At 37.5% G+C, this 72,089-nt stretch overlaps 1 long non-coding RNA gene across 1 annotated transcript; it reads left to right on the forward strand.

The window, feature by feature from the left end:
• The first annotated feature begins 32,544 nt into the window (after positions 1–32,544).
• On the forward strand, positions 32,545–58,553 carry LOC139082813 (uncharacterized). Its single transcript, XR_011539071.1, has 3 exons — positions 32,545–32,672; positions 46,730–46,865; positions 58,470–58,553. It is a non-coding gene; the product is annotated as an uncharacterized lncRNA (long non-coding RNA).
• Positions 58,554–72,089: the final 13,536 nt, after the last annotated feature.

The following is a 72,089-nucleotide window of genomic DNA, read 5'->3' on the forward strand; positions in this document are numbered from 1 at the left end:
AAGCACACAGCTAACATCATACTCAATGATGAAAAGTTGAAACTTTTCCTCTGAGACTAGGAAAAAGACAAGAATGCCAGTTTTCACTCCGTTTATTAAGCATAGGGCTAGAAGTTCTTAGCCAAAGAAATCAGGTAAGAAAAATAAATAAAAACCATCCAAAACAGAAAGGAAGAAGTAAAATTGTCTCCATTTGCAGATGACATGATATTATGTACAGAAAACCCTAAAGACTCCGCCAAAAATTGTTAGAACTAATAAACAAATTCAGTAAAGTTGCAGGATACAAAATCAATATACAAAAATCCACTACATTTCTATATACTAACAATGAATTCTCAGAAAGAAAAATTAAGAAAAGAATCCCATTTATAATAGTATCAAAAAGAATAAAATACTTAGGAATAAATTTAACCAAGGAGGTTAAAAATCTATAGACTGAAAACTATAAGACATTGATGAAAGTCATTGAAGACAATGCTAACAAATGAAAAGGTATACATTCCCACCAACAGTGTACAAGGATTCCTTTTTCTACACATCCTTGCCAGCATCTATTATCTCCTGTCTCTTTTATAATAACCATCCAAACAGGTGTGAGGTGCTATCTCATTGTGCTTTTTGTATGTGTATCTGGAATCCAAAAAAAAAAAAAAAAATTTTCAAACTCATAAGAACAAGAGAGTAGAAAAGTAGTTGCCAATGGCTGGAGGGTAGGAGAAATAGGGAGAGGTTGGTAAAAGGTACAAACTTTCTTCTATAAGGTAAATGAGATCTGAGGATCTAATGTATAAAATGTCAACTATAATTGATAATACTGTATTGTGTAATTGAAATTTGCTAGGAGAGTAGAACTTAAATATTCTCACAAAAAAGGGGGGGGGTAAATATGTGAAGTGATGGATGTATTAATTAATTCGATGAAGGGAATCCTTTCACAATGTATACATATATCAAATCCTAACATTATATGCTTTAAATATCTTACAATTTTATTTGTAAATTATACCTCAATAAATCTGAAAAAGAAAGATTGTTATGAATGGTAGAAGCTGACTTTAAGAGGCAAGCATAGAGTTTCCCCACCAGCTTAAAAGGAATGACCTTTTGGTCTTGATGTGGAGCAGGGTTTCTCATTCATGGCAGTATTGACATTTGGGGACAGATAATTCTTCCTTGTGGAGAGAGCTGTCCTGTATATTGTAGGATGCTTAGCAACATCCTGGCATCTACCCAACAGATGCCAGTGACAGCCCCACCTCCAGATGTGATAACCAAAAATTTCTCTAAATATTGCCAAATGCCCCTTGGGTTGGGAGGGTGGGTGTTGCCCGTGTTTAAAAACCAGTAATAGAAGGAGCATTTCCAAAAAGACATAATTTTGTGTGTTGGAGATAGTTCAGGAAATGCAATTAAATGCTGGTTTTCTGATAGGTTCTATCGAAGTCCTGTATCTTTCTCTTTTCCAACTGCTCCCATGAAATTAGTAAACAGTTCTTTGCTCTGTGGAGCCTAGGTAGAATAGATCACTGGCGGGGAAGATCAATTAGAAGGGAGTCAATTATTCATACAGAGACCAAGAAGAGAGGCCTTTGACACAAGATAAACTAAGCACAATGAGTGAGGATTGATAATATGTTGATTAGAAAACATTAGTAGGATTGGTGATATTATATAATTAAAAATTGTTCAGGGCTGTCCCGGTGGCGTAGTGGTTAAGTTTGCATGCTCTGCTTCAGTGGTCCAGGGTTCACAGTTTCAGATCCCGGGTGCAGACCTAGCGCCACTCAACAAGCCATGCCGTGGTGGCATCCCACACAAAGCAGAGGAAGATTGGCACAGATGTTAGCCCAGTGACAATTTTCCTCAAGCAATAAGAGGAGGATTGACAACAGATGTTACCTCAGGGCAAATCCTTCCTCATGCACACAAAAAAATTGTTCATCTTTATCATTTGTTTCAGCTTACAGAAGTAATATGTGTCCAATGTAAGAAGCCAAACATTAATCGTGTTTGCAAAGTAGGACCTGCTATTGCAAAAAATTCAGAGTACAAGAATGCATAAAACAAAAAGTGAAATTACTATCCCCCCAAACCACTCTCCAGAGGTAGCCATTTTTAATGGCCTGCTGTATTGATGTATACCCTTCATATTCTATTCATATGCAATCATTTCCAAGTAGTGTGTGTGTGTGTGCATGCAGCTTTTTCACTTAACATGTTGTTGGCTGCATGATTGTACATATAATTCAATTTTTCCTTTCTAGGAATTTGGGTAGTGATTACTGTTTGTTTATGCCACAAATTATCTAATCTATCTCCTATTAATGGGAATTTAAGTTACTCACAATTTTTTTACTATTTTACAAACAATGCAGAAATAGCCATCTTTGTGTACTTTTGGAGATATTTCTAACTGATAAATTCTTAGCATTGGAACATCAGCATCAAAAGATACATGCACCTAAAATATTGAAAGATAACTGCCCAGTTGCTCTCTGAAAAGATTGTAGCAATGCAAATTCTACTACAGTGTTTAAAAATGCACCAAATATTAATAATTATTTTATATTTTTTACCATCATGATAGAAGATAGACTGGGGTGTGTTCGTTTGTTTTAACACATGGTGCACTTTTAAAGAAAGAAAGAGTCTCAGAGAGGTTGAGTTATTTGCCTGAGTTCATAGGGATATAAGTGGCAGAGCTGAATAGCAATCCTGGGCTATTTCATGCCCAAATTCATGCTTTCTTCCTTCTCCAGTGATTCCCAAGCCAGGTATCTGAGACACCCATAGAGATTTTAAAAAATACAAATTTGCTCCCTTATAGATGGATCTGTATTTTTTAAGTTCCCCAGTTGACTCAGATGATCAGCTGTATCTCTGATTACATATGGTAGAATATTCTCAATTTAAGATTCTAAGCAGGGCAGACTGGCCCACTGGGAACCGAAACTCCATTTGTCTTTTCTGTGTGTGCCCTTCACTGTTTCTTATTCATGGAGTGGCATGAGGAGGTGGCCACTGTGCTTCATTAGCAAAGAATGAAAGAAAAATAAGTTTTCTCCTTCTAGAAGAGTAGAAGGGCTAGTCTTTTCTACTTCTAAGGTCCAACCTCTTCCTAATAGGACAGTGCGAGTGGACTAACCTAACTGCAGAGATCCCCACTGGCCCGGGAAGGAAGCTGAATGTATATGGGGCTTTGAGGCCAGCCAAACATGTGTGTGTAGAGCTGGACATGAGGAACAGTGCCAGGTCTGCAGGAGCCACCAGCCTGGATGCCATCCCAGGCCTCCCACCTCACCGTCTATCAGAGAAGCACAGCACAAGCCATCTGAGTTCTTGAGCGACCTGGGGAGAGGAAGTAGTGCTGGGCTTCTTGCTTATCTAGTGGTTGGCAGCTTGACCCAGTTCTAATCTGATTTGGGAAATGAAGAATTGTGACATTATTTCCGTCTCTTGATCACAGAGCAGTTTAAACTGGCTACCTATACAATAATAAACTATTTTTATTTTTTCTATGCCTAGTTTGTAGTAAAAGTAAATTTCACTCTTCTACTTTAATTATTCCATCTTTTCCAGGGGAGAAATAACTTTGAGGGTCCCTCCAGTACTTCACAGGAACAGAGGTGTGGTGGTGTCTGTGACTGGGCTTGCAATTGTGATCTTGCAGTCTGTTGAATTGTGCAACAAAAAAGCAAAAGTAGCATCTCCCCAAATCACTCTCCAGAGGCAGCTCTTGAAAGAAGCTGAACTGCAGATTACTTTCCACCTTTGTGAGTTGTGTTAAAGGTCCCCCCACATCCAGTCTTTCTATTTTCAAATGGTATTGAACAGAAGAATGCAGCTGGACAACCTCTGCTTGGGGACTCAAGGAAGGTGACCAGCAGCAAGGAGGCATAGCAGGGGCCCACCTTGGCACTCTGGTTAGAACCTGCTTGTACAGACAGGGATGGTGCTTGGTAACAGGTTAATTTACACACAATGAGATGGTCAGGCAACCAGGGAGGAAAAGAATGCCAGGACAAAGAGAGGCCCAAGTGCCAACCAGGAGAAACACCCCTTCAGTAGGCTCAGTTTCAAGGTTGGTGGAATATTTTGCATAAGAATTCAGTGACTATTAATTAACATGAGTCTGTGCATCTATGGTATTTGCTGGCCAGAGACTCTCTTTTTCTTAAGTTTACACTCACCAAGACAACTCAGACAGTTATAAATTATGTTTACACTGGAGGAAAAAATATTTCCTGCAATGTTAGAAGTAGAAAAGAACCTAGAAATCCTCTTATCCTCACTCTCTTTTTACAAATGAGAATACTGAAGCCCAAAAGGTAAACCAACTAGTCATAAACAAATGCCCACAAATTTGCTAAGAGTAAAATCCATTTTAATCACAGTCTCAAAAATTAGCACTTTATTATCATGGAATGAAGTTCATCTAGCAATGTTTCCTGATCTTTAACAAGCATTGAAATACACCTCCCACCCCCCAAATGCAGATTCTGATTCAGTAGGTCCTGGCTAGGCCTTAGTTTCTGCATTTCTGACAAGCTCCCAGGTGGTTCCCAAGCTGCTGGCCTATGCTTTTGAATATCAAGTGTTTACTGGCAATGCCCTGGCCTGGTGTGTGTGGACCTAAGCCTCCAGCAGAAAGGTATGTAAGACTTTCCACAGAGAATTAATTCTTCCCTAGGGTGATAAGGAGTTCCCATCAGACAATTCTTTTGCTGTGCCTTAGGAGCTTGGAATTTCTCGTGAATGCTTCTTTCAGAAAAGAAGTAAAACTAAGAGGATGGATAATTTAAGAGTCTTCTATTCGTGTAAATGCACAAATTGTATTCTTGAGTGTCCTTGGCAGAGGAACCTTCTCATAATTAAGAAAGTTCACATCTGTGTCTCCCACTCAGTCTGAGCATGCTTTGCTTCCTCTTAAGTAATAATCAACATTGCAAAATTGCAACTAGGCAACTAGCAAAACGTTCCCAGGAAATACAACTGCTAGTGCTCATAACAAGTTCCCTTACCAAACCCACATCTTTCCCTCCTGCATGCACTCTTTCATGGCTTTCTCAACCTCAACACTATTGACATTTGGGGACCAGTCATTCTTTGTTGTAGGGAGCTGTCCAATGCATTGTAGGAAGGTTAGCAGCATCTCTGGGCTCTAGCCATGTCTTAGTTCAGGCTGCTGTAACAGAATACCATAGATTGGGTGGCTTAAACACCACACATTTATTTATCACAGTTCTGGAGGCTGAAAGACCATGACCAGGGTGCCAGCATGATTTGGTTCTTGGTAAAGGCCCTCTTCCTGGCTGGAGATGGCTGCCTTCTCGTTGTGTCCTCACATAGTGGAGAGAAAGAGCTAGCTGTCTTCCTCTTCTTGTAAGGACACTAGTCTCATCATAGTGGTTCATGAACTAATTACCTACCAAAGGCCCCACCTCCAACTACCATCACATTAGGTGTGTGAATGAATTACATATATGAACGTATGAATTTTGGGAAGACTCAAACATTCAGTCCATAACAACCCACTAGATGCCAGTAGCACCCCATTACCAGTTATGACAACCATAAATGTCTGCAAATATTGCTAAATGTCCCCTAAGAGGCAAAATCACCCCCAGTTGGAAACCATTGCTTTAAAAAATAATAATACTATGTTGGAAAGGACAATGAGCTTAAAACATAGAATTATATAATTTTAGATCTGAAAGAGATCTTAGAGCTCTTCCACATTTTGGGTGTCACACACTGAGTTTTGGCTAGAAAAACCCTATTATTATAGGGCACAATTCTGTGTTCAAATGGCAAATTCAACACCTTTTCAATGTTCCATATTTCAATAGCACAAACTTCAGTCAGCAAAATCTCAGATTCCATGTCTACATTGAGTCTTTGCTGATGTGGTGGGGAGCGGGAAGAAGTGAATACTTTTCTTCATTGTCATCAGTGCAAGCTTAGAAAAGGTGAGCCCAGAGCTGTACAAAGGCTCCAACAGGTCCACATGTCAGGGAACATCCAGTTGGGCTCTGAAACGTCTTCAGGCTGATGTAAAATGCAAATGTACTAACATCACTTCAAGATAACTTTCCTACCCCCTCCTCACGGCTTCTTTGCCTTAGCCGTCTAGTTGGCTAGCTAAATTCTGGAGCAGCTTGTGTCTACATTCAATGACAGTGGGTCAGCTTAGAGTATACTCCACATGATTTTGAAAGGGGCTTTCTCACTGCAGTGTTAGTGAAAAATGATTTACTAATACTCTATTGACAAAAGAGAGAGAGTGAGCAATTAATCAGGTATTTGCCTTTTGGCAAATGCTGAACAAAAATGATCTACTGAAGTGACCACTTGTTATTAGATTTGTTATCTCACTGTTAAGAGAACTCTGAAGGAAAACACAGATATTAAGTACTTAAAAAACTCATTTCATGTTCATAGATTCTCTAAAGTTATTAAAACGTTATGGCCCAGAAGTATGTCAGCATCAACACGAGTTATTTATAGTAGCTAATGTGAACAGCTTGAGGCCCTGGCACAGGGTTAAAGTGAAGGAGACCTTTTTTCCCCCTCTCCTCTACTGAAAGAAAGGAAAAGCGTTCTCTCTCAGCTCTAAGCTGGGGAATGGCATCCATTGCCTTCCAATAAACGGGGTCTGCTGCCCTGCGGCTGCCACCACCACTTCCATTCACACTAGACTAATGGTTCTTGGACACCTACCATGTCCCAGCTACAAATCCAGGCACCCCCACATAATTTATCTTACTTGACTTTTACAACATCTCAGTATATTTGGGCACTAATGGGGAATAGAAGGAGAAACATTAAGGCTAATAATGCCAAGCTTATTTTAGAGTTCTCTGTGCTCAAAAAATAAAAAGTACTTTCATTTTTTTAATTTTCTAATTTTTATTTTATTCATCTTTTATTTATCACTTACTTCCTTGCTTGATTTCTTTATGCCATAGATGTGCTCCCAAAATTTGGAAGCAAATTACAATTTTCTAAGTTGACTCACTTTTGAAGTGTTTTAGTGTGGCTCAATATTTAAGACGCATGAAGTAAATCTGCCTTTCATAAACAAAACATCCTTTGGTAAAATGACTAGCCAACCTTTATCTGATTTTTAATTCTAAATTTTTACTTAGGAGTTTCCTCAAAGATGGGCATACATAATGTTTTCTCTAGTCATCAATGAAATCTAGGCCAACAACAGATTAGATTTTTACAGTGATGTACTAAACTTAGATACTTGGTTTAGGAATCAAATGTTAACGCCAATCTTCATGCCAATCTAATGGAAGGTACAGCTGTATGTCTTGAATGTTTGTATTAAGTTCCTATTGCTACTATAACAAATTGCCATAAATTTAATGGCTTAAAACAACCAGATTTATTATCTTACAGCTCTGGAGGTCAGAGACCCAAAATCAACCTCACTGGGCTAAAGTCAAGGCGTTGGTAGGGTTGATTCCTTCTGGAGGAGGATAGGAGGAGAATCTATTTCTTTGCCCTTGTCAGCTTCTGCATTCCTTGGCTCATGACTCCGTCTTTACATCACTCCAGCCTCTTCTGTTCACTACTACTCTTCTGACCTCCTGTCTGCCTCTCATAAGTACTCTTGTGATTGCATTGGGCCCACCCTGATAATCCAGGCTAATCTCCCCATCTCAAGATCCTTCACTTAATCACATCTGTAAAGTCTCTTCTATTATGTAAATTAACATACTCATAGGTTCTGGAGATTTTGGCATCTTTGGGGGGCCATTATTCATCCCACTTGTAATGCTGAAACAAACCTCAAACAAGTAAAGAATTGGTAGAGAGTCAACTAATTACATAAACCAGTTTAAGTAAATAAGAAATAGATGTGGAAAAAATTCACTGAGTGATGAATTTTAACCCAATGTCCTAATACAAATCTGGGACTTTCCATTGTTACATGAAACCCAGGAGCAAGACTTCCTGAAAACATTATCGAGATGCCCTATAGTTGTAACTCGTTCCACGGAAATGAAACGAAAGCTAAAAAATTATCCAGAAAACCTAGACCTTTGCTCTATTTATCAAAGACACAAATGAGTAATAATACCATAGAACATTGGCTTTGGGTTATTTTCTGGACAGACTGATTAGCTTAATTTGACCCATTATTTTTACCCAGACCCCATTTATAACAAGTGCTACACATTCATGAAAAACTGGTTTGGAATTCAAGTATGATGTGGATATATTCTCTATAAGTACTCTGCTCTGACCACTCTGAGTTCACTTGGACATTTTTCTGGCTAAGCAAAATGCACTTTAAAGAATACAGTTCTGTTACCTTCCAACAGATGTAAAAATAATTATAAACTATGTAGAGCATTGGCTGTATTAGTTCTTTTAACAAATATTTAAATAGTTCCTATAAAGATAGGCATTATATACTTTGTGGAAGACATAAAGATGGATTTTTGTCCTTGAGTCTAAACAACACTTGTGGGGTTTTATCTCCTCCTCTCGACTCTGAGCAGGTTTGGGTCTGCTTCCATCAACAGTGTTCAGCAGAAGTGATGCAAAGTGACTGTCTAAGGCTAGATCAGAAGAGACCAGAAAGCTGGAAAGGCCATGAACGTCAGGTAGAACATTCACTCTCAGAGCCTGGAGCTGCCACATAAGGTGAGGCTGTGAAGATGTGAGGGAGCCCAGGGCACGTGGAGAGCCAGTGCGTAAGGTACACCAGTGACAATCCCAGCTGCATCTAGCCTTCACGTCATTCCAGTCCAGGCACCAGTTGTATGAATGAAGAAGTCTCCAGATGATTCCCACCCACTGCCGTTCAAGTCACCTGCAGCTGTCTAAGCCTTCTCAGGACCCCTACACTACATTATGGAGCAAAGACAAGCCATCTCTGTCCAAACCCCTGACCCCTAGAATCTGAGAGTATAATGAAATGATGATGTTTTATGCCGGGAAGTTTTGGGCTGCTTTGTTACACAGCAATAGATAACCCAAAAAATCTTCAAGATTGACTAAAAATTAATTTAACAGGGTGGTAAATGAAACTTTTTATGTTAACCTGGAATTGTGACTGAAGCCACAGAACTGGAAAAGTGAGGTGTTAAATGTATAACAATTATAATGAGAGTTGCTAAAAATAGAGTCAGACCAAGCAGTAGTGGCCATTCTACAGTCGCCCCAATCCCCAGTGTATTTAAGCACAGGAGATGTAGGGTGGGAAGGAGATGGAGAAGAATTGTGATGGATGCTTTTGGTTTCTAACAAACAGCTTTCCCCTCCCCTTACTATTTGTCCTCCCCAATGAATCCAAGCCAGCTGAAAGCTGCTTCTGAGAAAATTGCTCCTAGATCTTGGTAATGCCTACCAAAGAGGAGGACATAAGATGGAACAACTTCAGTTGTCTTAACCCCATCATCTGTGTTCCGGGGGGGGGAAGGAGGAGGTGGAGAGAAGAGAGGGGGAAGGATTATGCCACATCCTGAGATGACAGCAAGCCCAGAAGATAAGAATCAGGACACTGACTTTGTAAAGCACCATTTATCACTAAGAAGTGTTTGCCTCACCTCCACAGTTCCTCAACCCAGGGTGACCTTTTAAAAAATACTGATGCCAAGTCCCTCCCCACACTGACTGAATCAGAGTCTCTGGGGATGAGACCAAAAAGTATTTTTTAAAAGCTTCCCAGGTGATTCTAATGTGCCAGCAGGTTTGATAATAATTGCAAGGAAAAGCAGCTCAGGGAAGCTGTCCAAGGACTAGACTCAGTGGTATGGACTGAAAATACTTGAGAAGGTCAAGTTCAGCCTTATGATAGCATCCTGGGGCTTGCTTGCTAGTCCTACAAACTTGACCTCTGGGCCTCAGATTCCTGTCTTTAAAATGGTGCAAGCAATACCACCCACCCTCTGTGACTGCAGTGAGGTATATTGAGATAGTCCATATAAACCGTGAACTCTTCCTGGTAATGTTTAAATGCTCAAAAATGAGTGGCTATTGATATAGAGTTATCTTGGAAATTTACATTGAAATACTGCCATGTAGTAAAGTCCTTTCGGGTTTTTCAAGCACTTTATAAATATTTTATTTCAGGTATATTTTATCCAAACAACTATTCCAGATTGACCTGCTGTTTATCAGATTTTTCTCTATGTCAGAAAAAGTTGTACTTTGCCTAAGCAACAAGTCTGTCTTCATTTTTCTTTTATTTTAATTTGGATGCTATGAATGTTGCAGTCAATTTCTTTTCTTGGTTTGGCCATTAGAAAACTAATGTGACCCAAATCACAGAACTAAATAAAACTGGATTTATTATTCTCTATGCCTCTTTTCCCTTTCATCTTTAAAATCTCAGCTTTGATTTCTATATTTTTATATAACATCTATGTACATTTTACATACTTTTACAAAAACATCCATGTTTTTGAAAGGTGACTCGAGTACTGTGTGGAATGGGACCAACATAAGTTAATTACATTAGAAGCACTTTTCTATGATGAGATCCAGACTAACAGGTAATTGGTTAATTGAAAAATGCAGTTAAATGCAGAAAGTCATGAAAATATGATGTATATACACCTTAAAACTTTTAACTTAAAAAATATAAATGTGAATCTTTTAATTGATCTTTTGATATAGAGCTAAGCCCTTGTCTTTAGAAATAGATCTACTGACAGAGCTTGTCACTGTCTTTCTTGTATCTATCATAATTGTAATTAACCACTAGAACTATTTTTTTTAATGGAACGAGAACTCAGAGACATTCATAAACAGGGTGCAGAATTTCTCTAGAACATTAATATTTCTCTCCCTAATCTCTAACAACTTTCTTGCCCACACCTAATTTAAGAGCTTTTTTACAACTTCCTTTCTCAAAATATTTTAAAACTTTTAACTGAATTTTCATAGGCACAGTAAATTTCTTCTTTGTTGCTCTTATCTCGTTTGTAATATTCATAAATTATGGGTATGGAACAAATAAAAATGAATCTCAGTCAAGACACCACTCAACTAGTGGAAACAAAAGTGCGTGAGACTACTGTTAAGTGGCCTATTAGCTGTGAATGGTCCGTGTTCTAGAGCTTTGGTCTGTATGTTTTAGACACAGTGGAGAGCTTTGCATAAATTGCTGACATAGAAAAATAGCTAAATGAATAGGCCAATAGAAAATATATAGCTAAACTTAGCAACGAGAACATTCAGAGTTATGCAAATACACACACACGTGGAGGAACATGAGTGTGTTATCATGGGTTAGTGTGCATGTAGCTGTGCATGTGTGTATGGATGTGCATGTGTTTTCCCACTGAAGATTATTTTCCTTCTCTCATTCTTACGGCGTTGCTCTCATTCTTGCAAGGACGTGGCAGTATCTTTCATTTGGTTGCCATTTCCAGAATTGATACAACTTTAGTTTTTAAATTGGTGCCATATAGTTCAAAGGGTGTTTCCTAAGCAGATATTTGCTGTTCTTTAATATTTCTGGGAATATTTTAGACTTTTTCCCCAAAGTGAAAAGAAAATATATATATATATATATATATATATATATATATATATATATATAAAACAGGGCATGTTTGGTAGAGCACATTCTTCCTCTTCATGACTCTTTTTAAATTTCTTAATCATTGTGCCTCAAATTTCACTTAGGGAGTTAATTTCATAGAATAATGGATTTCCTTAAACTGGCTGGTAGACTTAACATTGAGCAATGAAAACTACTAAATATTAAGGGAACAAAGTTTTACCCCTTTTGCAGCCAAATATTACGTGCAGCAACATGCCACCTGAGACTTTTATGACTCTCACGGAAAAGGACATTCACAGGAGTCCGGGAGGTACAGTCCTGGTGAGGGGTGTGAAATTCTTTGAGGTGTACCCACAATGAAAATTGTACTCAAAATGAAAAGCATTTAAGGCAAAAGATTTTTTCTGATAGCCATTAAATCACCCAGGTACCTCCGTAGAAATGTACAATGTTTTAGGTTTATTCAAAATATCGTGGAATTTGGACCAAGAATAAGCACCTGTAAGACCTTGAAACACAAAGTTTAAAAAGCTAATTTAAAAGAAAGTTACCCAAAGTTAGCAAACAATGAAGCACTCTTACTCTCTCTCTACTGAATGTTAAGGCACATATACTCTCGAGATCTCTATATGCATCCACCACTATCTTAATGATTTTCTTGACAAACTGAAAAGGAAATTTGTAGAAATATAATTTACACAACCATAGTAAGTTGCATCACAAAGTTCAACTGGATGAGCGCCAGTCTCTCAGCTCCACCAATGTGGTCACATAGATTACTACGGGGTCCTGAGACCTGTGGGCAGCCTGTCTAACAGACTGTGCCGTGCTATTATTAATCACACAACTCTTAGGTCAGAAGTTTTATGATACATTCTAAGATTTATTCCAAAGCATTTTCATCCAGTGCAGCTTCAGTATGTTAATATTCTGTGAGTGGTATATTCCCATTAATAATGTCTCTCTATTAATCATTTAGCATATATATACCCAAATACTTTAAACATGGGGAGAAATGTGAAGTGTTTAGGCAAATTACATACCAAATAGTCAGGCAAGCATCTTTATATTTTTTTTCCCCAGAGAACAAAGGATTAATATGACTATGTTAAATGGCCAATGTTAAGTATTCATATTAAGGCAGAGTTGATCATTATTCACAGGAAGAATGTTATCCAGGTGAATAATTAACATTGTTTGGATCAGAGCCTAATGAATCAGTCATAGACTGAAGTGTTACGGTGACCTGATCTTAGATCTTAGAATTTTAAAGCACAAAAACACTGAAGAGCATTTCTTTCCTCCCAAGAAATGCGGCCAAGGTCCAATGGGATACAGGAAGTTAACACCAGAACTTAGGTATAAGTTTACTTTTTATATGAATAGGGAACAAGTTACACTTTACTAATATTTGGTCCACTGTTTGGCACTGATGGAACTGTTCTTAGTGCATGTCTGACGTCAAAGGTCATGGACCGCAGGTGAGTGTCCCAAGGCCTGGGAGGGTGACCCACAATCCAGCAGCCTTGTTAGTCATTCACTGCCTTTTAGAATTCAGGGACTTCTTGCAGTTTACCTATGAAAATCTTTTGTTACAATATTCTTCTAGTCATCAGAATAATTTATCTTAATTTTACTAATAGACTTTATTGCTCTTGTTTATATTCTAATAATTTTGTCTACATTTTCCCTTAGTTCCTTAATAAATAAATCTGAATGTCAAATTAAGACAGTTCAAAAAAGGAGTCTCTAATTTCTCATCTATTTCACTGAAATGTTCCAGAATATCTTTACAACTTGAAATTTAAAATGGTGTATTTGAGCTGTATCAACTTTTCAAGTGAACTTTATGTTCTGTTTGAGTTTGGGGTTCTCTTCTGTGTCTTTAAAAATGTTCTTAGGGGCCAGCCCAGTGGCGCAGCGGTTAAGTGCACACATTCTGCTTTGGCGGCCCAGGCTTCACCAGTTCGGATCCCGGGTGTGGACATGGCACCGCTTGGCACGCCATGCTGTGGTAGGCGTCCCACATATAAAGTAGAGGAAGATGGGCACGGATGTTAGCTCAGGGCCAGTCTTCCTCAGCAAAAAGAGGAGGATTGGCAGCAGATGTTATGTTAGCTCAGGGTGGATCTTCCTCAAAAATAAAAAAAAAGGTTCTTAAAATACTCCTCACTGGAAAAAAGTTGTAACTATGTGTGTGATGCTCATTAACTAGACTTATTGTGGTGATCATTTCACAATATATACATATATTGAAACATTATGTTGTACATCTGAAACTAACATAATCTCAAAAAGAGGAAAAAAAATCTATTATTATGCCATTTTCCAAGGCCTGAACAATATTGCAATAGGCAGACCATCTCATTATATTTAGATTTTTTAAAGGAAATCTGATTTGGCATGTGTGTTTAAAATACTCCATTTTGGGGGACAAACTTGAAAAGAAGATATAAATGTGTAACTGTTGCAAAAATATGTAAATAGTCCACCACTTCAGGCTGTCCTGGAGATCGCTCTTTCTCTGCTGACATTTAGAGAATGAGCTGTTCATGGACATATTCTGCATATTTATTAATGTATTTAAGACAATGCTGTCCGTACCTGTCATTACAGCTATACTATCAAAAGACTAATCATGAATGTGTCAGTCTTTCAAAGGCAAAGTGCAATTGTCCAGAGCTTCTTTGCCGAGTAAGGTTACAGACAGGTGGTTTCTAGTTGGCGAGAAAAGTTTAAAATCACTCATAGTGTTGTCCATTTTTAGAGCCGCATGCAGCATCACCTATTGACTGGTGTTTGTAGCATCCAGGGCAGAATCTCAAGGAATGGACTCATGCTTGATGCTGAATTTATTTATCCCATTTACTACTTCATTTTGTTCATGTTTTGCAATTATTTAGACTAATTCTTGAAAATTTTTTTGATAAATAACTTACAATTGTTGTTTGAATCTTGACTTTTTCCCAGGAACCTCTGTAAAAATAGATCCAAATTGGCAATTTAATGATTCTATGATTTCCATTAAATTTCCATGATTTGAAGAACACCATATTTTATCATGTCCTCTGAAGGGCAAACCCTTTTCAGTTATAAATGTAGTAACTGCAATGACACTTTTTATCACTGCAAAACAATACCAATTGTTCAGTCTCTTCTATTATTCGAGATGTTAGCCTGATGCATTCTTATTTGATTTACACGTAACTTAAGCAAACATAATATTCTTTATTATCTGTCCTACAAAGACTTTGTGAGATCCTTTGGTCTACAGAAAGCACGTAGATCTGTCTGCTTATTAAACTGCTTTAAACCATAGACTCATAATATCTTCAGAGAAGGTAAAAAAAAATTTTCCTTACAGTAGATGCATCTGAAAGAAAACTGAGTAGATTGAAATGTTTAATATAAATGTTCTTACAAAAATTCAATTTTAATTAAAGTTTCCACCCAGTGAGCCCCTTATGACTCTAAGTCTATCCTACTTTTCATAAAAAAGTAAAGTCTAATAGAACTCCAGAGATCAGATAAATCCTAAAAATCCCTTAGGCAGAGCCAAACTAAAGAAAAATTTTGCAGAAAGTGATTTTTTTTCTCCTGGTCTTCCTCCAAAACATCCAGCCCTCCTTCTTTTATATCCCCAAAGGTGTACTTAATCCAAATCCCACACATACTTAATTTCAATTTTGTGGTGCAACTGCTCATAAAAATTTGGCCCTGTAGAAGTCAAGGCCTCTTCCTTCTTCTGCCAAAGAAAGTTCGCATTGTGAACTTTATATTATTTGCAAAGGAATAGCTCCCTTTTCCACAGACCTTCTGCATCTTTAGTGAATTAACCAGCTGTGTGGTTCTAATCACATTTCTCTCTGCTGCCATAGCAAACAACCAGGGTTTGGAGATTTAACTGATTTAAATAAAAGGAAACTAAGATGAATAGTTATACAGCGTGATTTCAAATGTGTATTTTCCCTTGGATCATTTATTAACCTCTTATCAGAAAATGGACCAAAGACCAAAGTGCTTATTTCACTGAGAAGAAATTTGATGATTCAGTGAGTTGCTCCCTACAGAATCAATAGAAAGCAGATGTCTTATTTTTCCTGCCTGGCAGTCAGTGCTGTATGTAAGTCCTCTATGGAAGGTCACGTATAGCATGTCTGCATCTAAACATAGATTTGTGTTATTGGAAGCCATGTGTAAAGGATTTGATTTTAACACTGGGTAAGGAGGATGCATTTCGTTTATCATAACTTGGAGCCAAAATACACTTGCCCCAATCTGTGCAGGGCCATCATGTTGGTCTAGCCCAAGTTTCTTTAGCAAACGGCAACTTAAACTATCCTTATGCTCCCATTGAGTATCTTGGTCAAATAAATTACTTCCCAATCAAAGAAAATAGCAGACCAAGATAAGAACGTTCTATAAAATAGGCTGTTTTAATCATATAGTTGGCAAAGCATGCCCTACTTGCCGTCTACATTAAGGCCTTATCTTTGTCGCTGTAAGCAATCAATTTGGGAAACTGCCACATAAAGCACAGAGATTAAAGTGGTATTTTATTATCTTTTATTTTTTCTTATTAAAAATTAATCCATGTCAATTATAGAAAAATAAGATTATAGGTAAGCAAATCCAAGAAAATAAAAACCAACTTGTAATCCCACCACTAGGAAATAATCTTTATTAACTAGCATTCTGATACACATATTTCTAGACATCATAAGCTCATGCCCATTCTAACAAGGCCTTTGCATTGCTGTTTCTTCTGCTTAGAATATTCTTCCTCAAATCTATATGTGCCTACCCCATTTGGGTTTCATCTGACCAGTCCAGACAAAGTAGCCCCTTGCTGGCCTACACTCTCTGTCACATCACCCTATTTTGTCTCCTGTATAGGCCTTAGCAGTGCCTGAAATTCATTCATTTGTGGTTATAGTATGTTTCTCACCACTTCTATGTCAACTCTTATCTCCAGAGCCTATAACCAGTGTCAGGCACGTTTTTGTTCTTCAGGAAGTATTTGTTGGTCTGTTAATTGGAACTGATGACACCATGAACATTTTTCCATGTCGGAAGATATTTTCCCAGAACATCGTGTGGTGGATATATTCAATGGCTTCATGTGTGTAGGTATGTGCATGTCACAAGTTATTTTTATCAATCATTCTAAAATTGCAGGACAGTTTGATGTTTTCCAATTTTTCACAATGCTAATCATGCAGTGACAAACATCTGAAAAGCTATATTTGTGTGCACATCCAGGATCATTTCCTTGTCATTTAAAAATCCTTGCTGGTGCTATTTTTAACATGAGAAGTGAGTTGAAATCATAAATATTTCATGGACATGCTTGTATCAAGCTAGCATTGAGGAAAAGCAATCAGCCATAAGTCTCAATATTGCTTCTTAGGGCATTCATCATGACATGCCTTTAACCGAGCATCCTCCCACTGTCAACTGGACCTCTTCTTGGTTTTATACATCTTTTCTTATTAGCTAAAAAACTGAAGCTGTATTGAACTGTCTCCAAATGAGCTGCTTTAAATTGTAAATATTATCCAGTGTATTTAAATCCAGTAATGTTCTAAATATAGATCTCATTATTTTTGTTTACATGTAAAAATCATACAAAGAGAAATAAATCTTAGGCCAGAAACCAATTTGGTTTGGCCATGGTATTTGGAAATTATTGCTAATATCTAAACTTTTATAAGAATTGCAGAAACACTAATAACACTGAAAATTATGTGGGTTTGATGAGAAAATTGTCTACTTCCTGACAGACGTGAGCAGAAACAGAATAGGATAAATGAAGTGAGCTCTTCTTGTGTATCCAGAGTGTTGCTCAGTCATTCATTGACTTGGTCAAAAAAAATAAGCACTGAAAAAATAAGCTGAGCACTGATTTGGTGTAAAAGATTGTGCATGGAGGATACCAAGAAGCACCGCAATTGCATCCTGAACCCAAATACACTGTCAACTCCTAAAAACGAATACCAGGCCAGAAAAAAAAGTTTCAAGGCAAGAATATTGAGTGATGTCAAGGAAGCACACAGAGAATTTACATGTCTTGGAAGAGAGCAAGCACAGAGAGTTACAGAGCACTGCCCTGGCAGAGGTGCAACTACAAACTGAGCTGGATGTGGAAATTAGCATTGCAGTCGACGGGACAAGTAGAGGACAAAGGAGTTTCTTGAGCAAAGTGGGAAATATGGGAAGAAGTACATGTTCAGGTGATGGGCAGTAGACCACCAGGAGTGGGTAAACACCGAGAGAGGGCTGGGGGCGTTGGGTGCAGGCAGATCTCAGAGGACCTTCACTACTAATATCAGCAAGTTCACTGGAAAGCTTATTCATTGAGGAGAATCAAAGGGTTACAGTAATAGTGTTTGTCCTATGGTTTAATGTCTTTAGGTAGAAGACAAAATTTCTATAAAAGTTAAACTTCATCTATTCTTCTCCAGATAGATGGTGGACAATAAAAACCTGAACAGACCCAATTGCCTTCAGAAGTAGTCCAAATGTATAACTTGTCATTTAAGACCTTCCGTTATGGATTCCAAACAGCCTTTCAGTCTTTGTCCCTTCAAGTGTGGCATGTTTCAACCAATCCAGGCGACTTGTTGGCAATTGCTCCTTTCACCTTCTTGCCTTGTTTTCTCAGTCTGAAAAGAGTAGATCTTCCCATGTATTTAAATTGAATTCAGCCAGGCTTTAGCCAAATGCTACCCTTCCTGTTAAGTGTTTCTTCTATCCTCTGCTGGATCGATTCACTCCTTTCTCTGTGCTAGTAATTAACACATCCTGCCCTAAATGATAGTTATTCCTAATCCTCATGTTAGTCCTCTGTTGAACTCTTAACATCCTGAAGGCAGGATGCACTTCCTTTATTTATTTCTATATATGACCTTCTTTTTAAAAATTAAGTCAAATATTTCAATAATTTCCCCTCTTTTAAACTTGACACATCATTATTATAAAATGTCAAAAATATAAAGTCAAAGATTATTCACTCTTCTACCAACTAAAGACATCTATTTACATTGTTGGGTATTTACTTTCAGCCTTTTTCCATATATATTTTTTATTGTGATCTTGCCAAATATGACTTTTGTGTATTTAAAGCATAATAATAATAGCTAATACTTGTTAAGTATTTACTATGAGCCAAGTACTACTTTAAGCTCATTCTATATTAATTAAATGTCTTCACAAGAACCATATGAGGTAGTTAGCATTTTTATCCCCCTTTAGAGATGAAGAACATGGCCCAGAGAGGTTATAGTACTTGCCCAAGGACACAGCTAATAAGTGGGGATTTGAAAAATGGCAGGCTTGCCCCAGATAACGCTGTTTTCTAAGACTCAAATATCTGTTTAGTGAGGCAAAGTGCTCCAGCATGTTGAAGTACCATAATTTACTTAACCATTTTCCTGACATTGACATTTAAGTTACTTTTATTTTTGTAATTTAAAATGGCACTGCAATTATCCTTTTGGTGCCCCAGACTTCTTTTTAATATAAAGTAATAATCCAAGTGAATTATTGGGTCAAAAGACAGGATTATTTGGAGGTCTGTGATGCATATTACCAAACTGTTTTTCATAAGAGTTTTAAAAATCATGGGTACTGGAGCAGTCACTAAACAGTACTTTCATGACCACATATCACTAATGCTGAAATCTTCTTTTTAACTTTTACTGGGTAATTTCATGGGTAAACACATCATCATTATATACATTTGTACCTCTTCCATTGCCAGTAGAGATAAATACTTTTATGAAAATTACCCTTTTATATCTCCTCTTTTGTGAAGTCCATTCCAATTCTTTGACCATTAATTTATTGGACATCTTAGTATTTTTCTTATCAGCTTGAATAAACAGCTGTATAACAGAAGTCATATAATATCCCTGTTGGAATTACTATAGATTATCTGCGTTTGATAGTTTGGCTATTTCACTTATTTTTAGAAATATAAAAGTGTAAATTTTTATCTTTTGCTTTTTCAGCTGTAATTTCTTCCACCTTTTAAAATCTATGAAGCCCTGGCCTCTTTAGAGTTAGCAAGTATTTGTTTCTATTTTCTTTTAGTTAAAAAAAATTAGCTATAGCTGGTTTTTTAGTAATTAATTCTTATTCTATGCCTAATCAATTTATTAATTTGGTAGTATGGTTGAAAAAATGATCAAAATTTAAGAAAAATATGTTTTCTCTAAATATTTAGCCAGTTAACACCAGGAGCTCTGTCTTAGTCATGGATGTGCATTGTGGGTGGCTGAACACAGATGTTTACAAAATCGGAGCATAACATAAAAGCTTGTTACACTTGACCTAAGACTTTGGTTTTGTGCCCTTGGCTGTGACTTGAAGTAATAAACTAAAATCACAAACGCCAAGAGTTGTTGGTGCTGGTGTGATATTCTATTGAATATCACAGTTTGGCTTTGCCATTTCTTCTAAGGAGAAATGGAAGATTTCTTTTCTTTCAAGAGATGAAATAAAATATCTGAAGAAATATTTTGATGTTTTTGTGATAAAAAAATGTGGTGTAATGGGCAGCGGTTTTATCATTCTTTGAGATTCCTTTTCATTATCTTATGCTGTAGCAAGTAAGTGTTTAGAATACAACACGGTTCAGTCATGGTGGCTTCAACATTCATGCAAAACAAGGACAAACTTTCACAAAATAAAAGCCATATGACTAACAATGAAAGATAAAATGTATTCATAATATTTATGCTAAAGCTTAACAATACTCTATTTGGAATACAGAAGAATTTTAAAATCAGCTAATGTGTCTAGTTTAAATGTTGTGAGCATTTTGAACATTTGTGGAAATATATGCAATATTTATTGGTGTGGTGTATTTATGTTAGGTGTGACTATGAACAAATAAGACGATATTTAAATACTTTGAGAAATGATAGCATCTGTTTATAATGATTACTTTGAAGGTGCAATGCTTCTTTGCATATATAAGTTCTAAAATCTTTGTTAAAAATTATCACATTATTTTATAAAAATATCATATATACATAAGAAATTTCTGATCATTAATTTTAGCCCTTAAGCTTTCCTACCAGTTTTCTCTAAATATTCTACCCAATTCTTTTATTGTAAAAAGTCACGTAACACAAAATATTTTCCTCTCTATGGATTAATAATTCTGGGTGAACAAATGAAGGAAACACCTCACTCCTCATCAAAAATAAAACAAAACAAAAACTAAAACAATGTAACTCTGAAGTTGAAATGATAAATAAACTTCTAAGAACAGAGGAGAGAATAGATTTATTATGATTCTCTAAATCAGAATTTTAAATCAGCTACCCAGACAGAGCTGGTTAGTTTTCATAATGGAGGAGATAGTGTAAATAATTATGGAAACTTGCACATGAAACACATTCTCGAATGCACACCAATAACACCTTCATAAATACATAAGGCTACATACTTAGAAGTACAACAGATGAAAGATCAATTTAAGTGTGAAATTTGCTGAATGACTTCCAATATGAAGTCTTTGTCAAAGGAAGTTCTCCTCAATGGCAGAAAAATTACAGCAGTTAATTCCTTGGCAGAACTTTTCATTTGGAACATAGACACCAAAATGCGTTCTTGTAGTACACGTGACAGAGGATGGCTCATCCTCTCAAAGTGCCCTTGCTTCCCTTATTTGTAATCAGAGTTTGGTTTCTAAGGAAATTTGTGATTTACAATGACACAAATTCCTTCTCCATCTTGTTTCCTCTAAAGCCTTGCCCTGACTTCAGAGTTGAATGTCATCGCTCTGATGGCTAATGGAACATGTGCTTGCATACTGTTTTAAAAATTCCTGTTTTAATAAGTTGAATATCACTAACTGTGACCCACATAATCACAGATCTTTGAGGTCCTCTCTGGACCTCATATATGATGATTGTATATGGTTTTTAGGGAACACGATCTCAGTGTTTCAAGTAAGTAACTAGTAAGTGGGCCCTCAGAAACACCACTCATAAACACTGGATCTCTTGTTTGTGCATGAAATAGGATGTTAAATTAGACCTTCTCTGTTGTCAAAATTCAGCAGAGAGCCCTAAAAAACCAGTAGGTGCTAAGAAATCCAAGATCCTAAATGAAGGGTCAAGACTGTCTATGCAGCACATGCCAAATTGTGCAACTGATAATCCATATCCAGATAACATAGAACAAATCCTTGCATGAAGAAGAAGGTAGTAATTAATAACTTTGAAGCAAGTAGTAAATGTGTTATGTATTTCTCCCGTGGGGTAGGGGAAACGGATTCTTTCCATTCATTTCAAATCAAGTGAAGGGAAAATTGAAAGAATCACTTCTAGAACTTGTCATCCCTTGGAGTGTGGGACTAGTGGCCAGTCTAAAAATAGTCCAGAGAAGTAAACTGGCAGCATTTTGAGGAGGCAAAGTGAAGAGAAGAAGGGCTGCCCTTCAACCAATGGTGAATAAATAATACACATTTTCCATGGGCTAGATAGGCAGCTGACTGCAAGCTCTCTTGAAAAGGAGGAGAGCTCCTGGCAGTGAGCACAACAAACATCCACTACTGAAACTGAGGGAGTGTGTACACTGAGGGGGCTCCAGGCAAAGACAGTGGAAGGTCTGGGAGGTGAGTGTGTTACAGGCTCCAAGGAACTCTCGAAAGTCTCCAACAAGAGAGAGTCAGCTCTTCCCATCTGCCATGACTAGAGGGTACCAGTGCCCTATTAACTGGACCAATTAAATAAGACTTCCCTTTGCTTTCCTCTTTTCCCTGACCTCCTTTGACCACCAGAAAATGCAGCTTGAAAGGAGGGAGGAGGTGTTTCAAGGGAGAGAAGCAGCCAACCACTCCCCTTTTCCCCACTACACAATTCCCAGCCCATGGGACATTTGGATGAAGGTGGTCAAAAGATACGTATTTTCAGTTAGAAAATATATAAGTACTGAGGATGTAATATACAACATGATGACAATAGTTAAGACCTCTGTATGGTATATTTGCAAACTCCTCAGAGAACAGATCCTAAAAGTTCTCATCACAAGGATAAAAACTTTTTCTTTTTTTTGTATTTATACAACGTGATGGATGTTAACGAAACTTACTATGGTAATTATTTCACAATAAATGTAAGTCAAGTCATTATGCTATATACGTTAAACTTATATAGTGCTGTATATCAATTATATCTCAATAAAACTAAAAGGAAAAACAGACTTTCCTGGGGAAAAAAGAGCAGGCCCAGATGGCTTCACTGGTGAATTCCACTAAACATTTAAGGAAGAAGTAAACTCCTCTAGAAAATAGAAGAGGAGGGTTCTCGCCTCAAATAATTTTATGAGGCCAGCGTTACCTTTATTCCAAAACCAAAGACATTATAAAGAAAGATAACTTCGAACATTACTCAGAACGTATCTACTACAATTGCTAAAATTGAAAATTCTCATTGCTGAGAGGAATACAAAATGATAAAGCAACTTTGGAAAATATCTTGGCAGTTTCTTATATAAAGTTAAGCATACAGTTATTGTACGGCCCACCAATTCCACCCCCAGGTATTAAACCAAGAGAATTGAAAATATATTTCTGCACAATGACCTATATGTGAATGTTCATAGCAGCTTTATTTCATAATAGTCAAAAACTGGAAACAACTCGAATCTTCATCAACTAGTAAATGGATAAACAAGTCAAGGTACATCATGCAATGGCATACTACTCAGCAATGAAAAGTACTGATATGTGCAAAAACTTGGATGAATATAAAAGCATCATGCTAGAGAAAAAAGCCCAACAAAAAAATATATATACTCTACAGTTTCATTTATTTGACATTCTAGAAAAGGCAAAACTATTGGGACAGAAATCAGATCAGTAGTTAACAGAGACTGGAAGAGGGGAGAGACTGCAAAGGGGCAAGAGAAAACTTTTTGTTATAGTGGAAATGTTCCATAACTTGATAATGGTGGTTCTTACAATAAATTTGTTAAGATTCATCAAACTGTACATTTCAGCATAGTGAAATTTGTTGTATGTATATTACACCTCAATAACCCTGAAATGAAAATAACCCTGAATGAAAATAAATGTATATGAAAATACTAAAATTAACAAAAAGATTCTCAGCACAATGAAGAACAGAAGTTGTAAATTGGATGACAGCTTTGAGGTTTGATATTACACTGGACAAGACATTTTAATTCCTGGAAAAGGAGACTATTTATTTATTACCTGGCTAAGCTATCAGATCTACCTAAGACTCTTCCCACGAGTGGAAAGATGAGGTCCAGAGAGTTGATTCAAGGGGATGGAAGTTAAAAAAAAAAAAGCATCTTCCTCTAAGACTTATAAAAAGCACCTTGGTCATGTGTTCAAGTAGAAATGTTAGAGACATGCTACCTCCTGCTAAATTTATCCTAACTTTCTCATCCTAGCTTTCGGTATGATCCCAACCTCTCTTTCCAGCATTGTCTCTCTTGAAACACTTACTTACATCTTTTTTTCCAGCTCTGCTACCCCCTACTCCCAACCTGCCCCATTCTTCCACACACGTGTATATGCACGATTTCCTCTTTCCAGAATTTTCTTTCTCTTCTTTCTACCATTTGAAATCCTTTGCGACTTTCAAGGTTAAATTCAAAATGCTTTCACAAAACTTCTAAAGAAGAAACAGCTGGGATGCCAAATCCTAAAATCCTTTACGAGCTGCCAGTGGCATATGACACCATCTCTACTTGTTTTCTGAGGGTTATTTTCATGGAATTTACTCCAAAAAAAAAATGATAGGTTCCTGATTTCCAGATAAGGATTAGTAACACAGCTTGAGCTCTCTCCTGCTCTAGCACACAAAACTGGGCCATTTTTACTTCACCCACTGTCCTTATCCCTTTCTTACAATACCAAGAGTAAAAGGTGCCACCAATTCTAAAAAGCCCTATCATGGATGCTGCTTCAGAACCCTGGACACTCCCATCAAGACCACATCAGCCATTTGAGATGGAAGAGAGAATCACAAAGAGAAGATTTAGGCTGTTCCATCCTTTCATGGAATGAATGAATTGTAGTACCTTACATAAGCATATTTGAGGGTTTCATTTTCTCCATCCTATACTTGTTATCATATTATTCTTCCGTATTTGGAGAAGGTGGTTTTATTTATTAATTCATGTTTTGGTGTTGTTTGTGGGAATGGGAATGGTTAGCTCTTCCCCAGAGTTAGAGAGTGACACCAATGAAGACTTTTTTCCTTATCCACTACCTGGAACATAGAAGTATTTTACGTCTCTCATGAAACTTAAATTAGTTTGCGCATAGAATTGCTATGGCTATATGCCTGCATGGGAGACCATGAGAACATACATTCTACAAAGGCAAGGTCTATCTTTTCTTACTAATATTTGTATCCCCTGTAGATGCCAGAACATAGGAGGTATTCATTAAATATTTGTTGATGTTAAAGTAATTAAAATACTGCTATATTGCAATCTCTCTTGAATATAACTCAAGATAAAGTATGCATTCCTTGGACTACGTTCAAAAGGTTTATTTATTGATGTTCTGTCCTTCTCTATAAAATAATCTCCCTTTAAGACTCTCTTAATATATGGATGCTAAAAAGGTTACAGTAGGATTCAATGTAGTAAGTTGCTTATCATCTCATTATATACAGTACTTAGAAAGTCTGTTATCCATTGTATAATTTCTTGTGAAAGTGCACAGGCCAATTTCATTCTACAACTCTTTTGCCAAGTTCAAAACCACAATATCTTAGCAGCTTTTATTTTTCTTCCAAACACCATAAGTTATTACACTATAAGATGCATTGCATACTTGCCAAAGCTTTTCAGCCAGATTTTTTTTTTGTTACATAAGCGCAAAAGCATCCAAAACTAATAAACTGCTATTTTTCTTTCCACTTTTATATAAATTCAAAGAACCAAAGCATGTTTTTATGCCCTTGGGTTAAAAAAAAAACCTCACTAACATTTGAAAAGTATTGTGCCAAGCCAAAATTGTGAGATATGTTCCTCAACAGGCAGAATTTTTTTCTTAAGTATAATTTACTTGGTGTTATACAAGTTTTATAACAATTTTTCTTGGTAATACATCTGAAATGTATTGCTTATGAATCCAACACAGTGACTGTTGGTTTTTCTTTTGTTATATTTTTTCTTGTTTTTCAAAATGCAGTATGTTTGAAATAAGACTTTGCTTTTTGTTTGGTTTTCCCAGCTACAGGTTTAATCCTATGTGTCTGAATTTTAAAAATTGAAATGGACACACATACACATATTTGAACAATAATTTAGGAATTTTTCTCAACCATCTAAAGTAATAAAAATTTTCTATCCCTAAATGTAGCTATACAAGCAGTGATCCAAATATTGCCTAAAGATTCCGCATAAGTTCCTCTAAGGTTTGTATACTATTTGAGTCCATTTACTCTACACATAAGAAAATACTAGCTTCTTTTTTTTTGGCTTGCACATTAGTCTGAAAAGTAGGCTTACCACAAGAAAATAATCAAGGACTGTGGAACTAATGACAGAAGAGTTAGCAGTAGCAGAAGCTATACACTGAGGAAGAGCTAGAAGACAGTACAACGGCAAGAGAAGCCGTTCAGAGGAATGGATCTGCAGTGCATCAAGAGTTATTTTTCATCTTCCAAAAGTTCACTCAAAAATCTTTGCAACGTGTTAAGGAATGTTATTTCTGTTTGGGAATCAACATGGCAATTGAAATATGTAAAGTGATCCAACTCACGTTTTTCAATGAAATGATGGAAACATTCTCTAAGATTCTTCAAAGCCATATTAAATGACAGATGTTCTTTTCCATGCCTTAATAAGGAGCAGCCACCACCAATGTGACCACTTTGAAATATGACATTTTAAGAGTGATTACTTTTCAGTCTCTAAAGCTAAAGGCAGGGTCGATATGACACCAAAAAAACTAGTGAAAAATGAAGAATTTGGCCAACCTGCTCCTTTGTCTGCACAATACAAACGACCAATTTGACTGGCTTTGTTTTCTTCTTGTCCATTACCAGAATTGGCTCCCATTACCAGGAAGCCAATCTGGATGATAGGGTCAAAGTAGTCATTATGGTATAATAAAATCTGAGCTCTAAGGCCTGGGCTGACCCTGTTCACCATATCTCAGATAATCACAATGATGAGACTGATCAAAATTTAGAGTTGGAATTCTGGAAAAATTACATTGCTGTGACATCTTTTTAGTTAACTGATTATTTTTCTGCCTTATAAGTACACCAGCAGACATTGGGTGTCTCATACTGCCTCACTTCATTGTAAAATTCACTATAACTTCAGAGTTTCTTGTGCGCTAACTGGAGGCAATATGAAGTGAAAATGGAGAGTTAGAAGCCAGAACAATTTTTATTTGAAAGAAGTTGATCAATTAAATAAGATTATCGCTTGCACACACACAGACACCCAATACCAAACAATGTGCTAGGTTCTGAATATACGATGGAAAATAAAGAAGATATTGTTCCTGCCTTCTTTTAGCTGCTATTCTAGCAAAAGAGACCAACTTTTCATAAGTAAATGCAAAAATGCATACTTTTGTGACAAGTGTTATAAAGGAAGAGAACAGAGAATCACGAGTGAATAGTAGTAAGAGATTCATTCAAATTGAATGGTCAGGGATGGCCTTTCTGAGAAAGTTACTAGAAAAAATGAGGAGGAGCCAAACATAAAAAGAACATTTCAGGCTAAGAAAAGGCCCAGAGGCAGAAACAAGCTTGGCCTGTGGGAAAAACAAGGAGACCCCAGTGGCAGAAGATCGTGAGCAAAGTGTTGGGTGGAAGAACATGAGCTGAAGACGTAAACAGAACCAAGTCACACCAGATCTTGGAACTGGGAGCCAACGAGAGCATGGGAGAGGAAAGATACAATTTATATTTTTTAGGAAATTACTCCAGCCATTGAGTGGTATATAGTAGAGGAAAGGGATAGAGTCAAAGCTGGAAGATGTGTGTATGTGTTTGTGTGTGTGTGCATGTATACATGGATGTGACATCTATTTTCTGCAGTCAGGATGTTAAAGCATTTCCTAAGTCCTTAAAATATTTTTTGTGTTTGAACATTTTAAATGGCAAATAATCATGTCAAAAACTACTAAAAAGAGAGGAAAGCTAGACAAAAGACTTTTAGGAGTTAGGTTCCAGGAATTTCCCCCTTTACAAACTATAGTTTTCTCATATCCAGGGTAGGCAGCCTTTCATGCCTTATTTGTACTTGTGTGTAAGATACTTCGATATGCAATTCTAGGCGCAATTATTCATTTCCTCTCAGCATGTTTTCCATAAAGGACTGCATATTGCATACAGGAGAATTATATTTTTTTCTGTTCCTTGGGGTAGCATTTGCCATTCTTGCTTTTCTAAGATTAACCAGGTTGCATCACCATTTCTGCTTATTACATCTTGTCAGATAATCTCTGTCAATAACCTATGTAGGAATTTTTTTGAGAGGCAGCTGTTCAAAGTACAATTTTTATCTATGTTGTGGCGTCTATTGCAGGATTTTCCAGAACTCCACATTCTTAGACTTCTAGAACTGCTAGAAGAAGTTTGTAATTTGGAAGTCATCTATGGTGTTGCTTAGGGTTTTAGAGTGTTAAAAATAATAGTGACAAACATAAAAAATAAAACAATTGTTTTATTTTATATATATGTATAAGTGTTTGTGTGTGTATATGGGTGTATGTATATGTGATATGCGTATCATTGCAGGGGATAGAAGCTGAAAGATGTGTGTGTGTGTGTCTGTGTGTGTGCGTGTGTGCATGAATGGAAAGATAGTCACTGAAACTTCAAGATCTAAAGAAAAGAAACACGCTTTTTCTTTCACATATCCATTCCTTTTCTTAGCCATCTGAAAGAATACGATTATTTTCAAAGTCCGCCTGCAGATCTACAAAATCCAAGTTTTTAAACCGTGGAGTGAGAAGCTAGAAATAGAACTCCCTGTGTCTCTTTGGTCCAATTCATTGTATCTTGAGGGTAACTGATGTCGTGTTTCGTGACGCATGACTTCAAAGATGATGAATGACAGAGAGCCTATTCCGGTGTCAGATCCTGTTTTGTTTGTCTCCAGGATCTCTTAAATTTGGGAAGAGAAGGAAATAAGTGAATCTCACAACATAAAATCCTCCCATTTAATTAAAAGGATGTGTGGAATAGCCTTGGGGAAAAGGAAACATTTTTCATCTTTGAATCCCTTTTTGGACACTTCTCTTTAGGAGGAAGCTCTAGTGACAGGATCAAAGTATCATTTTTACCCCAAAGGACAACAATATAACTTTCTCAGTCGAAAACTAGCCCAGGATTTTAGACTATATTACCCATGACTGTGCTTTTAAAATCTAAGTACATGTTTTAAGACTCTAGATATAAAATTGTCCCTCTAGTTCCATTTTCAGAATAGTACATCTAAGTCAAAGCGGATCCTTTGAGGCAGAGCTTCAAATCTCAGGCTCAGGGCTCAGGCAGCTTCCATTCACATCCTGGCTTAGCCACTTACTTGCTGTATGACTGGGCAAATCGTTAAATCTCTGTGTCTCAGTGTCTTCAGCCTTTAAATGGTGATTTAAAAAAAAAAAAGCAGCACCCACCCCATAGAGTCCTTAGAGGGATTAATAAAACTATCTCATGCATAACACTTAGCACAACTCCTTATACATTATAATCACCCAATAATAACAATAAGTATTAGCATAACAACAACTAAGGCAGCAAATTATTAAGTTCAAAGAATTAAATCATTTGAGTCTGTACTGGCAGGACCTAAAATGTTGATGTGACTTCGAAGTAGTTTAGGTGACACTTGAGAGCAATGTTATTATCCCTGCTGTGGCAGAACAGACTGAAAGCATGAGAGCCATGTACAGCTGGAGCCCTTGCTCCTTCCTCACAGCCCGTATCAGTACCCACAGCAACCAGAGGCACACCCAGTCCAACACCTGCAAACTGCAACTGAAAAGCCATTTAATTTTCTATGAAAGCATCTTGAAAATTGCCAAAGGGACATTCCAATTGGGATACAGAGAAATATGTTTTTAAATCTTCTTTCCCCATCACTCCTATAGTTGCCTCACCAGAAAGGCAGCTGCCTTCCTGCTTTCTCAGTTTGATTCATACTCTTCCTTAGACTAGCTCAGTTGGCTCTGATCTTCTCTCTCTGTACTGAGGCAGGTATTTCCAAATACTCTGGCCTTCTGTCCAGCGATCCTCCGCTCTTTCCAGTCCAAATCAAATCAAGCCACAATGTACTCTTTTGATTTTTCTCTCTTGATCTTGATTTCTTTCTCTCTTTTTCTCACCTATTACTCAACATCTACGTAATAAAACTTAAGAGACACAGACAAGACCTAGAAACTTGGATGCCAAAGTCAACATCCATCTCACAGGTAGGGAAGATGATGAGACTGTGAGGATCTTTTTCTTTTTTTCTGAAGCATATGTACTACTATTTACTTCTTGGGTCATTTTCTCCTAAGTTAGACCTTAAACGAAATGGCAAAATATAAAAGAAATGTGATCATTTTGTTATTTTGCTCTCACATGGAATTCAAATAAAGATACAGAGGAAGGTCACTAAACTCTGCCTATCTTCAAAAAAGGGAAATGATAAGCAGTCCTGAAGAGCACAAGTTTCCTTTCCAAAGGGTGCTGCTAACAGGGTTGTAACACTTCCTGTTGCCCCAGGTGCTGAAGTTGAAAATACCTAAACACTTGGCAACCCTGAAGATATTCTCTGAGGTGGCTATAAAAAGACTGGTCTTGGCTTCTGCCGAGGTAGTAGCAGAAACTTGAATTTTATTTTATCTTGAGAGGAAGTTTATTGAGTTGGTTCCCCCCACCATCCCCACAACACCTCAACTTCTCTTTTTTTATATGTGTAAATTTTCTCTACTTCTGTCTCTCAGGAATAGGTTTTTAGTGGTTCAGTTATTTCCCACACTTTTACCTGAATGTGGGCAACCTCAGCGGTGGAGGCTCCTGGAAATATCCTCCACCTATTTTTCTCAGATGTGAGAACCGTTGACTGGAGTTATGAAGGGGAAGTTGTTGGTGCAGAGTCACCAAAGGAGTGGTGGAAAGTTCTTTATTGATTTAAAAATAATAACTCATATTTATCTTTTCACCATGACAACATAAGGACTGAAGTCCCTCTGCTTTCCTTCACCTCAAGCAGGAAGTGAGAGACATGCTGGTTTCAGGGTTCTGGGAAGCCAACGATTTGGGGTCATTTTTCTTCTGCCTATTGTTTGCATTACTCGTAGGCTTAATATTGGCTTTCACCTTTATCATTAAATCTATTTTCAAATTAAGGAATTCTAGTGAGATGACTTCATCTATATAAACATTAATGTTTTATTAAAATTAGGCTTTTAGCAATATCCGTCATGAGGAGCTTAGCTGTAGACCCAGAGGTGAAAATAAAGCCTCAGGGCAAAGAGGAATTTAGAAATTACAAAATATTTTTAACTTCTTTACTCAGAGTTGAAGAATGGAACATCTCTTATGTCAGAAACTACTGAAGTTGTGGGCAAAATTACAACTAATGATTAAGCAGGACTGATTATTTCTTGGCCATTTTTAGGCTTTCCTTAATTTTATGGAGCAGTTTGAAAAGACTGAGCTAGTAAGAGATTTTACTAGGTGCTGAAGCAATGAGAACTGACAGCTGACCTGTAAGGAGAGAGTTCACTTTCAGTCATCTTGATTTTAGGTGCCTTTAAAAGGAGACAGCTGCAAAGAACTTGAAATTGTACCTTAAATTCAGGTGGATATCAGAGCTAATAACACGTCTGTGGAAGTCATCAGGATAATTTGGTGACTGATGCCAAGAACTCCACATAAGATCAGCTGGTGTCAGAAGAGGTGATGACTGAGGGCACGTACTGGAAGAAGAGTAATATTTAGGAGACAGACTGAATGAGGAACCAGAGGAAAATTCTGGAAATACAGAGCTGGAGAGGAAGGGGAAACTGGATATATCTGCTTCTGGTCCATAGGGGACTCTCCTCAGCACAGACTTCATCCTAGTTTCTTGCTAACTGCTAAGGCAACAAGTCCAGATCTTAGTATTTGATTTGATCTTCACTGACATTCCTTCTCTGAGCTGCTGAAAAAAAAGTAACATTTCCAATCAAATATCACTTGAACAACATTATTTATAAATTTTAATTAAAAGGACATTTCACTACAAGACATGGAGAGGTAGGTCTCATAAGGATGTTCAGAGTGGCACCAAACTAGCCTCTTTCTTAGCCATTGCTAAAGAGTCACTCATGAGCCTGCATCCTGCTTCAGGGATGCAACTAAAAATCAGACCTCGACCTGGTGTTCTGGTGGTGAAGTAACTTATGGCTCTAGAACCCTTCACCCCAGTCATTCCAACAGTAGCTTTATTGAAGTAGACTTTTAGCTTTTGTAGAATTGGAAGGTTGCCATTGAAAAATGGCACCTAGCCATTTATTCACTAGTAATTTGAAGCAAATGAATCAACTGTGAAGTAGGGGTGCAATAAAAGCAGCAAGTGATAGGATTTTAAGCAACAGGTAACTTCTAAGATGGGCTGGTACATCTCTACAATAGATTAATGTCATAGCAATCTTAGGAGATAAGCAATTCTTGCAATAAGAAATAGAGGTGTTAAGATGTATGTCCAATGTCCCTTTGGACAGAATAGGATGAGGTAAAGTTGCCTTGATTTGGTAACATTTCTTAGTAGACATTATTAGGATAACAGGCAGTGTGAAAATAACATCTTAGGAGTTGAAAATGGCAAATGCCAAGTTAGCGTGTGTGTGTCTGTGTGCACACCTATGTACTATGAGGGAGGCATCAGATAATACAAGGGAGAAGAGTGATTCATGGAAAGAGTGGACAGAGTTTCAAAGGCTGCAGAGTGATAAAGGACCCGATGAGCATTTATTCAGGAATTATGATGTCACTGGTGACCTGAGCAAGAGTAGATTCCGTAAAATGCTAAGGGCAAACCTTGGTTACAGGAAGGTGAACAGTAGACGGAGACTTCCTTTCCCAACAATATTGGCAGAGTGAATATCCTGAAAAACTATCCTGCTGCAAAGCTCCTAAGACTAGTAGGTACAAAATTAAAAATGCATTTTAACACATGCTGGAGTTGGAGAGAGTTAGAGAAACTATCAGAGTCATCAGAGGCAAGAGCTCTGAGAAGAACCAACTCAAAGAGTTGTAAGCAATGAAATCATCTGTTAATTCCAGTAATCTAGAGCTTCAGTTTTGACCTTGACAAACTCAGGTCTGCATTAGTGGGAGAGTTGGATTTCAGTTCTGGGATGTGTAAAGAATTGCATCTTCAGTGAAAGTATGAATTAGAAAAAATAACAAAAATAAAATATGCCTTGAATGAAGAAACAAACAAACAAAATGTCCCCTGAGAATTCATAAGCCAGAGCTAGTCCTTATTCAGGCAAGGGTCCCACATCTCACTGTGCATAGTCTGAAAAAGACTCAAGCAACCCCAGGCTTGGAGCTTCCCTAAGGGCCTCCCAAAGCAAATAATTGTCTCTAAATGATTCAACCATCAAATCAAGCCTCAAAGAATTTCTGCATATAAAGTCCTTATATCACCTCAGAATTTAAAAGTACAAAACCAAAAAAAGGAAACAAGGAATAGGAATAATTGTCAGCAGAAACAATAAACAACAGAATCAGACCTAGAAAGAGTTGAGACATTGGAACAGTCACATTCACAATATGAGATTTGTGTATAATATGTTTAAAGTAAAAAAATAAAATAAAATGTATGAATAAGGAAGTGACTATAAAGATAACTGAGCAGTCAAAATAAAAGTCAAACAAATTGGACATACAGAGACAAAAATACAGTAATTAAGGTAAAAATTTAATAGGTATGCTACTTGGCCTATTAGACATGACTGAAGAGAGAAAGCCTGAGCTGGAATATAGATCTGAGGCAGTTAGACCCAAAAGAGCATCTGAAAAGCAGTTGAAAGACATAAAGGATAGATTGATGAGATGTAACCTAAGTCAAATCAGAATTCCAAGAAGAAATAGAGAAATAGGAGAGAGATGATTTTGGAAGGCAAAATGGCCAAGAAATTCTAGAAGGAAAGATGACATGGCTTCTCAAATTTAGTAAGCAAAACAGCCCCAGTTTTAACCAAACTGTAGAATATACACACAAAAGTCCTTCAGAAAATCCAGAGAGAAAAACAGATTACCTCCACAGAAAAAATTGGAATGATAACTAAATTCTAAATAATAACAATGGAAGCCAGAAAACTGTGAAGTAGTATCAGAGTGGTACATGTGAGTGTATCTACATATTAACGCTGTAAAACAATAATTATAAAGTCTAATTTGAGGGCATATTAGTTTTCTATTGCTGTATAATGAAGTACCACAAATTTAGTGGCCTAAAACCACACATACGTATTATCTTAAGTTTCCAAGGATCATGAGTCTGGGCACAGCTTAATCGGTCCTCCGATCTAGGTCTCACAAGGCCACAATGAAGGCCTAAACAGGCTCCACTCTCATCTGGAGGGGCCACTGAGAAGATCCACTTCCAAGCTCATCCATGTTATTAGCGGAATTGATTTCTTTGAGGCTCTACAACTGAGGGCCTAGACCTTTTAAAGGCAGATGGAAGCTGTCCTTAGTTCCTAGAGGCCACCCCATTCCATACACCTTCTCAGAATATGGTAGCTAACCTCTTCAAGTCAGTAAAGAGAACTCTCTTCAGTCCGTGTAACATAATATAATAACTGAGAAAGCATTTCCGTCACCTTTGCCATATTATGTAATCTTATCAAGGGAGTGACATCCCATTATTTTTGCAATATTCTATTGGGTAGAAGTCACAAGATCTGCTCATACTCAAAGGGAGAGAATTACGCAAAGGCATGACTCACAGGGGGTCACCTTAGGGTGTGTTCAGCAGAGAGGTTGGAAAAGAACTGAAGTAAAACAATGAATAAGTCAGAAGGAGCATGATCAGAGTTAAAGCATGCTAAAGTCCTCGTATGAAGTGCAGAAAGATACAGATTAATTTTAAACTATATTAAGTATAAATGGAAAGCACAAAATAAGATGGTAGAAATGAATCAAAACATACCAGGAAACTAAAATATAAATACCCAAACATTTTTAAATGAAAGGGTGAATAAAAGTTATCGATTGAGGCTATACTAATATCAGATAAAATAGACCTTAGCATAAAAAGCATTATTTCAGTTAGAGGGTCACTAACTAATGATAGAAAAATTCCATGCACCAAATCTCACAATTCAAAACATACAGAATGAAATTAGAAGGAGAGATTCATAAATTGTAGTGGGTGATTTGAGACCTTTTACTTGGCAATTGATAGATCAAATAGACCAAAAAGAAAAAATCACTAAGACATAAAAGACTTTGAAAATGTAAATAACATGCTTGAACTAACTGCATTATGCAGAATAAAGCAGGAAACAGAGACATCACATTATTTTCAAGCACACATGATACTTATTGCCTACATAAATATATAGAAGCCACATAATAAGCCATAAGACTAGCTTTAACAAATATGAGATATTTGATATGATATGGGTCACATTCTCTAACCACAATAAAACTAAGTTTGAAGGCAATAAAAAAAAGATTATGAAAAAATTCCTGTTTAGAAATTTGAAAACACTTCTGAGTAACTCAAAGCAATCAAAATGGGTATTAGAACATTTTAGAACTAAACAATTATGAAAAATTCATATATCAAAACATGTAGCATACAGATAAAATAGTTCATAGAAATTTATAGCCTTAGGTACATATGTTAGAAAAGCTGAAAATTAATAAATTAAGTATTTAACTCAATTTAAAAAAATATTGACAACATAAACCCATAAAGTAGAAGAAAGGAGATAACAAAGATAAGATCAGAAATTAATAAAGTAGAAAATAAAGATACAATAAGAGCAAAACCAAACCTGTTCTTTAAAAAAATCAAACAAGGTGCTGACCCAGTGGCACAGTGACTAAGTTTGCACACTGCTTTGGCGGCCTGAGGTTTGCAGGTTCAGATCCTGGGTGCAGACCTACACACTGCTCATCAAGCCGTGCTGTTGCAGCGTCCCACATACAAAATAGAGGAAGATTGCCACAGATGTTACCTCAGGGACAATCTCCCTCATCCCCCCAAAATAATAACAATAATATCAAATAAAATCCAGATGTCTCTGATAAAACTGATCAAGAAGAAAGGGGAAAGATACAAACAATTTTGGCAAAGTAAAAGGAAACATAGTTTCAGAAGAAATAAAGACTAGAAGGATAGCAGAATGCTATGGACAGCTTTAGATTACAATAACTTAGATGAAATGAAAACACTTCTAGAAAATTCTCTCCTACAAAACCTACGAAAGAACTAGAAAACCTGTGTGATCTTAAAATCATTGAAGAAATTAAATGGTTGTCTTCTCATGGAAAAACCCAAGTCCACAGTTTGATAACAAATTCTACTAGATATTTAAGGAGCAAATAATTCCAATATCACATAAATTCTTCCAGAGAATAAAAAAATGACATATTCCTCTTTTACTTGTTTTATGAGGTCATTGTTATAATCTTGATTCCAAACCCAATAATGAAAGTTCCAAAAGGAACATTATAGGTCAGCCTCAATTATGAATATAGGTGCAAAAATCCACTATAACATATTGGCAAGCTAAATTCAGCAATATATTAAAAACACAGAAACATACACACATTACTAAGTTGGCCTTATACAAGAATTAAGAGGCTAGCTAACATTTTAAGAACTATTAATATAAATCAGCAAAAATAGTAAAAACCCATAAAATCATCTCATTTTTTGCAGATAAAATAGACACAATATTCATCCATATTAGAAACTCTTGACAAACTTGGAATTGAAGGAAACTTGCCTAACTGACAAAAGAGTATTTATAAAAATCTCACACAAAGCATCACACTCATTGGTAAAACAGTAACATAATTCTCTTTAAAGAGAGGAACAAAAGAAAGATGCCCACTATTACCACATATATTCAACATTGAACTGAGGATCCCAGAAAGCACATGAAAACAAGAAAATGAAATGAAATTTGTAAGGATGGGAAAAAAATAGAAAAAAAATCTCATTATTTGTGGAAGACAAGATTGTCTTCATAGAAAACCCAAAGAAAGCTACAAATTATTCAAATTAATAAAAGAGCTTAGTTCAGTGATTATATAAGATCAACATGCAAAAGTTAAACAGAAACTAATTTGTACAACCAAATAGAGGTGATTAGGAATTTAACAAAAGATTGTCAATCTTTTATGGAGAAATTTATACTTTTTGAAATATATTTTAAAAGGTCTAAATTGAGAGATATGCATACTCAGAAATAACAAGATTCAAAATTTTAAATATGTCAGTTATCCCCAAATTGATATATAGAGTCAATGAAATTTCTTCCAAAATCTAAACTGGATTTTCTTTGAAATTTAGAAGACTGATTTGAAGATTCAATAAGTAGAAGAGTTAGAGTCAAGAAGAAAAAAATCAAGTATAGAGACTTGCCATAACATGTATCATGGCCTCTTCAGTGCAGAAATAGACCAATAGACCAGTAGAAGTGAAGATAGAGCCCCAAGTTAGACCAAAGCTTATAAGGAAACGATATATGACAGATTCGGCATTGAGACGTGTGAGTAAAAGATAGACTTTTCAATAGGTGGTGCTCTGGAATTGGTATCCTTATTTTTTAAAAATGAAAATGGATTCCTACTTCACATCTTACACAAAAATCAATTCTAAATGGACTTAAAAACTTAAGTGTAAAAGTCAAAGTTTTAAAAATTTTACAACTTAAAAATAGGAATATATCTTTATGATTGTGGAGTAGGAAAGGATGATTTAACAACAACAAAACCTAAAGAAAATCATTGGTGAGTTTGACTCCATTAACATTAAGAACCTTATGGTGTTCATCAAAAGACACCATAGGGCTGGTCCCGTGGCCGAGTGGTTAAGTTCCCGTGCTCCGCTGCAGGCGGCCCAGTGTTTCGTTAGTTCGAATCCTGGGCGCGGACATGGCACTGCTCATCAGACCACGCTGAGGCAGCGTCCCACATGCCACAACTAGAAGAACCCACAATGAAGAATACACAACTATGTACCGGGGGGCTTTGGGGAGAAAAAGGAAAAAATAAAATCTTTAAAAAAAAAAAAAAAAAGACACCATAAAAATCTAGGAGGAAAAGTATGCCACAACTGGAAAGCTATATTTGCAAACTGTATCACTGAAAAACAATTAGTATTCAGGACTTGTAAATAACTCTCACTAAAGAATTTTTTTAAACAGAAAAATAGGCACAAACATAAATAGAAGGGGAAACAGAAGTGGCTAATAAAAATATGAAAAGATACACAACCTCTTTACTAATCAGGAAAATGAAACTTAAAAACCAGAATAATAAAAGTCATTTCAGGATGAAAGGAGGTGAGAAGACACCACTCCATTCGAATGAGTAAAAGGCTGAACAGACTGAAGAATCAATTCTACTTGGATTGGTAAAAGAGGGGAGGACAGAGGGAACTGCTGCCCTCAAGACTGGAGAGACAGCCAGATGAATATGCAATGTCACCCCTTACCTGAACCATAATGAACGAATTGCTAGAGGCTCAGTGTGGACAACTCTTGAGAGTTCAAAACTCCAGGGGGACTCAGTCAGAGGGGTGCCCCACAGTACTCTGAGACTTACTTCCAGATTCCCACAGCATAGATCAGAGAAATATCCCTCCATGCTCTGTGAGGGGGAGGAAAAAGCAACCATTCTGAAATAAACCAGAGCACTGTCTTCTTCTTATTAATGCCTGACCTCAGGAGAAACCAGTTAACTAGAGCCTAACCTGCTGAGTTATTATCAGAACCTAACTGACCTGGGGGAAGGGAACTGTCCAATTCCAGTCAGCTGTACCTTCCACGTGGGAGAAGGGAATTATCCAACTCCAGCCTGCTCTAGACATCCTGTTCCACCTAAGAGGGGAGAAAAAAAATAGAAACGTTTGTGAAGTTCACAGTCTGGAGACATAGGCGCCCTAAAAGACTGAACCCTAATCACTCAACAATAAGAAAATAAGGAATCTTATTTAAAATGGGCCACAGATCTTGAGATTCCTCACCAAAGAAGATATACAGATGTCAAATAAGCAAGTAAAAAGATGCTCCACGCCACATACCATCAGGGAAATGCAAAGTAAAACAATGCGATACCACTACACACCTATTAGAATGGCCAAAATCTGGAACACTAAAAACACCAAATGTTGGCAAGGATGTGGAGCAAGAGGAACTCTCATTCATTGCTGATGGGAACACAAAACAATATAGTCACTTTGGAAGACATTTTGATGGTTTCTTACAAAACTAAACATACTCCTACTATATGATCCAGCTATCACACTCCTTGGTATTTACCCAAATGAGTGGAAAACTTATTTCCACACAAAACCTGCACGCAGATATTTATAGCAGCTTTATTCATAACTGCCCAAACTTGGAAGCAACCAAGATGTCCTTCAGTAGGTGAATAGTTGAATTGTGGTCCATCCAGACAATGGAATATTATTCAGTGCTAAAAAGAAATGAGCTATCGAGCCATGAAAAGACATGGAGGAACCTCAAATGCCAGAATTTCAGATTAAAAGAAGCCAATCTGAAAAGGCTACATACTGTATGATTCCAACTATATGACATTCTGGAAAAGGCAGAACTATGGAGATAGTAAAAAGATCAGCAGTTGTCAGGGTTTGGGAGAGAGGAGGGATGAACAGATGGAACACAGAGAATTTTCAGGGCAGTGAAAATAGTCTGTATGATACAAAAATGATGGATACATGTCAGTACACATTTGTCCAAACTCACAGAATGTACACCACCAAGAGTGAACCCTAATGTGAACTATAGACTTTGGGTCATTATGATGTGTCAAGGTAGGTTTATCAGTTGTAACAAACGTACCACTTTGGTGGGGGATGTTGATAATTGGAGAGGCTCTGCACATGTGGGGATGGGGAATATATGGGAAATCTTCGTACCTTCCTCTCAATTTTGCTGTGAAACTAAAACTGCTCTAAAAAAGTTTCAATAAAATTTTGTTAAGAAACAGTGAAATATAATGCTATACCTATCAGATTTGCAATTTTTTCCCTCTTACGCCAAGTGTTGTTAAGGATATGAAACAACGGGAACACTTATATATTGATGGTGGCAATAACTAGAACAATCATGTTGAAAAATAATTTCACATAATATAGTCAATATGGAGATGCTTATACTGTTGGAATTATGAATTCCACTTCTACCCTGGCCTAGAGGAAACCTCATACACGGCATAAGCAGACGTATACAAGAATGTTTGCAGCAGGGTTTTTTGCATAGGATAAACCATGTTAAATCCTGATAATCAAACATTTTTAACCTACAAAAACTGCAGCTTCATGTGGTTCAATGTAATAACAGCAACAGCTGAAAACACTGCCCATTTATAGTAAATTCCCGTAATATAATACAGTATGAACCACAGCTGCTCTGATTATCAATATAGATAAGTTGCACAAAGTTAATGTGGAACAAAACAAACAAACAAAACAAGTCATAGAAGAATACCAACAGTATGATAGAATTTATATAAAACTAAACCATAAATTGTTGAGATACGTATAAATTATAGAGGAACAAATGAAAAACAAGCAAAAATTCATGATTGTCTTTATAAGGGAGGTGAATGGATTGGGAAGGGAAATATAAGTTTATTTTAAAGGCATTAGTAATATTTTATTTCCTAAGCTAAGCTCTGAATACATTTTAATTATCACTTATATTTTACATAGGCATATTATTTTATACATAGGAAATATCTTATAATAAAAAATTGCTAAAGCGTAGGTGGAAGGTGAGGAAGTGGAGGCTAAGAGAGCATGCTACTTTCTTCGTGGACACTTCGGTGTGAGAGGAAGAGAAGGGTCAGAAGTAGCTAGAGTGGAAAACGAAGCAGAAAAGGGACTGTTTTTTAGTTGAGAGAAACTTGAATATGTTAATATACTGAAAAGGAGAGGCTGACTATAGAAGAGAGAAGGTGATCGATGAATCAGGTGACTGAGGATACAGGAGCAAATGAGAACCAGATGAAGGTAGAGAGAATAGCTTTCATCAGAGGTGGGGTCTCTCTTCCCACTAAAATTGAAGGAGATGGTTTATGATACATGCAGATGTTGGCAGAAGGAGGTCAAGAAGTCTAAGAAGTGTTGGTCTGATGGTCACTGTTTTCTTGTAAAAAAAAATTTCAGTCATCAATCAAAACTGATAAGTAAAATAGCAAATCAGCGCATTGGGATGACTGGTAGAAGTTTAAAGTAATTTCTGTGAGGCTGGGGAAGAGAATGATTACAGAGCAGCATTAAGGGTCGGCAACAAGTTACAGACCAGAAATATGGCATCACATCCATTTGTTTCTTCTCTCCAGTTGTGCCAAGCTCTTCAGGTGTAAGAGTAGAGGAAAAGTCTGGAATGCGCTAAGCTTTGTGTTTTCCTCTGCAGGTGCTGTAATGGGCACAGCTGGGCTCAAGTGGATGAATTAATGAGCCTTTGGGGGTTAGGTAGACCCAAGTCAAGAAAAGACAAACTCTGGGAGGACAGAGAGAAAATGGAGAGTAAAAGTGTTGGTGCTCTTGATGTGATCAAATAACTGGAGTGTGGAAAATAAGGAGTTGAGGGTAATGTGAGGCTATGGAAGGAACTGCCAAGAGTTTAAGGATCCAAAACAGGAAAATAGGAGGGAGCTGATAAAGTCCAGGATGAGTCTGATGTGTGTGGTTGGAGAGGCTAGTGGTGCTGGTCCCTGGAATTGAAGAGATCAGGGAACAGTGAAGAAAGTTCGTTGGATAGGGTCATCTGCATTGACGTTGAAATTGGCTAGGAAAATAGTGGCAAGAAAGAAAATGATCAGAGCGCTAAGGTCCTTGAATAACGTAGAGGCATGACAAGGATGTTGGTGAACAATATCGAAGAGGATGGTGGAAGGAGGTAATGGGATGGCAGGAGCCCCAAAGTCAGAGAGGATTTTATATGAATGAGAATGAATGGTGTGGCTCTGAGGAATGAGAATGAATGATTTGTGTTGTGAAGCTAGAAGGCTTTGATAAACCTTTTGTGTAGGGCACACAGTGGGGGAGAATAACCTGACTTCTCGTGAAGATAAAGAAAGTGCCAGGTCCCACTCTATGATGTTTTCTAATGTGGTCCCGCACGCTCCCTGCCTTCACTCTTATTTTTGATTTTTTAATTTTTTTCCTAGCTATCCTTCCAACTCCGATTTATCTTTGTGCTTTTCACTTACCTCACTTATAGCATCTAACCACAATGCACTGTAATACTTAGATGTCTGTATCAGCCACGAGACCGCACTCTGCTTAAAAGACCATGTAATATTTACATTTATGTCCACAATACTTCACATAGTGCCCAGTATATAAAAGGTGCTTAATAAATGTTTATTGAATAAATGAATGGAAGAAATAGAGGAATGTCAACAAATGGAAAGGCTTGTGAAAGCAACGAAATGACACCTGTGTGTTTGTATTTATGGATGAGTTTGCATTTGCATGTGTGTGTGTGCATTTCTTGCCTGGTTGTTAGAGATAAAATAAAGATGCTCCAGAGGGTAAATACAAATCATAATCACCTGAGAGGGTTTTGGGTGAAAAAAATCATGTTAGTCTGAAACTTGGGAAAAGTCAGTAGAAAAATAATAAAGCATTATGGAAGTTGATAAAACCATCACAATCTCTTTGAGAGCAGCAATGAAGGGAAAAATGCTAATTTGGTCCCTGTTGGTATATTCTGAAATTAATAATGACCTACATACCTCCTACAAAGTTTTTCATTAAAAACGTCCTTCCACAGTCTAAGTACTAAAGACTACGAATGAAACAAAGGAAGCATTGTTTTATAGTGTTGGAAATTAGAGTCCTATGCAATCAAGTTTATCTTTAGAAGTAGGTTTTAAAAAACCTGAAAGGATTGGTAATAGTAAAGTAAACATGGAACAGATGTTGCCTCGAGCAGGGTCCTGGATAAAATTGTATTTTGATATAAAGCTAATGAAAAAGGGTGGTGTCATTGGTATGACTTTTGCAAAATTTATACATTTGCTTTCTAATCTGTAGTGTATAACTTCCTTTTAATTTAATGAATAGCTGAACAATTTTAGAAAGTATTAAGTATGCTTTGAATTTAGATTTAAAGTTCATATATTTTACAAAAAATACTAGATGAGATTTTGGAAGTGCAAATCTTGCTCATTGTTCAGTGGAAGCATTTCTCGTTAAACAATCTCTTCTAGGCCTAATAATTAAGTCTACCTAGAAGTTATGCCTAGAGAGATAATAAATAATAATCTAATAGTGTATATGATATGTAAGTTTATAAATTGTAAGGTATGCCAGGATGTTTTAACAATGTTGGTGTGCTGGATATACTGGAAAGATTCAAAGATATATAAACAGTAAATAGAATATACTCTGTTCTCTAATACTTAGGATATTTATGGAGTTTTAGAAATAAATAAAACCTAATGGATATTTTGTCTCAATATCCTAACTTTTTTATGTGGAAAAAACAAAGGAAGTTTAAGGGAGATTAACAACTGATTGATGGAGGAATTGGGATAAAGGTCAGATCTTCTGCACTCCAGGCCCATATTTTTCCCCTTCTCCTTTCCCTTGTATTCAAAAACTGTATTTATTATACTAACATTTGAAATCTATACTAAAATACTTTGGCTTTTACACACAAGCAAAATGATTCTTCAAAATTAAAGTTTAAATTTTATTATAGAGTTATGGACTTTAACAGAACTGACAAAGAATGAAGGAGATAAAGTTGTAGGTGGAAAGTAATAGTTTCATTAGAGTAACAGGATCCAGAATCAGAAATCATATTATCCTGGGCTTAAAACTGAGCAGAGAATTGATATTCATATAGGTTCTCCAATAAAATATTTTACGAACCTCCCCTTTCCCAAAAACTGCCACAAAATTTTCATAACAAAGAGGTTCATATGGGCAATGATATTCCAATATTATAACTTGTTTAAAGGACTGAATGCTAAAACGTTGGATCCAAAGTTACAGAGAACCAGAATTGACAAATTAGAGGGCCTGTTTGAGCTGAAAAGTGCTGGATATTTAAATTGAGGCCTGGCTAAAGCTGATCTATTGTTCTAACTTTCCTTACCGGCCACATAAACCCGGAAATTTCTCTCTCTCCTTCCTCCCCAAATTAAAGATTTGGAAGTAGGTTGGAAAGCAGAATTTAGAATGTCAAATCCAGAAAAATGTTATGGTTTGGGCATAACGTTGGTAAACTAGTAAAAAGATCTGAGTAGGTATTTGGTTTTATTTGGGACTAATAGCAGACTCCAAACTAGAAAAACTCATCAAGAAGTTTAACACCCTTTTCAAATAAATTTTGGCTTAAAGGAAAAAAATTTTTAAAAAAACAGATTAAAAATATATATCACACGATAAAGCATTATATATACAATTTTTTCTACCACTGAAATTTTGGAAAGCTGAAGGAAAGTATCCAATTTTGATCCTCAAATATTAAGTATTTTTTTCTATGTATTCCCATTTTCTTCCAAGAAAGAAGATAAATTTTAGTCACTTCTTTCAACTAAAAGAAACCTCCAGTCTAATCTTTGCTCCTCAAATCCCCTTCATGGTGCAGAACAATCAACCTGTCCCATGCTAAGGTATATTGCTCTCTTCTCTCCTTCTCACTTTAAAATACTTACCAAGAATTTGGCTTCAAGAAAATTATCTCCAGACTCTTATCCAATAAGAGTCACTAGGTCATTTATTATGAACTTGGTGCCCTAATCATTAAGCAAAGTGTATTTTACAGCTTGAGGAGTATACAAGCAGAGACAGAGATCTTGATGTTAGAACAATTTTCTATATAGTTTTACACCGATTGGCTCATTAAACCTCCTGTAGATAAAGTAATGGGCAAAAATTCACTGCAAATTCCACTGGGATCTTGAGTTCCTTGAGGTGAGAACTGTACCTTACTCATTGCATTACCCCAACCAGAAAGAGCCAGGCACATAGTTGTGCTCAATAAACAGGGAATGTGGAAGGAATGAAGCCTTTTCCTCACCGATTATGATCTGTGGCGTCATATTCAGATGACTGTTCCTGGTAAGGAATGGCTCAGAAACACTGGGTCTTCCCTTCTTGTATCTTCCTTACATGCTGTGGGCCTCATAAAGGAAGAAGGTTGACAACTGCTAAGTTTGCTTTTCTGTAATTAGGTTATTTGTCCTAAATTTTTTTTTCTACAAGGAAAATTAAAGGCTGACTCTTTTTTTGTTGTTTTTAAGAATGTAAGTTCTGCATTTACTGTGTGCTTCTCAACAGAGTGTGTTTGCATAAGTAATTTCACCTTTGGCCACCCCAGCAATGCTATTGTTAATTTACATTGCCCAGGAGGAAGTACATGCCTACTTCAATTTTCCCTAGGGCTAGTCAGTTTCTACTGTTTTTCCTTTCACTGAAGACAGCCATTATTACTCAATAAGGCAGATACTGGGACTGGTGGATCCAGCATGTATTTCAAACTCATTTCTCCCCTGCCTGCCACTACAATAGGTCAGTAAGGGTTAAAATTCAATTTCCCAGTCTCTCTTTCAACTCATGTGACACAGTTCTGGCCAATGAGATGCAGCATGATAGCTGCTGATGTTACCTTGCCTCCTTCCTGCCTGGAGCGTGGATGGTAGAGTGGATGGTAAAATCTTCACCTTGCAAACAAGAAGATTAAAATCTTATGCTAAAGATGGTAAGGCAGAAAGATTTAACAAGCCTAGGACACTGACCACATTGTGAAATCACAGCACACGCCCTGGAGGACCTATCTGAACTTCTTTTTGTGCAAGAAAAGAATGAATCTCCTTCACTACAGTTTTGATTTTATAATTTTATATTACACACTGCTAAACACAATCCTAACTGATCCATTGGAATAATGTATTTTTGGTATCAAGGTTAATAACGTTAGGATAATTTCAAAAAAATAAGCAGTTACAATTGATTTCCTTCTCTCCAATATGTAAGAGAACAGAGAAAATGTCTCATTAGGATAATTTTGTAAGAAAAGGCAGTTACCTTTGTTTTGTTGAATATAGGTACCAGAAAGTTGATAGTAATCCTCTTTCACCTAAAACAATACCTGACGAGCTTCTAAACTCAGGGCTTTATAAACCCAACTCAGGGATTTATTGAGAAACAATTAATTGGATTATCATATCAGCTTCTACATCCAATCTGCTGTGATATGTTATTTTGGCTGAAGTATATAAAGAAAATCCCACCTCATATTCCAATGTGGTTGGAAAAGGGAGGATTATTTTAATAATAGCTTCTTCGCAGTTAATTCAGTATGGAATATGAAACTGTCAGTAAACTCCTCCTACTCCATTACAGTAAAGGCCATTGATCTCTCTTGCACTTTGAATGGATCTTTCACCCACGCATAAAATTGTAACATCATACACCGGTCACTTGGAAAATATTGGTTCAGTGAGTTATGAAGCTCTTCCAAATGTCAGCCCATTTCGTCATGTAACATAAAAAGATCACATTCAATAACACTAAATTGATTTTATCTGAAAGTCTTTATGTTTTGGGAAGCTGCTAAACCCCTAGCAATGGATATCAATTTTCCAAAATTCTAATTTTCACCATGAAGCTCAGATTTTATTGCTGACAATAAATACTACTAGTTGCTTTCCCTGAAGTAACAGGCTCACTTTGATCATTTGCCAGGAAATGTCTGTTGAATATCCAGATCTGAATGACCATAGCTCTCTGTCAGTCATTGATGTAAAAATGATGTTCCCTGAAAAAAGTGAGAATTCAGCTCCCAACTCAACGAATTGCACAGTGCTTGTCCTTAAGACAATCATCATACCTTGTATGCTTTAGGTTTACGTCCTATTGTGTCACAGAGAGTATCAAAAGCACATGTAATCTAGGACTGAGATTTGATAAAGTAATTTTTACTGTTTCCTCAAGGACATTCTGATTTTTTTTTCACAGTGAGTATGTGGTAGCAGAGAATACAGTGACAACTGGAATGGTTTGGTGCCACCATCTTGATTCATCTTAAGGCACCAAAAATTTTATCCACTACTGTCTTTGTACCATCGGAGCAAGCGTCAACACGATGAAAAAGGCAAATAATATCTTAGTGTTATTATGAAAATAGTTTTGAATCCAGGGACTGCTGGGGATGCACACCACATTTTGAGTAATACTACCTATAGAATACCAAATGAACCAATAATTAAACCAAAATTATAAAATATATCAAGAAAAGCTATTGCCCCAGAAACCCAAGTCATTCACAAATCATCAGCAAGGGTCACTAGTTCATAAAGAATGAATTTCCTTGCTGAAGTAATTGTATTTGAATTCCAGAAACAAGTCCTTACATTAAAATATGTCTATTTTTTCTTCTAATGTAAGTAGTATATGCTAACATTTGGCAAATCATGAAGGAAAAAAAATTAGCTATCTCCTACTACCACCACAGATGAACTACTGTTGATATCTGACATATTTTCTCAATATTACATTATAAGCTTTTAGCCTGTCATTTAAAGTTCTCTCGAAACATAACTGTTGTCATCTATAAATATCCTGTTTTGAAGTGATACAATAATTTGCCAACAATTTCTTTAGTTTTAGATAGTCAGGTTATTTCCAATTTTTTTTTGCTGTTGTAGGCATTGCTGCCAACACTGAATATAGATGCACATTTTGGCCATTATTAGGTGGTGTCAGACATTTTAATTTAGTCATATTCTGATGTGCCCAGTGCTATTTCATTGTGGCTTTAATTTGCATTTCCTTGATAAGTAATGACATTCAGCAAATTTTTCATGTGCCTATTTGCCATTCATATATCTTCTTTCGTATACGCTATTAACATTTTTGTTATACTTTTCTCTTGTATTTTTATAATACGTTTTCTGAAAAGTTTGATTCTGTTAAATACGCCATTTTGTATCACAGTTCTTTGTAGAACATATTTTGACTTATTATTCAACTAATAAGTATAGTTCATGGGAAATAGAGAAAAGCATACAGAAAACATAAAAGTTCCTCATTATCTGACCACTAAGAGATAACCACTGCCAGCCCATTAGGGTGTTTTTCCCATCTTTGCCTTTTGCAGTTTTCCATATTTGAGTCTATACTGTATATTCAATTTAGTGTTCTACTTCTTTTTCTTGTTTCAATGCCATATTGTGAGCATTTTTGTACATTTTTAAGTATCCTTTCCACATCATTCTCTCTCCTCCCTACACCACCCACAGGAAATTACAGTTTACTTAAGGCAAATATATGCAAATTTGCAGAAGGCAAATCTGAGGCAAACAGGTTTTTTTTCTTTTTAATTAATTTGGATTGCTTGTCATTCTTGAAACTTGCGGAGTTCTCTGTCTTTTCTAGCTATCATCTCTTCATTATTTTCACCTTTGACTTTTCTTATGAGTTCTGAGAGCACATTTCATATTTAAACTCTGACTCAATGTTATACATTATTTATTCCTTCAATGACTCCAACAAAAATTCTGATAGTCCTGCTACATTTAATTCTAAATTCCTAAAATCTCTTTATCTGACGTACCTTGCTTCTCAATTCATCCTTAGACTTCCAGCTCTTGTTTCATGGAGTTCATATTCTTTTGCTACTCATGATTATGTCAGCAGTATAAAAGAATACTTTTATGTTCTTGGGATAGTAGTTACTTTCCTTTGTTCTGAATATATTTTCCCTTTTTTTTTTCTATTCTTAATGAAACTAGCTCTGTCTAGACTCAATGTTTGTCAACTGATAAGTACATGGATTTCCCTTATGACATTTGGTGTCTGTTGAAATCTAGCTATAAATCAGCTAAAAGGCAAGTCAATAAATATACATTCTAGCCCAATTCTTAGTTTCTTAGAGGCAGTCTTCATTGCAGTGATTCTGTATATATTGGGCTGATTTGGGATATTATCCTCCCCAGGCTACGATGTTCTGAACAATCTTAGTAAATGTAAATTTATAATATTCAGTCAGTATCATTGCAAGGGCTTATTGTGTCTTTGCCTCAACCTACAACACTCTTATTTGTCGAATCTGTATCTCCATGATGCAATGTGGTAATGTATTCTCTCTTTTCTCCCTTCCTCAAGTTGCCAGATTAAATACAGGATGCCTGGTTGTTTGAATTTCAGATAAATCACAAATACTTTTTTAGTGTAAGTATGTCTCATAAATATTTGGGACATGCTTACACTAAAAAAGTATTTGTAGTCCCCATTTACTATTTAGGACATAGTTATATATTAAAACATTATTTGTAGTTTACGTGAAAATCAAATTCAACTGGGCATCCTGTGTGTGTATTTGCTAAATCTGGCAACCCTCCCTGCTCCTCTCGAGGTGTTTCCTGGGAGCATCAGTCTCTAATTTGTATAGGAGGAGCTGTATTCATAGCAATGAGTGTAGGTCAGGAGGGTTTAGTGGGCACAGAAGTCTCTCTTCCCACTTCATAAGGTAGTACATCTGTGCAGGAGAGGAACAGCTGCTCGGTTTTCTTGCTGGTATAGGGCTGGCGTTTTTGAGCCAAAGGACAAATGGTTTGGGGAGTTCTCTACTTTCTCCCAGCTGAGCAGCTTGTTCTGTTGCAGAAATTTGGCCTTGGTGGGTTTCAACTGCATTTTTCAATCCAGTTCTACCCATCTTGCTTTTCGATATAGGAGATCTCAGATTCTGCAAACTCAAGTTTTTGGTGGCTTTTGTTAGTTTTTATCTTTTTGTGTGAGAAATCAGGAGACGCTGACTCTGGGGTTCTTAGCTGGAAGTTACTGGAAATCAGACTCCTGGCACTCTTTAGTGTGTGTGTGTCTTTGCATGCTTGGACTACAACTTCTGACACATTCCCAGAGGCCCAAAATGAAGGAGGTGGTTATTTTTGGCCTAATAAGCCCTGCCAAAATGGAATCAACTGTGATATCTAAATCCACCTGCACAACAGCAAGGAAGCCTTTTCTGGAAAAGGTGATAGTGTTGCTGGATACAAGATAATGTTGCCTAAGGTATGTATTCCAGGTGGTGCTGTGGTTTCACTCTTGAGCTTTTGTCCCTTATGAGTGGCCACAGATGTGTGTTGGAGTGATTCAGGACTGTTTGGCCTGGTGTTGGTTTTGTCCTAATAAGGAACCCCCTGTCAAAGGTCTACTCTCCCTTTGCCTTTTTTACAGCTACCCAACACAACAAAGGCATTTTTTTATGAGAATTTCTTCTTTCTGCTTCTCTGGGGAAACAGTCAGTCCCACCATCCCTCACGTCACTTAAAATCACACTTAGATGAAGAATCATCTACCACTGGCTGTTTGGCAATCCTCAGAGCACATAAAAACAGGCTAAGTATAAGAAAACATCTTCAGAATTAGTCTCGACACTCTTTAGTTCAACCAGTTCCCAGCTACTAGCTCTTCTTAAATAAGTCATGCATTTAGCTCAGTTCAAAGCCTGACAAAGTTTCCAGATCTTGCTTTTGTGTAAACATGCAATGCCTCATGCTGTGTTTCATCTTCCCGAACACAAACCAACCCACCTGCTTTGCCTGTTTCATTTCTTCCAGCTGGTTTCCCACTTGTCTTGATTTACTCTCAAGGTTTTTGCCGTATTGATTTATCGAGGAGACCTAGTCATTTATGTCGTGAAGATTATCTTTTTATGGCTGTGCTATTTGGTCAGCAGAGCACAGCTTTGGTGTTAACTATATTTATTTGGCCTTTGAAGAACAAGATGATGGATTTTTTTTCTTGACAGAGTAATATACTCCCTAAGAGATGGGGACTGATGAGGAACTCATGTGGCAAGAGTCCTTTCTTCCTCTGCTGTTTGTCAGAGGTGTCGAGATAAGATGGGATGATGCCACATAACCTACAACCCTGACAGCTCTTTTCTGAACTTCTTACCAGAGGTCAGCCTGTTCTGGGAAAGCAAACCTCTTGAGGAGAACTAGTAAACAGAAGGGTGCTCGTTTGAGATCCAGAAATGGAGAGATTAAAGAGAGTTTTGACTTGGATCCTGTGGGGGCTGAGCATTCTCTGGTTCTGGGCCCACTCGGTTCTGGGTTTTGCTCTGTTCCCATTCTAAAAGGGCCTTATTGTGTTTCAGTGGAAATACACTGTGCTGACCAAGGAGGGGAAATTGGAAAAATCCTAATACATAAGGGAATTACCTCTCTGAACCTCACTTTTTGATCTGTAAAATGAAGTCAGTAATTCTTTATTAGTTGAGGTAAGGACTAAGCTGCTGAAAGAGAGAGACCTCAAAATACAATGTTTAAAGAAAAAGACAATGGCTTAAATTAGAGGTTTGCATCTTTCCTTCTTGTGTAACCGTTTTAAGGTGGGCGTCCTAAGCTGGGTGGCTGGTTCTGATCCTCTAAGCTATCCAGGAGCACAGATTCCTTCTATCTCCTAGTCCATTTTCGACATTGACAGGAGCAAAGCCGAGTCTCAGCAAATCAAGCTAGTCTGCACGAAGAGGGAAAAGAGGAAGTCCGTGATGAACAATTTTCTTTAAGTCACGCACACAGAGGTTTTGCTCTTCTCCTCACATCCCATTGGTCATGTGACTAAGTTCTCACCAATGGGATGTGAAGGGAAGATCACGGGAAACCGAGAAATGTAGTCTTGAACAGGGAGCCCACATGCCCCAGAAAAAGGAGAATGGGATTTTGAGGGTGAATAGCTATTAACCAGAAATACTAACATCAAGAGCTGGATGCACAGATTAAATAAGATAATATTTTTAAAGCGCTAACCATATGCTAATATAGAGTATTACTGAAGGCCTAATACTCAGTTAATAAAAGCTTTCTCCTGCCCTCGTTTATGTCCTTCTTAAGGAATCAGTAAGTGTTAGGAAAAAAGGAGGGGAAATTCGAAACATGACCTACAGCTCTAAATACAGACATGAATGGAACGGGAAGAAACGAGCCAGGTCTGGGAACACGTGAAATTTAGGTAACCCTCATTCCTGAAAGGCTCAATTGACATTGAGTGTCACAGTGGAGGTGGGGCATGGAATAATTTTCCTAAGGGAACTCTCCAAAAACATGACAAAGATGAGGAGTCAGTCAGTCCTTTTTGGTTATAGGGACCGTGGCTTATACTTTGTTTCTAACACAGTTCTTTGTAAATTACAGGTGGTAGATAATTGCTAGTTTATTATTGGCTGTTCATTCATATTCAGCATTGAAAGTCCTAAGATAATAAACTTAAGGGTAGATAAGATTCTGACTGGGGTCTTGTCAGCTGAACAATTCATGTATGAATTTCTGATTAACGCATTGTCCAGATTACTGTGATTTCTCTTTCTGTAACTTTGGAACAATTCAAGGGTTTTGATGATATATGCTCTATAATACATGTGAAATGTCTGAGTCATACAAAATCCATTTAAAAACCTCCAAAGAGTTGCTGTGCCTTAAGGTCAGAAAATGAAAATTGGAGTAGTAGTTTGGCAGAAACAGAAAGTTTTGTAGAAAATAAAATCCACAATTGACTTCCATTTGAATAACTATGCTTAATAAAAATAGATAAATAAATCTCATTTGTTATAACTTACAAAATTCTTAATTCTTACTTTGAAAGCAAAGCTATGTATATATATGTGACTATAAGGATACATATTGAAAGTTATACAGAGGTTATTTCTAGTTGATGTAAATATGAAGGGTTGTTATTTTCTTCTTTAAATTTTTCTAGTATTCTCTATACTTAAGAAGGAGAAAATTAATGTGGGGAATTGGAGGGTGGAAAAAATAAGACTTGATATTATCACGACTTTTAATAGATCTTGTAAACTACAAATGTTCCAAAAGGCTTTTCATATTGTCTGTAATGGAAACAACCCAGTGTTCCCATTAGGTGACTAGGGGAAGTAGGTACGATGTTGGTTGTTTTTCAAGTGTAAATCTAAAGTTAAGAAGTATTATGCGTGGTCCCCAAGATAGTGGTGGGAACAGGATTGGAACCTGTAACACGTCCATTCAAGGCCCTAAACTTTTCATGAAATTCATTGTTCACAGAAACATAATGAGTGCAAAAGACTGACATTTCCTTTGCCATTGTTTCTTTCTTTAATGCTCCCTGGTGCCCAATGCTCTTCCAGGAAACAGCTCCCCACTCCTTCCTCTTAATGAACATCAAAAGGCTTAGAAGCCATTTGTATATCCACCATGTGTTCATTGTGGAGAATGAAATCAAATCTTGTTTCAAGTTCTCACATAGGAATTCCGGTGGGCATGGCAGAGCTACTCCAGGATATGAAGGGGAAGGCTATGATATTCATTTTCCATATCCAGCAAAATCTAATGTAACCAATCTCCAGGAAGAGATTTGTCTTTTAAATTTGACTCTATATTTCCAGAGTTCATTGTCTTTATGGTTTCTTCAAACATCTTCACACTACAGGATGGGATACCTGGCAATGAATCTCGAGTACAAATAACTAGGGGGAGGGAGAGTAGAAATTTCCAGTTATAAATGAAAAGTGCTTATTTAGGAAGTTTTCAAAATAGTGTTGCCATTCTGGCGTAAGATTCTGGCCTCACCCCTTACCTTAGCATTTGTTCTTACCCAAATCTCATTTTCTCATTTTCTATAAATTAGTAGCAAAAATAACTTTTGCCATACAAAGCTCAGTAATATTGGTTCACAGCATAGAACATGTGATCTTCTTGTCCTATAGACATGACTATGATTCAATGTACCTATCAAGGGGGTGGGTGGACTAGAGCAGAGGAGGTATTAACAAATCCACAGCTTATCCTTACTAGCCTACCTTTTTAAAAAGTTTTTGTTTCATTTCTCTTTAAGACCTTAGATGAAACTTGTTAAATTTCCTATTTCTGTTTACTTGTCTGTAACTCAGCAACACAGTAGAACAGGGGCGGAAAGTACAACTGAAATTTCCTGTATTAAAAGAACGTAAATGTGTATTCCTGATAATTCTTTGTGTGGGGCCCAACTGAACCAACATTTATGGGGGTTCCTTGGTCACAAGAAAGTTTACTATTAATAATGAGATCAGTCAGGCCTCAGAAATCTCAATACTATCAGTCAACATAAATTTAGTAAAGTGATAACATTGCTTTCCAAAGTTTTCCAAGGGTCTCATGAAACCCTTGTTCTGAGGCATTGTAACAGTATTACACAAAAGCTAGACAATTTCAACTTTTCAGATGTGCAAAGACCACTTGTGAACATACTCCAGCAAATGAAACATGCATCCAAGAAAGAAAGATATGGAAGTAAGAAATAATGTTGAGGAAGGAACCAGTAAAACTAATACCTATCTAAATAATTGTTGAAAATGAGGCTGTGCAGCTTAATGCCTGAGTTTAAGGATTCTTTAAAAAGAAGGCTACACAGGAACTTATTTCAGAAGAGCGTATAATTAATAGCCTCAGGAACCTGGGAGTCAGACCCAAATTAGGAGGGGAGAGGTTGCCACTAGGTCACCAAGGAGTCATCTATGAATTATGAACATGCAAAACCAAGCAGAATGAGTTTGGAAAAATTTCAAGTCATTTTACAGACTATCTATAATGTAGAGTTAGCTGTTCATTTTCTAGAGATGGGGCTATTACTTTGTAAGGTAGAGAAAACCATTTCTTTCCTTTTCTGGGGAAATGGAGACTTAGATTTTAGAGCCATTGCTATGGATTGTCTAGACCCTGCTTCTCTCGAAGGCAGTAGTCCCATGGGAAAACAAGACAGCACAGGTCCTGATCTTGGCAGCCTGAAAAAACTTCCTATTTAAGCATATCATCCTTCCCCACTCCCAAAGACACACAAACAGCCCTGTAGAAGATATACAAAATTGCTGTCTTTGGATGGTGACATTTTTTCCTCTTTATACTGTTCTGTAGTTTGCAAATTTAGTTTGATGGTTATATATTTTTTACTTCTGGAAAGGAGAAAATAATGCCTTACTTTTTACAGTAAGAAATCATGAAATACTAACACGTATATTTTGAAAAATATACATATTTTTCTACCAACAATTTTCCACCGATATAATTTTCTGCTAATATATAAAGGAAAGTGACCAAAATTTCATGTTGAAAATGTTTGAAATATAGACTGAAGAAATTTATCTAATTTTCTAGTCGTAACTTTTGAAAAGGCAGACTTAGGCATGGTTCAGACATGTTAAGATACCTTAAGAAATGTGGTATTAAAAAAAACTTTTATTTGGTCTTCTATTTAATGGTACCTAGGGTTTCATGCTTGACTGCCTCTTTCTACAGCTATGCTATTAAGCAGAAGTTCTTCACGCGAGAATCTGTGTGATACAAATCTACCACCTCTAAATATTTAAGGCTTTCCCTAATTTCAAATATCTGTCTTTTTCTTTCAAAAAAATGTTCAAAGGGGCCCACCTAGTGGCATAGCCATTAAATTCACATGCCCCCACTACAGCGGCCTGGCTTGGCCGGTTCAGATCCCAGGCACGGACCTACGCACGGCTTACCAAGCCACACTGAGGCAGGCATCGCACATGCACAATAGAGGAAGATGCACAGATGTTAGCTCAGGGCCAGTCTTCCTCAGCAAAAAGAAGAGGATTGGTGGTGGATGCTAGCTCAGGGCAAATCTTCCTCAAAAAAAAAAGAAAAAAAAGAAAAAATTGTTAAGGGCATTATGAGTACCCTAAAATTCTTTCCGTATGTCATGAGAGAAAAGGAAAACTTATTACAAGGTGATGCTAAAAACTCAGATTGCAATGTTGATGAATAGCCTCCTATAATCTACAGTATCTTGAGAAAAGATGAGGAACCCGACAATCAGTTTCTCCCTGGCAAGCACCTTCACACAGAGCCAGCTTTATAAGTTTCATAGAAATAAATGACAAAACAAGCAATTCTAAGAAATATATATATCCGAAACCTTTGAAACCCCAAATCTTTGAAATGCCTTGTTCTTTTTGCATGATGACTAAAGGGATAAGTACGTACTGTATTTGGGAAGTTTTGGAGACCATGCATTCAACCTTCAGCTCTTGATGGGATGTTCCTTTTCCGTTCCTGCAGGAACCCTATCTCTGTCATGACCTCAGTTGTATATGCTTCCCTCTACTTTCTTGATATTATGACTTCACGCAGACCCCTATAAGCTTCATTCAAAGGAAAAGAAAAATCTTTTTACTTGGCCAATTGTTTATCCATCCATCCTAAGCCTGCCTTCTTTCTCCTGCTTGTCTTCCATCAGTATCACCACACATTGAATACCTATGGTATGCCAAGCACTGTACTAAGTGCTCACATCACACGCTCTCTCAGTTTTCCATGCTGACCTCTCAAATTCTCTTAGTTAGGCCCCCTCCCCCAAGAGTACTGCCTTTAGTTCCTATGTCCTCAGAAAAATTTCCCTCTTCCTCCTCAAACTACAAATATCCTCTAGGGTAAGATAGAGGTGACAAAGAGCGTGGCACAGTAGAAAGACTAAGAGCCTTGCATCAGAAAGACATGCCCACTTCACAGAGCTGTAAGAGGAATTCAACGAAATATGACGTAAATTTTCTTGCGCAAAGCTTAAAACGTGGGAAGCAATAAATGGTAGCAATTTTAACGTCTAAGAGATAGTTTCCACTTTGATATTGGCATGTTCAGAATGGTCAAGTGACTTTTTCTTGCCCTTTTATTGGCATATGCATTATGCAGAGCGCCTATTCAATATACATTTATTGTAAAAATGAATAAAATGAAGTACAGACTAGACAGTGAGAGTTTCTCTCCATTTTTTATGCTTTATTTAAGAAAGCCCTCTCTCTTCCTCCTCTTTTCGTATATAAATTAATTGCAGTTTTATATCATCCCTATCCTCTAGTTTGATCTTCTCTGCATTTTCTTAAATTGAGAAATACCAATAAATTCAGATTAGCCATAACTAAGTCATGGTTTTCCTTCCTTTGGCCATTTCCTTGCCTTCTATCTTCTTGTAACTTACGCTTCCATATCCAAGAGTGAGAAATGTGAGTCCCTAATTTTTCCGCAGCTTTAATAAGCAGACTGGAAAATGTTTAGTGGACTGCCTGAAACAATGAATTTTAACGGTTTCCCTGTGTCCTTCTGAAGATTTTCGTATTTAGCTCTTCTCTCCCTCCGGTGTCTTCCGTATCCCATTCCCAACGCTGAGTCGTGATAGATTGAGCCTGTGGCAGCAATACTAGAAGGGCTGTTTCTTAGTTTAAATGGTAGCAATGATATTTTGCTGCTAAAATTAATTTTACATTATTATTTTCATACAGTTCTCTCTTACTTTCCTTTGTTTTTTTGAAATGAAAACTCATAGAACATTTCTCTCTTTGCTACTAGTGGTACCCACATGTGACAAAAGATCTAGGGTTAATCCTTAACTTGTCTGGAAATTCTTTTTATCCCAATAGGTACCCAATTTTAAAAATGTTTTTCTCATTTTTAAATCTTACTCAAAGTCTTTTCTAGAAACGTTGTTCTCTGGGCCTATTATGTTTTTGCCAAAGTGTCTAGGCTTTGCTTTTATTGTGTCAGGGATATGACTTGTGAGGTTTCCTTTATCTATGAGAGAAAGTTGACCTTTTGTGCTAATTCCACTTCCTGGTGAGTCAGCCTTCTTTCTCTTGGGCTTGTGTCCTTGCTCAGTGCCAATAACTTCTCATCCTCTACTGATTCAGCACCCATCTTTCCTTATCCACGCTCTTCTTCAAACCCATTATTCCAGCTCTGTCCTTGACCAGGGACTTCTTTGTGTGGACACTTACTTAATTTTCAAGGCCTCAGTATCCAGCAATGAAAGAATGAAAATAAAAATAAGGTATAATTTATCACTCTAGTAGAACATATTAAATTTTTAAAACACAAATGAGGGATACTGGCAATGATAATCTTCTCCAGGAAGGAGGTAATGGTGAAATAATGAGAATTTATTTTATTAGAAAAATTCAACATCCATGCAACTACAAATAGGTAGCAATTCTCTTTTATCTTATTTTTTTCCTCCAGCAATTTGGCCAGAAATTATCCAGGATCCATTTTTCTTTGTGTATTTCCAGTTCAAAATAGTAGGATGGAAAGAAGTAGAAATAAATTTTCTCCAGGCTTCTCGAAGCTTCCTTATGGGGTTTAGAGTGGAGAGGCAAAATCGGCAACAGATATTGATTCATTTATTGAGAAAATACTTACTGAGTGCCATTTCAATTCAACGTCACCACTTCCATATGGAAAGGAACTATCCCTCTGGAATGTTCCCTCAGTTGGTAGAGGTCAGCAGTGCAAGGAGCCGTGCACATATGTTTCTACAAGCTACAGAAAAAGGCTATGCCATGGATCCCACATCTCTTTTCACTCATTCCAAGAGGTGAGCTCAGCCTTTTTATAAATAGTAAGAGGAAATAGGAAGACTAGGATTCCAGCAGGAGAAAGTAGTGATTTCACAGTCTCTTCTAGTAAGTCATGTTTGTAATAATGTCTACCTTTGAATTAGGTTTCAGCATCAACGCTGATAATTTTTTATGCTTTTTGCTTCCTTCTAGTGTAGAATTACCTAGGTTTTTTTTTTCTTTTCATGACTGCAAAGTCCTTGGATAAAACATGCAGTATAAGAGGCTTTTGTAGGAACACGTGTCTCCACTCTACCAATCTTATTTGTTTAATAAGAAGATATTTACAATTAAAGAGTTTTTTTGAGGTCTAATTAGGCCTCTTTACAATCCCAACAGATGAATGGCCACATATAAATCATTAGATGACGTCATTATTTTCATCTAGAATCCTCCATCCCTCAAAAATGAGCTTTCTCCCAGGTGAGCACCATTTCTTTTTTGAGCTGAGTGTATTTTCCAGCACTTAATACTTTACTTAAGATGGTTGCAGTTCGTTTGACCTAAGAATATTTGTCCCTTACATATATTTATACCTCTTCTAAAGCTTGGCTTTAAGATACAGTTAAATCAATGGAATATACTTGCAAATTTTTACAGTTGCAAATTACAATACAAAATTTGGAAATATAAGTAGTTAATACTTAGGGAAGGTGGGATGGTTTCATAGGAAAAGTACTTGCAATAGTTAGGAGACCTGGACTGTTCTAGTCTGGCCACTCACTAGCTGTGTGAACTCGAACAAATCATTCCATTTTGTTTAAATTCAGTTCCTTATTGTAAAGCAGCAAGCCTGGATCCTCTCAGTGCTAAAATTCTAAAATGCTAAGGACAGGCACCTTTCCTTTTCCAAGTCAAACTAACCAAGTCTCTAAATACATTGACTGATTAATCTTTCATGAGAGAGTTGAAAAAGGACTTTGCATTTTTAAATGACTTCTGTTTCAGATAGAAAAATGTCTGAAAACAAAGCAGCCTGTAATCTCACTGCTCAGATAATGACTTGTAAAGAAATACATGCACAGGGGTTAAAAAGAAATCCAGACATTGGAGGAAATGAATAAAGGGAAAAGTCAAAGTCTTCATCTCCATCCCCAACAATCCCCATTCCATTTCCCAAGAGAGAAACATGGTTAATATTTTGCGGTGACTCCTTTAAAAATTATGGCATGCTAGAAAATATACGTATTGCTTAAATATTTCTCAATATATGCAGAGCCTCTCATAAAACTGAATGCATATAGTATTTTTTAAAGAGAAATCATTGTTTTAGAGAACATTTTGTAAGATTAGGGAACAAAGAGGATTTGCTAAAATTTCTTTAAAATATTTAAGTATGACTGTAGATATTGTTTTCCTGTTCTATTTACAGAGAGTGAGGACAAAGGCATGTTTGGAAACAGGCCTGTGGGTTTTCTCTGATAAACTTTCATCTTAAATAGGGGTAGCACCTGCAGGATTGGGTTTTGTAAAGCAGTTTTGAATATTATGTTCAATTCATTAGTCCAAATAAAGTAAGTTGGAATATGATTCTTTTTCTTCAGCAAGGTAATTATTTCCCCCAAAGTTTAAATGAAACATATAAGAACAACCCAGATAGCCAGAGCTGGAACAAGTCTGCTGGGGTCTCAGCACACCACCAATGGAATAGTTCAGGCAGTTCTCTTGGCAAAGTCTCAAGTGTTCTCTGAAACAGCAGCACGGTTTCCGAAAGCCCCACAGGAAGACCTGGGTGGTAACAATAGAACCATCTGTTCTGGAAAACTGACTCTGAAATGAATTATACTCAGGGTGAGAAGATCAAGGGTTCTTCTGTACTTGTGGGTAGCCCAAGATGTACGTCACAGCTGTGTGGGGCAAATTTACGTCGCAATTGCAATGAATTTGCAATTCATGATGGCAAGATGAGCTCAGTATTTGACCTAAGGAAGTTAGATTTACCAATACATAGCAACTGCAGGATTCGCATTCTCAAAGGAGAAAGTGAATGAAAACTTCTTAACGTAAGGGAGCCCTGAGAGCATACCAGTAGAGAAACCACCATGAGTCATTTTTTTCAGTCAAACCAGCATCAAGTACAATAATTGTATTAGAAAATTCATCTTTAAACACAAAGAAAACTTCTGCTTGTGTGTAGTAAAGGGTGCTAATAAAAAGAAACCTTTGGATGGGGGCTGGCCCCATGGCCGAGTGGTTAAGTTCGTGTGCTCGGCTGCAGGCGGCCCAGTGTTTCATTGGTTTGAATCCTGGGCGCAGACATGGCACTGCTCATCAAACCACGCTGAGGCAGCATCCCACATGCCACAACTAGAAGGACCCACAACGAAGAATATACAACTATGTACCAGAGGAGCTTTGGGGAGAAAAAGGAAAAATATAAAATCTTTAAAAAAAAAAAAAAGAAACCTTTGGAGCTGACCCAGTGGCATAGTGGTTTAAGTTTGTATGCTCCACTTCTGGGGCCCGGGGTTTGTGGTTTGGATCCCTGGCACAGACCTACAACCACTCACCAAGCCATGTTGTGGCAGTGTCCTACATATAAAATAGGGAAGATTGGCACAGAAGTTAGCCTAGGGACAATCGTCCTCAAGCAAAAAGAGGAAGATTGGCGAGATATGTTAGCTCAGGGCCACTCTTCCTCACCAAAAATAAATAAATAAATAAATAAATAAATAAATAAAAGAAATAAATAAAAAGAAACCTACAAAAGAGCAAGTCCACCTCTATATTCATAAACATATGGCAACATGCCACAAGAGCATTGACTAGGCTAGGGCTAGGCTTTCTGTGTTTAAACCTTTATTTAAATACAGCTCTGAACCTCATTTGCTGTGCTATCTTGGGTAAGTCTTTAGCCTCTCTGTCCCTCAACTTCTTCATCTGAAAAACGGAAATGACAATAGTACTGGCTCATTAGGTTGATATGAAGATAAAATATGTTAAAACATCTAAAACACTTGCGTGGCAGATAGTAAATGCTATGTAATATTCGTTACTATTTTCATTCTTACTCAATTGGTCTATACCAAGAGGATAGGAAAGGTTCAAATAAAGACAGCAAAAATATTTTTAAGTTGATAAATATTTGATTCAAAAACAATGTCACTGCTGAGTTAATACACAAAAAAGAAATTATAAAAAAAGAGTTAAAAAGACTAGTATTCTGCATTTAGATTCTAAAAGTATGTGCGAGATATTTTAAAATATTGTGTAAAGACTTATGTTTATGAGCTTAAAAACCTCCCATTTATGAATCCATTTTTGCATAGAAATTGTATGCGTACAAATAGGAAGACTTATGTTGGAAGGGAAATTGTTGAATTAATTTAAAAAACAAATTTTATAGTTTTTCCTGAGAATCCCTTAATGAAAAGGCAGCAAGAAGATAATGAGGAAGGACCAAACAGATGTTGGTTTCCCCTGAAATTTGCCGAACTTTTACAGCATCATTAAGATAGATTTCCATTTGGGTCTCCACAGTTTAAAAGTAAGTGAGATATTTGGACCCAGAAGAGAGCAGAGATGATTAAAGGGCTGGAAACCCAGGCTTAAGAGGAAGGGATCACGGAAATAATGCTGGTTGGCCAAAAAGAGGAGAAGGCTGTGGGTGACTTAATTGCGGTCTTGGTGTACAACATACGCCGTAGAAAGAAGTTGGGGAACAGATGTTCCCCAATGAAAATAGTACAAGACAGAATGGGAATACTTTGCCTCTGACTTGAGAAAAAATCTTTTTAAAAAGTTAGAAAAACTCTTTTTGTAAAAAGTTGTTGAGTAGCTAACCCTTTGTTCACTCAACCAATAGTTATTCCATTCCTCCTCTGTCTTGGATACTGCATTAAGTGCTAAGGATTAATTGACAGATAGTAATTCATATGTAGACATAGAAATAGACATATTGAGTGGGATTTTCCCATTGTCCTTGCAGTGGACTTGGTGACTTATGCATACTAGAGTGTGAGAAAAGAAAGACAAGGGGTGGGGATGGCCACAGTGGAGTGGTCTGCATTTCCTCTTCTGTTGCACAAGATGCCTGAGTTTTCTGAGAACACCACAGAAGACATTGAGTGGGAGTGCTTTTGTTGACAACCCCACCCAAAAGGACTGCCCTGAGGGCAAGAGGAACCAGCAGCAAGATCCTGTTGGATGAACCTCAGGAGCTGAGAGAGCCTTTGGCTGAGAGGGAAGCAGAAGGATCTGCTAGCTCAAGAAATTATTCAGGGGGCAGATTTCTCCTGCAGGCCCACCTACCTACCCAGGAACTCATCTAGAAGGACTCTTCCTTCAGGAGTCCCAAGAGAGAGCCACCATCTAAATGCCTGCCTCCCAAAGGCACCAATGACTACTTTGGGATTAGCCAGAGAAATAAGAGCAAGCAAGAGACAAAAAAAAAAAAAAGAGAGACTCAGAGGCCAGTGCAGTGATATTGTGAGTAAATTAAGAGCTACTGTAAGATAAAGCAGTTCTCTATTATCTATCAGTCAGGAAGCTATTAATGTGCACCTCTATGCTTCTCCTTGCTAATAAACGTTGTTCCTAAGGCTCTATAAGATTTGAATTGTTTCTTCCTCTGAGTCATCCAGGAAGAATTAAGTTATAATTCCCATAGCTTTGGCTTTAAGTGTATTTTTTGCATTCTAAAGAGTTGATAATCAAACTACCTTATTGACAATTACTCAGAATATCTGAGTAAATAAAATGCTGTTTTCTTTCACAGCTGTTGTCACACTCTGACTGACATGTGCATTTGCTAGTGGTTGTAGTGGATGCTGTGAGGTGTCATCCAGTCCCCTACTAAGGGTAGAAGATTGCATTTTCCCAGCTACTTGCAGTTTGACTCAGAGCTGAGTCCACTCTGGGAATTTCCCTGGGTGGAGGGAGCCACTAAGGTTCCCCCTCACAGAGTGTGTCAGCATCCAGCAACTGCTTGATATGGGGTAGAAGACCTGGCCCCTTTGGCCTCAATTCAAGATGTCTCTGAAGGGCCATCAGCTTCAGAGCTCCCCATGCAGTTGGCTGTGGGCTTTGTTGTAGCTGCATTTCAGTCCAGCTTCTCTGGTTCCCTGCACTCCCTGGTGGTCTTGTTCCCAGCGCACACTCAATAAACACTTTTCATGCAAATCTCTGTCTTAGAGTCTATGTTCTGGGGAGTTTGACCTAAGACGAATATATGTAGGAAATAAGCAACAAATTAATGATCAATGGAAAATGAATATTTTCACTTATCAAAAATTAGTATTACACAAGCTTCTAAAATGCAAGCTCATCTCCATCCTCACCTGAATTCCATTAATGTTAGAATTAATTATTTGGTCTAAATTAGGAAGGTAGCAAAGATATCAATTCATTTGCCAACAAACAAATCTTGCTGTCCTCCACCACTAGTTCCCAACTAGCAGAAAATGCAGGCGAGTTACCATTAGACTAAATAGTATCACAAACTAACAAATACATGAATGGCCACTGATGCGGGGTCGGTGAGCCGAGGAGTCGAAAGAAAGATTTCTTGGACTCTCAAGATCTGGCAGTAGTGCTCTTTTATTTAGAGAATAGTGTGGAATAGCATGGGGACAGGACCCATGGGCAGGCAGAGCTGGTGCATGGGGACGAGACCCACAGGCAGTCAGAGCTCCTGCTGCTGCTGCTGCTGCCCCCGCTGGCATGGGGACAGGACCCATAGGCAGGCAGAGCTGGTGCTTGGGGACAGGACCCACGGGCAGTCAGAGCTCCTGCTGCTGCTGCTGCTCCCCGCTGGCATGGGGACAGGACCCATGGGCAGGCAGAGCTGGTGTGTGGGGACAGGACCCACGGGCAGTCAGAGCTCCTGCTGCTGCCCCGAGTTGAGAGTTAGGGCTAAATTTAAGGCATAGGTATGTGAGTCATCTCTTTAGAAGACAAAGGAAAGAACATGAAAAAAAAGTTAAAATGGTATCAGTGCAGGTGGGGTCTGGTCATTGGGTGATCCCATGACTTTTAGACAAGAATCAAATTGGATTAAGTAAAGGTTAGAAAGGTTAGAAGCCACCACTCTAAATCAGTTACATGAGATTGCCAGACAGCAACCAACTTAAGTTCTTGCCTCTGGCATTAAGAGTTTCCAGAGATAAGGCCATCCCCCTTCCTCCTGGCACAGAGAGGGAGGCATCTCCACAGATGGAGGTTTCCCCTAGAAATGCAAATCCCTCCCAACAAAGGGACAAGCAAGCAAATTCCACTCCTTGGAGCCCGCCTCTCATCTGTAGTTTTAAAAGCAACCTAAAAGTCCTCATCAGCCACCACATCTCCTTCTGGCCCAATGTTTCCCCAGCTGCGCCTGTGAGGCACTTGATGATTCATCAGAACCAGAAGTGGGAAGGCATTGCACACTAACTTGTGAACGTTACCTAAAAAAGTTATTCCTTTTATTGAGCAACAGGATGTAGACATTCTTGTAATAAGCATATTTTATTTAATTTAAAAAACTTCTCTGTACAATATGTTGTCTATTTTACTACACAGCCAACTGATATATGTGAAAAATACAATTCTGATACACTGTTCTGGCTTGGGTAACTGTGGAAAAGTTTTCTGAAGTGGCATCCGGGCACATTTTCCCACGTAAATATCACTGCTGAAAGAACATTCTGATGTTTAATTTGGAGCTGGCTGGAAATATTTTTAGAAAACTTAATTGAGGGAGTTTTTAGGTTGAATTCCCCCGAAAAGCAGACCCTGAGACAATGATTTGAATGCACACAGTTTATTTGGCAGTGATCTTAGGAAGCCCTGGTAGTGATGAGGATTTTTAGGCTGCTTAATTTTAAAACGGTTTATGATGAGGATTTTAGGCTGGTTAATTTTAAAAAACTGCAGATGAGAAGCAAGCTCCGAGGACTGCAATTTGCTTGCTCTTTGAGAGATATTTGCATTTGTGAAGGATGGGGGGATGACCTTGTAGGGACCTGAAATTGGCCACCCCGGGATATGTCTCTTTGGCATCGGGATTGTTTGGGGCTGATTGCTTTTGATAACAGGGACAGGGAGGGAGGCTCTGGGGAATGGAACTTGCCCCTGTTGGGACATATTTACATTTGTAAGGTAAATCTCTATCTGTAAAAGGTGCCTCCCTCTCTGTACCAGGAAGAAGAAGAGAGATGACCTTATCCCTAGAAACTCTTAATTGGGAAGGCAAGAACTTAAGTTGGTTGCTGTCTGGCAATCTCATGTAACTGATTTAGAGTGGTGGCTTCTAACCTTTCTAACCTTTACTTAATCCAATTTGATTCTTGTCTAAAAGTCATGGGATCACCCAATGACCAGACCCCACCTGCACTGATACCATTTTAACTTTTTTTTCATGTTCTTTCCTTTGTCTTGTGAAGAGATGACTCGCATACCCATGCCTTATAAAATTAGCCCTAACCCTCAACTCGGGGCAGCAGCAGGAGCTCTGACTGCCCGTGGGTCCTGTCCCCACACACCAGCTCTGCCTGCCCATGGGTCCTGTCCCCATGCCAGCAGGGGCAGCAGAAGCGGCAGCAGCAGAAGCTCTGACTGCCTGTGGGTCTCGTCCCCATGCACCAGCTCTGCCTGCCCATGGGTCCTGTCCCCATGCTATTCCACACTATTCTCTAAATAAAAGAGCACTACTGCCAGATCTTGAGAGTCCAAGGAATCTTTCTTTCGACTCCTCGGCTCACCGACCCCACATCAGTAGGAGACTGGGGAAGGAAGGAAGCCAGACGAGGAGATATTGACGAACAGGTCACTACTCTGGGGTACGAGAGCTTAGTCCCCCTGGGTAGAACACACTTCAGAGTTGTCCCATCTGACACACGAGGAAGCTGGAGTATTTCTCACTATCTCCTCTCACTGGTTGGTCAAGGACTGCTTCCAGCAGTGTTCACTACGCAGACATTCCATCCTTCCCCATACATATATGGACCAAGCTCATGCCTCCAGCCAGGGAAAGCTCTCAGGCAGAAGGTTGCAGGGGTTTGCATTAAGAAGCTTTCTAACTATATGGGCACTGAGGGACTAAGAGTGGGTCACCAACAGCATCTGCTCAAGAAGTTATGCAATACCTTATCTGAAAGCTTTTGAAAATAAGTAGGCTTCTGACAAGAATACCTAAAGTCCATTCCTTGCGGCAAATGGCAGGGGTGATTGTCAGATTTATTGTAATTCTAAGATTCCAGGCCTCTAGAAAAATTCTAATGCCACTGCTAAATAAAAGCAAGCCATTATTTGGTCACAAAGAAAGAATTTTATCAGAAAGTTACGTTCAAGAGTGAATATTTATAAGAGTGTCTTTTTGAAGAATTAATATTGTTAAAATGTTCATACTATCCAAAGCCATCTATAGGGTCAATGTGATCCCTATCAAAATTCAAAGGGCTTTTTTTCACAGATATAGAAAAAACAATAGTAAAATTCATTTGCACCACAAAAGACCCTATAGCCAAAGCAATCCTGAGAAAGAAGAATACTCATTGGGAAAAAGACAGTCCCTTCAATGAATGGTGCTGAGAAAATTGGATATTCACACGCAAACTAATAAAACTAGGCCCCTATCTTACACCACTCACACGAACTTGCTCAAAATAGATTAAAAACTTAAATGTGAGACCTGAAATTGTAAAACTCCTAGAAGAAGACAGAGAAAAAGTTTCTTGACATTAGTCTTGGCAATGAGTTTTTAGATATGACATCTAAAGCACAAGGAACAAAAGCAAAAATAAATAAGTGGGATTACATCAAGTTAAAAAGCTTCTGGGGCCGGCTGGGTGGCGCAGCAGTTGGGTTCGCACATTCCACTTTGGTGGCCCGGGGTTTGCCGATGAGGATCCTGGGTGTGGACATGGCACCGCTTGACAAGCCATGCTGTGGTAGGCATCCCACATATAAAGAAGAGGAAGATGGGCATGGATGTTAGCTCAGGGCCAGTCTTCCTCAGCAAAAAGAGGAGGATTGGCAGTAGTTAGCTCAGGGCTAATCTTCCTCAAAAAAGAAAAAAAAATCTTTTGCATAGCAAAAGAAATGATCAGTAAAATGAAGAGGCAACTTACAGGATGGGAGAAAATATTTGCAAACCATATATCTGATAAGGTGTTAATATCCAAATTATATAAAGAACTCATACAACTCAATAGCAAAAAGCAAATAACCTAATGTAAAAATGGGCAGAGGACCTAAATAGACATTTTGCCAAAGAACATATTCAAATGGGCAAGAGGTACACGAAAAGGTGCTCAACATCACTAATCATCAGGAAAATGCAAATCAAAACCACAATAAGATGTCATCTCACACGTGTTAGAATGGCTATTATCAAAAAAATAAGAGAGAAATGCTAGCAAGGATGTGGGAAAAAAAGCAATAACTTGTACACTGTTAGTGGGAATGTAAATTAGTACAGCCACTGTGGAAAACAGTACGGAGATTCCTCAAAAAATTAAACATAGAAGTACCATATGATCCAGCCATTCCACTGTTAGGTATATATCTGAAGGAAATGAAATCACTATCTCAAGTAGCCTCATATTTATTGTGGCATTATTAGCCAAGACACGGAAACACACTAAGTGTCCATCTATAGATGAATGGATAAAGAAAATGTTTTATATAGAAAAACATAAATATATATATATATATAAAACACATATACACACACACGTATATACACACACATGTATATACATACACACATATATACACACACAGAGGAATAATATTCAGCCAGAAAAATGGAGATCCTATCAATGGATGAAAGTGGTCAAAAGGTAAAAATTTCCAGTCATAAGGTGAATAAGTTGTGGAGACATAATGTACAGCATGATGACCATAGTTAACAATACTGTATTGCATATTTCAAAGTTGCTAAGAAAGTAGATCTTAAAAGATCTCATGACAAGAAAAAAAATTGTAACTATGTGAGTGATGAATGTTAACTAACCTTATTGTGGTAATCATTTCAAAATATATACATATATCAAATTATCATGCTGTACACCTTAAACTTATCCAATGTTACATGTCAATTATATCTCAATAAAGATGGAAAAAGTATGTTGTAAATTATGAATCTTCACGAAAAATGTGTACTTAAAATTTAAGGTAGAAAATGCTCACTTTTAACTTGTGATAAAACAAGCTGAGCTCTATTTCATGGATGATTTAGAAGCTTAATATAATTGTGAATTTCTTTTTCCATTGTTTTTATAATTCAGTTTTAAAAATCAGTCTCAATAATGCAACTGGGATTCTCTTCATGATATGGCTATATTTTTCTTTTCTTGCCTAAAGTGTTAAGTTTCAAATTCTCCTAGCTTTGAGAGTGACAGCATCAGGTTCACCCCAAGTAGGGGCATATGCTGTTCTTAACTCTGTGGTGCCTTTCCCTCCAAATCAAGTTTGATTCAGAGGGCCAGAGACTGAGAAGCCCGGAATGAGCCAGGGTAAGCCAGGGTGTCTGTCACTGACACAACCTTGCCTGGCACCCAAGTCACCAGCAGGCCAAATGCCTCCTCAGGAAAGAATCTCTGCATTGTTAAATGGTCCTCCTCCAGTGGACTCAGTACCTGGGGCCTGTTGAGCCAATAACATGTCAGCATCACAGTTTGTAAAGCATCTTCTATTCAGATGGCATCTTACAGTTTACAAAGTTCTTTCACACACGCTGACTCATTTAATCCTCAAGATATGCAGAGTATGAATTATGATATCCATTTTATAGTGTACAAACCATGATTTAAAGGAGATTAAGTAAATTCCCCATTTGGTAACCAAATAGTAAGTGACGGAGCTGCGGCACAACCTCAGTTCTTAGAGAGAAGAATTTCAGCCCTCTTCCCACAAGCCCACTCTTCTTTTCTTCTGATCTCATTTAGGGGACTAGACTGATCATGGTACAGTTAGGCAACAAATCATTGAACACTAAATCCGAATTGTGACACAGATCTATCTTAAGATTAAGCTAAGGTAAAATTGCAACATACGTATTTTTCATTAGAAACTGGGTTGTAATTTCCTTTGTTTTCTAAACCTGAGTGCTCAATTCTTTTTTCTCCTGTCTGCCTAAGACCCCTCACTCAAACGAAATTGGAATGAGATTTGCTAAGTGTGTTAGTTACCTATTGCTGTATAACAAATTACCCCTACATTTAGTTAGGGGTCATTAGTTACTATGAGTTAAGGACCTAGGAGCAATCAGTGGGTGGTTCTGACTCTAGGCCTCTCTGGAGGTTGTAGTCAAGCTGTTGGTCAGGACTACAGTCACCTGCAGCTGGCAGATCCACTTCCAGGATCACTCATGTCCCTGGCTGTTGACTGGCTATCTTTGTTTCTTGTCACATGTACCTCTCCACGTGCTGCACAAGTGTTCTCAGGACATGGCAGCTGGGGTCCCCCAGAGCAAATGATCTAGGAAAGAGAGAGGGCCCAAGGCGGTAATCACATTCAATTACAACCTAATCTCACTAATCTCAGAGGTGGCACACCATTACTTTTGCTAATTCTATTGGTCACATAGACCAATCCTGGTACAATATGGCAGGAAACCACACAAAAGTGTGAATACAGGAGGCGAGGACCACTGGGGGCCATCTAGGAGGATGGCTACTACACTGAGAAACATAGTGGCTTTATTCCCTCTAATGCTCCTCAGAGGCAGATCAGGGTATATGTGAAGCAGAATTTTGTCTTGTTATTTGTTACGTCATCTCTATTAGACTGAGCTCAGATCAGATACTAACATAGAATTAATATGATATTAAGACCCCACCCCCACACTCAAAGAGCTCAGTCTAACAGAGAAAACAGGCCACACAATGTAACATAAATCAAGAGAAGCTCAATAAAAGAGAGCTCAAAAATGTCAAACGGAGTTCAAATAACGATGGTGAGCTGCTGTATACTTGACGGAGAAGTGGTCATTGATATGGGCCTTTGCAATGAGAAGGATTTTAAACAGTAAAGATCAGGGCAAAAGGAAATAAGAGAAAGGAGATCATGTAGGACTCTGAGGAGGGAAAGCATGTAACCTACTATAATCTTACAGCGAAGATTTGAATCAGAAATTCAGATAATCATATTTTCATGACTATAGAAGTGAAGCAGGGAAAACAAGTTGTATAAAGCTTGTGGTGGCAATAGTTTGATGCAAAAGCAGTTATCTGTGAAGCTCCTCATTGGAAGTTCCTGGAAGGAAGGAAAAAATGTGAAGATAGACTTGACTTCCTGCTTGAATTTCTTCAATGGCTTCCTATCGCCTACAATATGTTGACGCAAACTCCTTAGTAGGCTATCTGGTCTGTACCTTGGGAACCATGTTACTAACCATGACACTGCCTCAGTGGCTCCTTTCCCAGTCCTCCAGCAATGTTTCAGCCTCCCTACCCCCTTGTCATCCCGGGGCACACCAGGCTGTGTCCCAGCTACCAGGCACACTTTTTCATGCATTCTATTTCTTTCATGGACTATCCTTCACATCGTTGCTTCACACCACCACCTACTCACCTTTACAAATTCAATTCAATGGTCACTTGGTTTGGAAAGATTTTTCTGACTCTGCTCTTTTGCCATCCTCATTCCGGCCCTAATGCCATCACTGTAAATGCACTTAGATATAATATGGCACTTCCTCTCTCTAATTGATTCTAATACGCACATTCAAATCTTAAAATTGATAGCATGCCATAGATTACTGGACATCTTTTTCCCTTAGTAGTAGATAAAATAACCATACATCTTAAAATCAACGGCCTCTTAAATTTGATGAAGTTTATTTGCACTTATTTGCAAGTTTACTCCTTCCCTGAGACTAAAAAGACCCTGAGGTCTGAGATCATTTCTTATTTATTTTATGTCCCCACCCCATTGCCTGTCACTTTGCCCTGTATATAGTAGGCTCCTCATAACTGTTTGTTAGGTAAATAAATGAAGGAGACTGATCCTTAAATAGCTAAGTAAGCTTCACTATTCTCTACCTTGCTCCAGAAAAGATGACCTGATTAGCCATGTCATCTTATTAAAAGGGTCAGTTTAAGGTAAGTGAGTGAAGTGTCCATGATCTGTTGACCCTGTTACATTATTTGACCTGAAAATTACAACTCCCTTCCTCTTATATGATGTATCTGTGAGCCTTCCTGGAACTGATGTTAAAAACCCCAAATCTCAGGGCCAGCTGGTGGCGCAACGGTTGAGTGATCACGTTCGCTCCGGCAGCCTGGGGTTCGCCAGTTTGTGTCCTGGGTGCGGACATGGCACCGCTTGTCAAGCCATGCTGTGGCAAATCTCTTGGCAGGACACTGTGGTTTTTGACAATGGACTTAGAACAGTAAAAATATATATAGCTGATGAAATGCCTGATCAACGGAGCGAGACAGGCCTGAACTGAAGTCCAGGCTTTAATGTTTATTAGCATGTGACCTTGTTGTTTAACCACTCTGAACCTCAGGTTTATCCTTTGTAAAATGGGCATAATACAACTCACCTCTCAGGATAGTTGTGAGGATTAGTTACATTAACAAACATAAGACATATAAGGCCTGGCACAGGAAGGTATTCAATTAATTTTAGAACCATCCTTACGTCCCCAGCATTGGCACATAAGAGAATGAACAAAAATAATAAATGAGAATAATTCACATGGTCAGGTGAATAATGCAGACTTAGAAATCTTTGCAAAATCTTATTAATTAGTCACTAAGGCAATTGTCCAAATTAATGATGTTAAAACTCAACAGACACCGATTCCTGCAGAGGATTTATCCTGCTTGGGCTTCCATCCATTTATCTTCATGTATGATTACCTCATTTTAAGTTTGGATCTGGTTTCACCTCATGTCTTCCTATTCACGAAAGCACTTTTTACCACAATGACATAGAATTTATGACAATTAGACCATGTGTTTTCCCACATATCATCATTTTGGGGACTAGTCTGCCGTTTTTGCTTCCAGGCACTGTAATTCAACATGT

Source organism: Equus przewalskii, chromosome 4 (genome assembly GCF_037783145.1).
Source record: "Equus przewalskii isolate Varuska chromosome 4, EquPr2, whole genome shotgun sequence".
In the NCBI taxonomy this organism is placed as follows: Eukaryota; Metazoa; Chordata; class Mammalia; order Perissodactyla; family Equidae; genus Equus; species Equus przewalskii.